Source organism: Sorghum bicolor, chromosome 6 (assembly GCF_000003195.3).
Source record: "Sorghum bicolor cultivar BTx623 chromosome 6, Sorghum_bicolor_NCBIv3, whole genome shotgun sequence".
Lineage (NCBI taxonomy): Eukaryota > Viridiplantae > Streptophyta > Magnoliopsida > Poales > Poaceae > Sorghum > Sorghum bicolor.
Genome location: NC_012875.2, coordinates 5,532,895 through 5,597,189, shown reverse-complemented (window position 1 = coordinate 5,597,189; position 64,295 = coordinate 5,532,895). Strand labels below are relative to the sequence as shown.

The 64,295-nt window shown below is 44.4% G+C and overlaps 2 protein-coding genes and 1 long non-coding RNA gene across 4 annotated transcripts; 1 reads left to right on the top strand and 2 right to left on the bottom strand.

The window, feature by feature from the left end:
- LOC110436180 lies at positions 20,554–21,314 on the bottom strand. The gene is made up of 2 exons (XR_002453914.1): positions 20,905–21,314; positions 20,554–20,804 (listed from the first exon to the last, which is right to left on the bottom strand). It is a non-coding gene; the product is annotated as an uncharacterized LOC110436180 (long non-coding RNA).
- Positions 21,439–23,555, top strand: LOC8067767 (probable inorganic phosphate transporter 1-4). 2 transcript variants are annotated; one of them, XM_021462552.1, is made up of 2 exons: positions 21,439–21,536; positions 21,611–23,555. In XM_021462552.1, exon 2 carries the CDS (start codon positions 21,678–21,680, stop codon positions 23,325–23,327), a length of 1,650 nt encoding a protein of 549 aa, XP_021318227.1. In that variant the 5' UTR covers positions 21,439–21,536; positions 21,611–21,677; the 3' UTR covers positions 23,328–23,555. The 2 variants fall into 2 exon arrangements, with proteins under 2 accessions (XP_021318227.1, XP_002447525.2); XM_002447480.2 differs by having other exon boundaries at positions 21,440–21,536; positions 21,614–23,555.
- LOC8067766 (probable E3 ubiquitin-protein ligase HIP1) lies at positions 23,663–31,236 on the bottom strand. Its single transcript, XM_002446110.2, has 7 exons — positions 31,003–31,236; positions 30,241–30,342; positions 28,192–29,973; positions 27,572–27,622; positions 25,653–25,751; positions 25,132–25,278; positions 23,663–24,057 (listed from the first exon to the last, which is right to left on the bottom strand). The coding sequence occupies exons 3-7, from the start codon at positions 29,851–29,853 to the stop codon at positions 23,926–23,928; spliced, it is 2,091 nt and encodes a 696-aa protein (XP_002446155.1). The 5' UTR covers positions 29,854–29,973; positions 30,241–30,342; positions 31,003–31,236; the 3' UTR covers positions 23,663–23,925.

The window sequence follows — 64,295 nt, the reverse complement described above, 5'->3', positions numbered from 1 at the left end:
TTCTCTTACCTTGATCAATTCATCATCCACAATTTGTGACTGAACTGTAGGTGATACAATGTAGTTGTTCCATCATATTTGATGATCTTGTTTTTTCTTGAAGGCGACCTTCTCTTCATCTGCACATGATTACTGGAGAGTAAGTGGAGTTTGCAAATAAAACATAGCTTTGACCATCTCTTAATTGTAGTGGGTTCAATGGTTGTGATATTAATTTGATGTTCATAACCAGGAAGGGAAATATCATATTCCTGGATCAGACAAATCATCCACTCTTTGGCATATTATGTTGGAGGGACCATGAGCTCTCTCTCTCTCTCTCTCTCTCTCTCTCTCTCTCCCTTTCTTCTTTTTTTAAAATCGAGGTTTTGGACACTTGTCCCTTTTTATTTCCTCGTGATCTATCTTTTTGAGGTTTCGGACACTTGTCCCTTTTTATTTCCTTCAATTTCTTTATGAATAGCCCATGCCTCCTTCATAATAGTGCTTCAATAGAGTGTATTATGTTTTTATTTCATTTTTATGCTACTAGGAATATGATAAATCTCTCAACCAAAGTCATAATAATAGAATGATACGATTATTATTTGATTCCAATACAAGGAGAGGTGAACCCTAATTGTTTTTTATTTTTTTGAAAGAAAATCTCCAAAGACAAATTATCAAGAATTGAGTACTCATTTTTTGGCTATCTCTATTTCCACGATAACTTAAGCAATCATGAAGTACTATAAATTTCACAATTAACATGACTCTAGAAAAGTGTTATATAATTTATTTTTCAAGTCATAGATTAAATGGTGTTTATTATTTCTTAAAAATAGAAAGATTTATGATTCGGATGATAATTCAAAGTGAAATACATGCAATTATACTGTAATTAACTCAAACTTGACCGTGACCGAAACGAGAGCGAAAACGGGCGAGCAGGGCGCCGCCCGACCCCACATAGGCATCGGCTAGCCCCACTATTGGGCGCTATGGGGCCCGCTTTGCTGTGCGCGATCTTGGTTCGATTGTGTTTCGAATTATACTATTTTCCGATCGAATTATCGTTCCATGACTACAATGTGCCTCCCCCACACTTGTTTTCCTGCATACTTTTCTGCACAACATGTGGAGACAAACATATACCAAAAAATAGAGAGTAGAGTAGATAAAAGATAAGGCACTTTATTTATTCATGGCGGTGATAATATAAATTGATAGACGCTTTAACGACTGAGCTAACGACTGCACTAGATCATTAGGCTTTGTCCTAAGAAAAATTTATGACTCGACTGACCTAATTAACTAATCAAACCTAGCAGAGTTGTGCCTCATTAAAAGATAACTAGGCAACTAAGGTTGCCCTTCATTGTTGAGGCCCTGAATTACTTCTTGGAGGACTGCAACCTCTGCTTCAAGCTTGTCTTTATCGCGCTTGAGGCTGTGGATTAACTTGAAACTAATCTCTAACTGATTATCCATGCCTTCTATGAGCTTGTCCCTCTAATTATCCATCCCTAACGCATTTTTCTTTTCTCCAGCGGCTTCTAAATCGACATTCCATCTTTTGATAGCCCAGTGAGCTTTACGTTCTAGTTCAACTGGCAAGTGGCAGGTCTTACCATATACCAGTTGATATGGTGACATACCCAAAGGTCTTTTATAAGTTGTCCGGTATGCCCATAGTTAGGGATGAAAACGGATCAGATACGGACGGATATCACCAATATCATATTTGTTTTCATATTTCTGGTTGGATTCGGATTCGAATACGGATAATGTCAATCATGTCGGATAAGGTACGATTAGTGTCGACATCATGAATATACGATTTAAGTATTCGGAGACGGATACGGTATCGGATGTTGAATATTCGGACTCGGATACGGACAGATTTGAACCCCTCTAAATGAATTCGGTCTCGAATACGGTCAGAAAATATCCATACCGTTTTCATCCCTACCCATAATGCATCTGGTAATCGATCCTTCCATAAAGTTCCCATCTCTTTTACTATTTTCTAGAGAATATTTTTGATTTGTTTATTTGATGTTATGGAGTAGTGACATTATGTCGTATTCCATGAGCTTGTAGGTATGAGTGAAACTTCTTATCAGTGAAATGTGTTCCTCCATCACTTATAACCATCCTAGGGGTTCCAAATCTTGGAAATATAACCTCTTCAAACATCTTCTTTGAGTGTCTTGAATCAGCCTTCTTGCATGGCATGGCTTCTACCCACTTGGATACATAGTCAACTGCCACCAAAATATACTCATAATTCTGTAATTTCACAAATGGTCCCATGTAATCAATTCCCCAGACGTCAAAGAGCTCTATCTGAAGATTGTTGGTGAGTGGCATAGCATCTCTGGTATTGATATTTTCGTGCCTCTGACACGGCCCACATCTTCGGGTGAAATCTTTGGTATCTTCATACATGGTTGGCCCGAAGAAACCACTCTGCCAAATTTTTGCATGAGTACGGAATACCCCAAAATGACCTCCATATGGTGATGAATGACATTTTTAAATGATCTATATGCCTTCCTCCACTGGTACACATCTTCTCAGCAACCCATGTGAGCATACCCGAAAGAGTTACGGTGGATCTCATATGTGGAGACGACTTTCATAAATGAGCCTCTTCTTATTTTCTCCTGGTGGTACGTATTCCGCAATCATAAAGTTCACAATATTCGCGTACCAAGGATCTGCATCTCTTAATGAGTCATTAATAGGTAATTCGTGAGGTTCTTTAAAATGCATCCTAGACAAATGATCAGCAACAGGGTTTTCTATTCCTTTTCTATCTTTAATTTCCAAATCAAATTCTTGAAGTAATAAAATCCATCTTATTAATCGTGGTTTAGCATCTTTCTTAGTGAGCAAATAATTCATAGCAGCATAGTCAGAATAAACAATTATTTTAGCTCCTACTAAGTAAGACCTAAATTTATCAATAGCAAAAACAATAGCTAAAAGTTCTTTTTCAGTGGTTGCATAATTTAATTGTGCTTCTGTCATTGTTTTGCTAGCATAAGCAATTGCATGATGCATTTTATCTTTTGTTTGTCCTAAGACTGCGCCTACATAATAATCACTAGCATCACACATAATTTCAAAAGGGAAAGACCAATCAAGAGGTTGAATGATTGGTGCTGATGTAAGTGCTTTCTTAAGAATATTAAATGATTCTAAGAATTCATCATCAAACTCAAAAGGTACATCCTTAGCTAACAATATAGTCATTGGCCTAGCAATTTGTGAGAAATTCCTTATAAATCTACGATAGAAACCACAATGACCAAGAAAGCTTCGGATTCCTTTTATATTAACAGATGGAGGTAGCTGTTTAATTACTTCAATTTTAGCTTTATCTGCCTCTATAATTCTTTCTGACACTAAGTGTCCTAACACTATTCCTTCTCTAACCATAAAATGATATTTCTCACAATTGAGAACTAAGTGTTTTTCTTCACATCTCTGCAAAACCTTATCTAAATTTTCTAAACAATCATCAAAAGTTTTTTCATAAACTAAAAAATCATCCATAAAAATTTCCATGATTTCTTCTATCATATCAGAAAATATAGACATCATGCATCTTTGAAAAGAAGCGGGTGCATTACATAACCCAAAAGACATTCTATGATAAGCATAAGTTCCATAGGGACATGTAAAGGTGGTTTTGCTTTGATCATCACGGTGGATACAGATTTGGTGATATCCTGAATAACTATCCAGGAAACAAAAGAAAGAATGATTGGCTAAACGTTCTAGCATCTCATCAATGAAAGGTAGAGGAAAATGATCTTTCTTTGTTGCCTTGTTGAGTTTTCTATAATCTATGCACATTCGCCATCCAGTGACAGTTCTCTGGGGTATTAATTCATTTTTATCATTTTGGACAACTGTTATTCCTCTCTTTTTAGGTACAACTTGCACAGGACTTACCCACTCACTATGCGGTACAGGATATATAATTCCTACATGCAAAAGCTTTAAGACTTCTTTCTTTACTACTTCTTTCATCGTATTTTGGAGTCTACGCTGAGGCTCTCTTGAAGGTGTAATTTCTATATTGGTTGGTATACGATGAGTGCAAAGGATAGGGCTAGTCCCTTTTAGATCTTGGAGTGAATAATCAAAAGCAGCAAGGTGTTTTTCTAAAACAGCTATTAGTTTATAAGTCTCTTCATCTGAGAGTTTATCACTTATAATCATAGGATATTTTTTATCATTATTTAGAAAAATATTTAAGTCCAGAAGGTAATGGTTTAAGTTCAATAGGAGGTTTAAGTGGCTCTAGTAATTCATCAAGAGGTTCAGGATCAATAGGGTCCTCTTCCTCTTCATTGATGAAGAACTGGGTATCATCTTCTAAATTAGGTTGAATAAAATTATCGATTTCAGATGTCTTAACCTCTTCTATTGGATCTAATTCAGGAAGGGGTTCTGCTTTAACTTTTACTACATGAGTTATAGGCATTGAAAAACTAAATCCTTTCTCAAATTTAATGTTTAATTTACCATTATAACCTTCTTGAAGAAGTTTTATTATGGGTACCCCCAATCATTACATCAAAATCGCACACATCAAATATATAGAAATTTAGCAAAATGCGGAAATCATTAATAATAATAGGAAGTGCACTCAAAACTCCTAAGCTAGGAATAATGTGTCCTGAACAATTCTTTAATAATTTATTTATAGAAATTAATGGTATGTCTCTCAAGAATTCTTTAGCAAAAGTAAATGACATAATGTTGACTCCTACAACTGGGTTGTATAAAGATTCAAAAGGATATGAATCTACTTGCAACTTTATAGCAACAAAGGGTGAATTAAAACGAATTACTTCAGGGGATTGCTCAAATTCTATTAACCAATCATCACCCAAAATAAAAATTAATTCTCTTATAATTTCTCTAAGAAATTTTAAATCATCGGGATGTGAGAAATTATGATCAAAATCCCTAGATTGCTGGGGTTTAATAATCTTACGATAAAATGTAGTATTACCATAATCATCAAAGAAATCATCCTCAATTTCAAGCATCCATTCAGAATTTGGAGTTACCTCCTTCTCATTAGCTAGTTCAACTATAGATTGAGATGAATCAGGTAAAAGTTTATTTTTAGCTAACTGAGATTCTTCTTCTAACAACTCTTCTTTTTCTTCGAGGAGATCATTTAAAATATTAGTAAGAATAGTTTTAGCATGATCAACAGTAATATGCATAAATGCTCCTCCCGATGCCAAATTAAGGTATTCTTGATTTCTATCATTAAGGCCTAAAAAGAAATGTTGTAAAAGCATGGGTTCTGGTAAAGCAAGATTAGATCCAGAATTTATAAAGCCATCAAAATGATCCCAAGCCTTGCCTAGCGATTCATTGTCTAATTGTTTGAATCCTATAATTTCAAACCGAAGTTTAGCAACAAAAGTCTTTTCGTAATATATCCCAATCTCCTTGACTATTCCCAACATGGCAATTATACCATTTCTTGGCTCGACCCTTTAATGAAAACAGAAAGAGTTTCCATCCTAAAATCTCATCGGCCATGACCTTAATACTTAGACATGAACATGTCTGCTCAAAATCGGCTAAGTGAGAATAGGGATTTTCACTAGAATTACCAGAAAAAATATGTTCTTGAACTAATTTGATTAATCCCGGACGTAGCTCATAGCCAGATGATGTGATAGGTTTAGAAGATTCCTTTGGCTGGAGGTACAATCCCGATGGTGCTCCATATTGATATAAAAGTTGAGATTCAATTTCCATATTTATATATATATATATGTTTTAGTATTTTGTTTTTTATAAAAGGATAACTATAGACTAAGATAGACTAATATCAAAATCAGCAAACCATTCCCCGGCAACGGCGCTAGAAATGCTTGTTGGTATAAATTTATTGCACCCTAAATAATAATCATAATCAGATTATCCCCAAGCGCATAGATATATACTAATCAGCACTTCACCAAGATCAACCTGGTTTTAATATCAAACCCAAAGGAACAGTAGGTGATTTATGACCTAGTCTATAACTTCTTAACCAAAAGGGGTACAATCAATTTAGAAAACTATTGAGAATGAGAAAATAGCTAATGTACTCTGGTTCTAATAACCGGTAAGCTTTGTATAATATTGTCTTATCGGGCAAGTAAGCCAAATAGGAGAAGAAACAGAGTAATCTCCTATCAAGCACTTATAAGCCTATCGGTCCTATCAACGGGAAGTAGACTACAGAGGATTCAACGTAGCTATAAAGTCATCTACGCGAGCTACCACTGTCCGGCTGATCAGGGGACATCTACATGCAACCATAGCCTAGACACCACGTCTACGCTACGAATCACTACTCCGACCTAGGAGCTACCCAAATCGAAGTACTCAATATAATATGAGTTGCAAACCAAAGAACGAATAAAAACAAGTTGCTTACTTGAATCAGAATGGTAAGTACAAAAGTACCTCAGAACGTACCTCTGGGCGAGGGCGTCGAATCTAGACAAATACAGCTCTGAGGAAGCTCCAACAGGCTGAGACTCCTCCGAATCTCTACTCCTCTACTCTATCTCTCTAATCTCTATCTTTATTGCTAGCCTAGATCTAGTGGATCTCTATCTAATGCTCTGACTCTTCATCTATTGATCTGGCCTCCTCCAGGGGGGTCTAACCTTCTATATATATCCTGGTGGGATGCGTGTGCGTTGTAGGATCAAACCGACTTAACAAGCAGCCAAGATGGCTCCTCCGAGGCGGTGGAGGAAGCTTCCGAAAGGGGTCCAAAACCCTAGCAGGGGGGCGTCGGCCGGCGCTAGGCCCCACCTGGTGGCCTCTGCCAATCCCGCTACTTTAGGTGTCTTCTAGAGCCTTCTTGATCCCTTTGGTGACGCCCTTCTGTCGCGGATAAGTTTCGTGGATGATTAACACTTAAATCCCTCTTTTTAGGCTGTTCTGGATACTTCCCTAAAAAATACACAAATCACCAAAACTAATGGAAATTGTCAAAGATAACCCTATTCTAGTAGATATTTATATCTGGTGGAGAGAAAATTGCTAATAAATATTGTGGGTTAACAGGTGTCAACAACATGACAAGCGGTCAAACCCCACCATTCCTTAGATAATCCCGCTGTATTTAACATGGCATTCACCAACTCTGTTAAAAGTGTGGTTTTTCCTTTCAGCAATCCTATTGGATTGTGGTGAGAATAGCAATGTCCTCTCATGAATAATACCATGTTCCACACAAAATTCATCAAAATCATTTGAGAAATATTCTCCACCTCTATCAGACCTTAAATCTTTTATTTTCCTCTCTAGTTGGTTCTCAACTTCAGCTTTATAGGCCTTAAAATAATGGAGCGCTTCATCCTTTGTTTTTAAGAGATACACATAGCAAAAACTAGTGCAGTCATCTATGAATGTGATAAAGTATCTTTTAACGTCTTTGGTCAAAATACCATTCATTTCGCACAAATCGGAATGAATAAGTTCTAGAGGTGCCAAGTTCCTTGCTTCAACAGCCTTGTGAGGCTTGCGGAGTTGTTTTGATTCAACACATACATGGCACTTAGACCTTTTGACTAAGTTAAAATTAGGAATTAAATTTAGATTCGTTAACCGCATAAGAAAGCCATAACTTGTATGACAAAAGCGTGAATGCCATAAATCTAACTCATCAGAAATATCAACAAAATTAACCATTTTATTACACACATTATGCAAAGATAAGTGGAACAAACCTCCGCAATCATATCCTTTACCAACAAAGGATCCATGTTTCGATACAACGCATTTGTTTGATTCAAGTAACCATCTCGATATAGCATAGAGGCGCTAATAAGATTTTTCTTGATGGAGGGCACATGTTGCACGCTCTTTAATGGCACCGTCTTCCCCAAAGTAAACTTTAGAATGACCGTACTAACACCAAGAACATGAGCATGCTACCCATTTCCCATCAACAAGGCGCCAGACCTCCCGACCTGGTAAGTGGCAAACAAGGAAACATTAGCACACACATGTATATTTGCACCACTATTCATCCACCACTCAGGTGAATTACAAACTGAAAGAACATATGGCAAAGAATTACCATGCCCAGATGTTCCTATAGTCTTAGCGGTTACAACATTAGCTGATTTGTTCTCTTGAAAGAACTTGCGATCTACGCACTCACTTGCCCAGTGTTCCTCACTGCCACAAACAATCAGCCTCCCTTCTTCTTGTTATTGTTGGTCGTTTTCTTGAATTGAGTGGATTGATTGGGCTTATGGTTGTTTTATTTCTTTTTCTGGTTTTTCTTCTTGTTAAACTTATGGAATTTCTTCTGCACCACATTGGCAGTAGAAGGTTCAACACCTTTCCCATTATCTTTTGCTCTCGCCCTCTCCTCGACATCAAGAGTGCTAATGACTTCCTCAACATTGAACTCTTGCCTCTTGTGCTTGAGAGAAGTAGCAAATTTCTTCCAAGAAGGTGGTAACTTAGCGATTATACCGCTAGCCACAAACTTGTCAGGCAAGGGACAAGGAAAAAGTTCAAGTTCCTTAGCTAGTGGTTGAACCTCATGAGCTTGTTCCACTACAGAGTGGTTCTCAATCATCTTGTAGTCATACAACTGCTCCATAAGATACAGCTCAGTACCGGCATTAGCAACTCCAAACTTAGCCACAAGAGCAACCCATAATTCTTTCCCACTTGGAAGAATTATGTAGCTTTTCTGGAATTTTGGATCAAGTGCGCTAATCACTACACCTCGAAAGATCTTGTCATCAGCCCTGAACTTTGCCTCATATGTAGGAGGTAAGTTATCAGGCTTGCACTTAGAGGCATCCCAACATGACATAGCAGTGAGCCACTGTTCCATCTTACTGTTGACGGTCCTTAATGCTCACATTTAACCGTCAACTAATCATGGAAAAGGACTTATATGCAACCAACACCCAGACTTAGGGTTTTATCTGACAGAATTCCACGAGTTTTGGTGTTTGTCTATTTCTGCAGGGGGTTATCAGGAAATACGGAAGAAAGGACCACATGTCTAGTTTACATAGAGATATTAACGTGCCGCGCAATTTTCTATCATCTAGAAGACTTCAGAAGCCACGGGAACGAAGCGGAGGCAGAACGGGGCCTGGCCCACGGCGCCCACCCTAGAGACCAGGGGGCCCGCCCTCCTTTGTTGCCCAATCAGGGTCAACTTCGCGGATCGTGCTCCACCGACCTAAAGGATCAAGGAAAATCATGCGATTAATGTTGGTTTGATCCAACGGCCCAGATTCATCTGAAAAGACTATATAAGCAAGGCCCCCTGGCCCCTGGAGGCATACCTCTTCTACAGAATCAAAGCTAGGGTTTCAATTATTCATCCAAGTAGAGAGGATCCCTCTAGTTCATCTAGTTCTAGTTCTAGTTCATCTAGTTCTAGTTCTAGTTAGTTCTAGTTGTAATCTAGAAAATAGGGAGAGAGAAGAGGAGAGCAGAGGAGGAGGAGCCGGATCTGTCGGATCTTCCTCAACATTGTACCTTTGCAGCAACTGGTTCGTTCTTCATCGTTCTCCAGGTTCTTCAATTCATAATTCCTGAGTTCTTTAATTACTTTTATTTACATTCAAGTTATTTACTGGATTCCCGCTTGCATCAAGTGCTCTAGTCTTTGCAACGCTAGAGTAGTAATTAATAGATTAGACGTGGTGTTTAGTCTTGCAATTACCTAGAATTGCATCCAATCCTGCGGATTGTTGTTGTAGCCCTAGGGTAGTGACAGCCCTAACAGTCGACGTATCCCACCTCGTTTGGATCGGTGTTTGTAGGACTGTAGTCAGAGCTTCCTATCCGCCTTCTCATCTCTTTCTGTGGTTAGTGTTCTGATGTCCCGAAATAAATACTCTTTGAAGTAATTCTTAATTCTTAGATTAACTAGAGAACTCTCAGGAAACTTCCTCTCTTCCCACCAAAAATAATTATATAGTTATCCTTGGGCGAGCTTGAATCTTAATTAGTACACTCACGTTCCCTGTGGAAAATCGATACTCTGGAATACTCCCGGGTGAAAGCTACATCGGTATCCATGCGCTTGCGGATTTTTCTATTTGCGTTTAAAATACCCAACAAGCTTTCTGGCGCCGTTGCCGGGGAACGGTAGCTGTGCTAGTTTCGAACCAAGTCATCCATGTATCCTTTTTCTTTTCCTTTTTTTACCACACTCATCTTACCATTTTCACCATATCACATGGATTTCACTCCTATCTATAAATTCTTTGCTCCAAAGGGCGAGTTATTAGAGCCACCACCATCATCACATCCAATTCTTACAGATGGCTACGACCTCAGCCCTGATCTAATAGCCATGATTCAGGAGCAACCCTTCTCTAGGCAATTAGATGAAGATCCATACACCCACCTTAGAGAATTCAAGCAGTTGTGCTCTTGCCGATCTATTTCCGGCATGACACAAGAAACCCTTAAATGGAAATTATTTCCATTCTCCCTTTTGGGAAGAGCAAAAAAGTGGAATGCTCATTCTGTAGGAGGCATTAATGGAAATTGGATGAACTTCGGGACAACTTTTATCTCGCTTTCTTCCCACTTTTTTGAATCGCTGACCTTAGAATCGAAATTCTTACATTCAAACAAAGAGAGAAGGAAACTTTAGGAGCAGCTTGGGCTAAGTTCACAAGCCTTAGCAATTTCAGTCCAAACCTTTCCCTGCCTGACCATGTACTGAACTACCACTTTTATCGTGGTCTAAACAAGGAAGCTGCTCTTCACCTCGACATTGCTTCAGGAGGCTCATTCACACACAAACTCACAGATGAGGGGAGAGCTATCCTAGAGAGAATCCTTGAAAATACCCCTTACACAGGCATTTATGATGAGTTTCCTGAAGAAGAAAAAGAAGTCGAGCCTGATCCTAAACCAAAAGATGAGGAACTTACAACCGAGTTAGAAATTTCACCTGACCCATTTATTAATTTGGTTGTAGAGACCTCCTGATAAGGGAATGCAAAACCAACTAAGGGATGATGAACCACCACCTTTAGAGTATCCCTTTGAATTCGAGGAAGATCTTTTTGAAGATTATGGAAACACCTCGAATTTTCCTATCCAAACACGACCTCTAGCAAGGACCACTCAATCTGTTCTAAGAGTAGAATCTGTTGACATAGAACACATCAAAAGCCTTTCGGCTATTCTGAGTTATGAATGGCTAACAGAAGCAGAGCTGTCTCCTAAGGTAGCTCGAATCATCACTCCTTCAACCATTCTTCTGTGCCAAATTAGAGGGTCCGCTAGGAAGGTCCACTACAATCCATATGTTGGGATAAATGTTATTTCCAAGGAGTTAGCTAACACTCTTTATCCCAATGAGTCCATAACCCCATCTCAAAAACTTTTACAAAGTCCATCTAGATTAATTCTAGAAAGCCATGGAGTATTAAGGGCAGTTCCTGTTAGAATCAAAGACTCTGGAATATGTCTAGATTTTCACAGTTTTGACATACTGGAGATTCCTCTCTTGATTGGCAGACCAATCATGAAACTTCTACAAGAACAACCACAATGAGGTCATTTAGACTTCAAGGTTTGGAATTCCACTATTGTTGTTCCTCTTGCTAGATCAATTAACACGATAGTGGAACCCAAACTTGAACCAGATCCTATTGAGGAGATCTTAATGCTGACTCAAGAGGAGATGGCCCAACCATTCTTTAATCATGAACACTTTGTTCAAGAAGAAGAAGAGTTGGTAGAACCCGTTGAGCTAGACAAAAATGAACAACCTTCACCTCCTTCGATAGAGTTAAAACCTCTTCCTTCTGGCCTTAGATATGTCTTTTTGCACAACAACCTAAAAACTCCAGTAATTATCAGTGACAAGCTTTCCGATTATGAAACACAACAACTTGTCACTGTTCTTGAAAGGCATAGATCAGCATTTGGCTACTCTCTCGAAGATCTCACAGGCATTAGTCCCATTCTCTGCACTCATCATATCCCTATTGATCCCAATTTTACACCTTCAAGGGAACCACAACGGAGACTTAACAATGCTATGCAAGAGGTTGTTAAGAAAGAGGTCCTCAAACTCTATCATGCTGGGATTATTTATCCTGTGCCACATAGTGAGTGGGTTAGCCCTGTCCAAGTAGTGCCAAAGAAAGGAGGAATGACGGTCATTCGGAATGAGAAGAATGAACTCATCCCTCAACGAATTGTCACTGGGTGGCGTATGTGTATTGACTATCGAAAACTCAACAAGGCTACAAAGAAAGATCACTTTCTGTTACCCTTCATTGATGAAATGTTGGAACGGCTTGCAAACCACTCTTTCTTCTGTTTCCTTGATGGTTATTCTGGATATCACCAAATCCCAATCCACCCAGATGACCAAGAAAAGACTACATTTACATGCCCGTATGGAACTTATGCATACCGACGAATGTCGTTCGGACTGTGCAATGCTCCAGCTTCTTTCCAACGGTGCATGATGTCTATTTTCTCGGACATGATTGAGAAGATCATGGAGGTTTTCATGGATGATTTTACCGTCTATGGCAAAACCTTCGATCATTGTTTGGAGAATTTAGATAGAGTCTTGCAGCGATGTGAAGAAAAGCACTTAATCCTGAACTGGGAGAAATGCCATTTTATGGTTCAGGAAGGAATAGTGCTAGGACATAAAGTGTCCGAACGTGGTATAGAGGTGGACAAACCAAAGATTGAAGTTATTGAAAAACTTCCACCTCCCACGAATGTGAAAGGAATCTGTAGCTTTTTGGGACATGCAGGGTTCTATAGACGCTTTATCAAGAACTTCTCTCTAATTGCTAGACCCCTAACTAGTCTCCTAGCTAAGGATGCACCTCTCATCTTTAGTGATGAGTGTCATGAATCTTTTCAAACTCTTAAGAAAGCACTCATCTCAGCCCCAATTATCCAACCACCTGATTGGAATCTTCCTTTTGAGATCATGTGTGATGCTAGTGATTTTGCGGTTGGTGCCGTTTTAGGACAAACCAAGGATAAAAAGCATTATGCCATATCCTACGCTAGCAAAACCCTGTCTGGACCACAGCTTAATTACAGTACAACTGAAAAAGAGCTTTTGGTTGTTGTCTTTGCTATAGACAAGTTTAGATCTTACTTAGTAGGGGCAAAGATAATCATCTATTCAGACCATGCTGCTCTCAAGTACCTCCTCACTAAGAAAGATGCTAAGCCTCGTCTAATTCGATGGATTCTTCTACTCCAAAACTTTGACATAGAAATCCGAGATAGGAAGGGAGTAGAGAATTCCGTAGCCGACCACTTGTCTAGGCTTCAATATAAGGAAACACATGATGAGCTTCCTATAAATGACTACCTAAGGGATGACACCCTGCTTAAGATAACACATGCAGATCCATGGTACGCAGACATCGTAAATTTTATAGTAAAAGGCTATGTCCCACCTGGTACAAGCAAAAGGAAGTTGCTTCATGATAGTCGTTTCCACCTTTGGGATGAGCCATATCTTTTTCGAGTCTGCGCTGATGGACTCTTGAGAAGGTGTGTTCCTATGGCTGAGGCTACTCAAATTATGGAAAGATGCCATGCCTCGCCATATGGAGGACACTATGGAGCATTCCGGACACATACTAAAATTTGGCAAAGTGGCTTTTTCTGGCCAACGATGTATGAAGATACAAAGGACTTTGTCAGGAGATGCCACCGATGTCAAAAACATGGGAATATCAACTCACGAAATGAAATGCCCCTCACAAATAATCTTCAAGTAGAACTTTTTGATGTATGGGGCATTGATTTCATGGGGCCATTCCCTATGTCCGGGAATTGCGAGTATATCTTAGTAGCTGTGGACTACGTGTCCAAATGGGTAGAAGCCCTACCTTGTCGATCAGCTGATTCAAAACATGCCAAGAGAATGTTCCATGAAGTAATCTTTCTGCGCTTTGGTATACCCCGGATAGTTATAAGTGATGGAGGTTCCCACTTCATCGACAAAATCTTTCGGAAGTACCTAGCCGACCATGGAGTTCGACACAACGTCGCAACGCCATACCATCCTCAGACTAGCGGTCAAGCCGAAACATCTAACAAACAAATTCAAAATATTTTACAAAAGATCGTAGATGAGATGGGTAAGGGGTGGAAGGACAAACTTCCTGATGCACTTTGGGCATATAGAACTACATTCAAAACACCCATAGGCATGTCACCTTATCAACTTGTATATGGAAAAACTTGTCATTTGCCTGTGGAAGTAGAGTTTAAAGCTCATTGGGCACTCAAAAAATGGAACATGGATCTCCACCTCGCTAGCGAGAATCGTTTGATGCAACTATCTGAGCTAGAAGAATGGAGAGAGAAAGCCTACCACAATTCAAGGATCTATAAAGAGAGAACAAAACGATGGCATGATAAGAGAATCAAGCACAAGGAGTTTAAGCCTAGAGATAAGGTTCTACTATTCAATTCAAGAGTTAAGCTCTTTGGGCATGGTAAGCTACGAAGTAAGTGGGATGGACCATACAAAGTTATTGACACTTCAACTCATGGAGCCATTACCATCCAAGACGACATAGGTAACACTTTTAAGGTAAATGGTCAACGCTTGAAAATCTATCTCGAGCCACAAAACAACCTGGTAGAGGAACTTGATGTGATTGAGTTCATAGAATTCTCACATTAAGCTCTCATAAGCTCTAGACAATTACCTAACCGTTAACATGCTCCATGAGTTTTGTTGTCTATTTGGGTTGTGCAGGATTTTAAGGCTTAAGAAGCGTGAGACCGAACGTGCAGGCCACAAGAGTGAACGACTATGTCAACATCCAGCTTGGGGGAGGCACCCCCACGTGTATCTAGATAAGTATTACTTTTCTTTCTTGGTTTTATTTACTAGTATTCGAAATAAAAAAATGCATAACCATGAAACCAAACAAAGTTTTTCTTTTGAGTACTATACAATAGTTTTGTGTAATCCTAAGTTTTAAATAAAATAAAAAGAAAGTTTGATCCAAGTCTAGGTAATTGACAAACATGATATGAGAAGGTCTGAGCTACTATTTAACTTGTTCCAAGTTTTGCTAGAGTTTTGGAGATTTTATCTTTAAAAAATCTAAAAATTCAGAAAAAAAAAATGAATGAGATCCCGTTTGACATATACCTAGAGTCTTATAAGATATAAATATTAAAACTGTGGGCACTTGCTTTGTTCAAGCCATTGTTAATTCTTGTAGTTTTGGTTGAGAGAATTATCATGCTCCAAAGATCAAGGTCTCTTGTTTTAAAAATATGAAAGATTCACTCTTCCGAAGTATTATTACGTTAGAGGCATGAGACTATGCAAAAATTTGATTCAAAAGAAAAAGAGTGAGACGAGAGGTAAAAATGGACAAGTGTCCGAAGTAGAATTAGGGGTACAAAGATACCCACCTGAGTGGAAAAAATGGACACGTGTCCGATAGTAGAATTAGGGGTACTTGGTGCCCACTTAAAAAAAGAGAGAGACTGAAAAAAAAAGAGAAAAAAATGATAGCCCATGGTCCCTCTAATAAGCAATATGCCAGTAAGAGATGACAAACTATTCAAAAAGGTCAAAGGTCTTGATCTAGGAGTATGACATTCCTCTCCCTTGCTCCGAGCATTGACATAGCAAAATGCAAAGTAAGTATGCTAAAACTTTTAAAGCTCTACTTATATATCTTTCGAGAAGAAGGCAAATGCCTCAGTTTTATTTTGGAAACTTACAAAAAGAAACTCCAGAACAAAGGTAAGACAGAAGAACTTGAGACATAGTGCTTGACTTGATCGTTCTGTTTTTCAATCACTTAAGACCTTAGTGATAACTTAAAAACCTTATAGTAAGAGGCATAAAGGTAAACCCTATTTTCTTGCAGATTTTAGCTTTGCTCAGGGACGAGCAAAGGTTAAGCTTGGGGGGAGCTTGTTGACGGTCCTTAATGCTCACATTTAACCGTCAACTAATCATGATAAAGGACTTATATGCAACCAACACCCAGACTTAGGGTTTTATCTAACAGAATTCCACGAGTTTTGGTGTTTGTCTATTTCTGCAGGGGGTTATCAGAAAATACGGAAGAAAGGCCCACATGTCGGGTTTACATACAGATATTAACGTGCCGCGCAATTTTCTATCATCTAGAAGACTCCAGAAGCCACGGGAACGAAGCGGAGGCAGAACAGGGCCTAGCCTAGGGCGCCCGCCCTAGAGACCAGGGCGCCCGCCCTCCTTTGTTGCCCAATCAGGGTCAACTTCGCGGATCGTGCTCCACCGACCTAAAGGATCAAGGAAAACCGTGCGATTAATGTCTGTTTGATCCAACGGCCCAGATTCATCTGAAAAGACTATATAAGCAAGGCCCCCTGGCCCCTGGAGGCATACCTCTTCTACAGAATCAAAGCTAGGGTTTCAATTATTCATCCAAGTAGAGAGGATCCCTCTAGTTCATCTAGTTCTAGTTCTAGTTCTAGTTCATCTAGTTCTAGTTCTAGTTAGTTCTAGTTGTAATCTAGAAAATAGGGAGAGAGAAGAGGAGAGCGGAGGAGGAGGAGCCGGATCTGTCGGATCTTCCTCAACATTGTACCTTTGCAGCAACTGGTTCGTTCTTCATCGTTCTCCAGGTTCTTCAATTCATAATTCCTGAGTTCTTTAATTTATTTACATTCAAGTTATTTACTGGATTCCTGCTTGCATCAAGTGCTCTAGTCTTTGCAACGCTAGAGTAGTAATTAATAGATTAGACGTGGTGTTTAGTCTTGCAATTATCTGGAATTGCACCCAATCCTGCGGATTGTTGTGGTAGCCCTAGGGTAGTGACAGCCCTAACGGTCGACGTATCCCACCTCGTTCGGATCGGTGTTTGTAGGACTGTAGTCAGAGCTTCCTAGCCCCCTTCTCATTTCTTTCTCTGGTTAGTGTTCTGATGTCCCGAAATAAATAATCTTTGAAGTAATTCTTGATTCTTAGATCAGGAAACTTCCTCTCTTCCCACCAAAAATAATTATATAGTTATCCTTGGGCGATCTTGAATCTTAATTAGTACGCTCACGTTCCCTGTGGAAAATCGATACTCTGGAATACTCCTGGGTGAAAGCTACATCGATATCCGTGCGCTTGCGGATTTTTCTGTTTGCGTTTAAAATACCCAACACTTACCTTTCCAGATCAAGAAGTTTTTACCATCAAAAGAATCAGGTTTCAACACGGTAGCAAAACCTCTAACAAAAAATGTCTATAGTTAGGTTTTTCGATTATTAGATAAATAGGCAATTTCCATATCATTTTAATTCCATAAATTAATATTATGATGATGACATATAGAAGATTATTAATTATAGAAATTATGATATCAAACATGTTTATAGCAATATGGAACATGTGATCAAATAACATGTGAAGCATGTGATTATTAAAGCATGAAAGCATAATATATATTGCATAGCAACAAGGCAAGACATATATCTTATTACAGCAACAAACATGAGACATCATATGAAATGATGAAACAAACCTACTAAAACAGATAGATAACGATATACAAAACTACTTGACTGAACCAACGAAACAAGCAGATAGAGCATATATCTTATAGCAGAAACAGACACATGGCATAAACAGAAACAACATGATTGAACTACTGAAGCATGTATGATCTAGAAGACGAAACACAGCAGGAAGATGAACAGATCATACCCTCCCATGCGCTCCGAGGATCTCAATTCTTGTTCAACTTTCATGATATAGACGATGAAGGTGATCTCTCCACTGGGAAGGAGAAATCCGCCCATGACCGCGTGAGGAAGACGGTGACGACGCTCGAAGATGACCACGAACAGCAGCAGTGGTTTGGGCAGTCGTAATGACGCTCTCCAAAAAACTAATTGTTGATCCCTCGTGCAAGGTCTCGAACGGCAAGGGCTTCGGAGGCACCTACCCTCTCGCTCCTCCATGCGCGCAGATTGAGATGGGAATTCCTTCTTTGCAACAAAATTATATTCTGAGTGTTCTCTCGTTGTACCAAAGACACATCAGAGTCTTCTATTTATCTTTGTGGCTAGAGAGGAAAGGAGGAGGGGAAAGGACTCCTTGTTGGCAGCTGAGGAGACGGGCATTTGAAGGTTTTTTCACGCAGAGTTGAAACTCCCTCAATTATTTATCAAAACACCCACAGATAATGAGTTGAAACTCTCACATAACTGAGTTGAAACTCCTGCACCGCCTGCCTACCCTCCACTTCATGCCTTTGTCCTTTTCTTAACTTCTCAATTTAAAGTGAAAAAACTCCCACCAAATAAGTCAAGTCAAGGACTCTTGGACTTCCAATCTGGTACAACTCATATTGTCCATAATTATACATCATAGAGTTTATTGATTTATTAAATCTAAATGGGTCTAGTCCATAATAAATCCAACAGTCTCTTGATAATGCTCTCAACTTAGGGTGTGTTTAGTAGGGATCTAGATTCTTGTAGAAACATTTTGAATTTATATTTTCTCATGAAATATTTCGGGTGATGAATTAGAATCACTTCATCAAACGGTTTGGATGTTAGCCTTGATTTTGATTTCCAAAACACTTTTTTAATAAAAAGTCATATAAATGAAATATGACTAAAAAAATTCTAACCTTTTTATAGGTGAAGAACAACTTTAATATAATATATTTTGGCATGTTGCACTAAGAAACGATTATAACTGAAAAAAAAAACCTGTATCTATCAGTATAGCGAAACCAGAATCCATGAGAAACTTCCGGCCTTTTGAGCTCCAATGAACAAAAACCAGAATCCGTGAGAAATTTCCGGCCTTTTGAGCTCCAACGAACAAAACATGAATCGCCCCACAGCATTTGAGGCTTAAAAATTAACGTGTCTTTGTTGTTTCGTTTGATAGCATTTCTGCTGTTTCTTGGTAGAATCAGAACCAAAACTGATTCAGTCTTCTAAATGGCCTCTAACTACTTTCAACATAAAATTTTTGACGTTGTTACATGTTTTGTTGTTATGTTCTTGCACTAACCACTAGCATCTTTGTAGTTATATTCTCGACCAAAAATTATACCCGTTTTGGTTTTCCTAGGTAGTTTTTACTATGTATCTAGATACATATAGAGAGATAGAAAATTAAAATAACATATTGAAACCTAGAGGGTAGCTAGGTTAATTACCTTGGATGGGAGAAGATATCTTTGGTTTCAAATGTCAATGTTCGAGCCCTGGACGCATTCTTGAGGTGGGAGCTCGCATATATGATCTATTTTGTATTTGGCAAAGAGGCCTTGATTGCTTGGGCTCCCGGGGCATATTCCCCTCGGAAGCTGGCATCAGTGACTTTGAAGTCCAAGTTTTCCTGCCTCATTTTCTTGTGGAGGTTTATGAGTTGAAGTTGATGACTCTGGCCTTGTGGCGTGGCCGAACGGTACTTGCCCACATGTTATATAGCTGCTTACCTTAGGTCTAGTCTTGTTCGAACCTTATGGGAGATTGCAAAAGGTAACTCTAATGGAATGCTCGAGGGTACTTGGAGTGCTATTGATTAAGTGGCTTCTTGCAGCACCCGTGTTTAGGCTCTATACAGTGCAAAGGTCAGAAACAACCAAATATGACTTAGTTTAGTATTCATGTGGGTTACAAGGACCATTTTGTTGACTCTTTATCCAATCTAACCCATGAACTTCACGCTATGGATAAATGATAAAAAAAAACTTATGTTAAGCCCACAATAATGTACCTTGTGTATGTAGTTGGCTTGAATTTCAAATCTTTTAACTCCTTTGTATGGTTGCCATCAATTATTCAAAGGGAGGATTGAAAGCATATAAGCCCCTATTTGGATTTTGGTAATTAATGGCAACACTTATGAAATAACATATCATGTGAGACATGAAGGTAAAAGCTTAGTCCACATGAAGGTGCGGACAACAAAAAAAAAGGAGCGTCTCAACTTTGCTACATGAGCGTCTCAACTTTGCTACACTTACCAATGCTCCTGCTTGATAACCCACCCATTGGAGCCGAAGAAATGCAAAACAGACGTCTCAAGGTATTGCCTTACTATGATCAGCTCGTCCCGTAGTTCGTCACACCACTGTAACTTTGCTCGCTAACGTAGCTAGTGGGTTCCTTGAACAGAGGTGGCTAGCTTTGTGAGTTGACAAAGGTGAAATACAATCTATATGTTCGCGTGGTTTTTAGCTGGGGAGTGACAAAATTAAAGGAGGCAGCAGGGAGCGAGGAACGATAGACTAAAGAAGGATTTTTTCCGTCTTTATCTAAGTTGATGATTGATCGATTGATTGCATCCCTTTTAAACTTGATGGGTTGCACGGTGGATATGGGTTACGAGTTCTACAATGTTCACACTTCACACCTAGAACCATAGCCTAGCCTTATTTCTATGGACCACTTTATTAACATCTTGTTTCCGCAACTCTACTTTGGGCTGCATTTTGCACAACTCCATGACCATCGCAAGGGATTTTCTTCTCTCTTGGTACAACCAAAAAAAGATATACCCAATATGGACATTGACAATTGAAACGCCATACATATTCCCTCAGCAAAGCGAACAATTGTCATAATTACTTTTTTAACACGTACACCTTTCTTCATTGCTTTATTGTTTGCTTCCAACAAGTAAACCGTTCAAAGGAGAAAAAAACAACAATGGAAAAGTCAGACAGGAATCTCTATCAAACCAAGATGTGTGTAGTGTACAGCACAACCTGGACACGTATGTAGAGCTTGCTCTGGAATCGTCACTTGTGTCCACAGGCCAGCACAAATGGTACATTGTTAGCAGAGACACATGGATGGTATACATAGTTAATCAGGAATGTTTTGACTGTTGAGAAGAAGCACCTGTATGAATGTCGTCAGTCTTCTGTATGACTGCAAGTGATAATCTTCTTGGCTTCTCTTTATATCTTCGTTCTGCATGACTGCATGCAGTAGAAATTAATAAGCTGGTACCTGCAAGGTATATAAGTCAATCCTGTAGAATTTGCTAACTGTTTCATGTCTGCAATTTATTTCTCCTCCTTTCAACCTGGTTTGTATCAGTCACATCCTTTTCGAATAGAATGGTTTGACATAATTTTCTGATTGTTAGTTCATCTCCGTTATATGTATCTTTATGCAAATCAGAGACAAAACTCCATGGAATCTCTTGATCGCTTTCGTAGTAAGAGGAGGAAAAAGACATTGTTACACTCCCAATAGACCATTCCAGAAGTTTAAAAGATATTACAAGTTAGCAAGTAGTACCTGATTCTCTACCGTCCACAAACTGTGTAATTTGACCAAACAAGATTTCGACACGCACTATACATGCCCTGCAGATAAAACAGTCCATAGAACTTAGAATGTTCCCGATTTATTCTACTGCATAGTCTATATATGTCCCAACAAGTCCCATATGTGCTTATATAAGTAGCAGCAAGTCTGCAGGCTCTTGCAATTCAATTCACACTTGCAAGAACACGTACATGCAGGTATATAAATCGATCACTCGCCTAAATATTGCTTTGTGGCCTCACTTCACGTACTGCTAACATCGATCGAGCAGCAGGTGATCGAAAAACGAGTGATTTCCTAGCTAGCTAGCCAAGTTGAATAGTTGGTCGTTGCGGAAAATGGCACACGATCACAAGGTGCTCGACGCTCTCGACGCCGCCAAGACACAGTGGTACCACTTCACGGCGGTGGTGATCGCCGGCATGGGCTTCTTCACCGACGCGTACGACCTCTTCTCCATCTCCCTCGTCACCAAGCTCCTCGGCCGCGTCTACTACTTCAACCCCAACTCCAACACCCCCGGCTCCCTCCCGCCCAACGTCTCCGCCGCCGTGAACGGCGTCGCGTTCTGCGGCACGCTCGCCGGGCAGCTCTTCTTCGGCTGGCTCGGCGACAAGCTGGGCCGCAAGAAGGTGTACGGCATGACGCTGATGCTCATGGTCGTCTCCTGCCTCGCGTCCGGCCTCTCGTTCGGGTCCACCCCCAATGCCGTCATGGCCACGCTCTGCTTCTTCCGCTTCTGGCTCGGCGTCGGCATCGGCGGCGACTACCCGCTGTCCGCCACCATCATGTCCGAGTACGCCAACAAGCGGACGCGCGGCGCGTTCATCGCCGCCGTCTTCGCCATGCAGGGCTTCGGCAACCTCACCGGTGGCATCGTCGCCATCGTCGTCTCGGCGGCGTTCAAGTCCCGCTTCGACGCGCCGGCGTACAAGGACGACCCCGCCGCCTCCACGGTGCCGCAGGCCGACTACGCGTGGCGCATCGTCCTCATGTTCGGCGCCATCCCGGCGCTGCTCACCTACTACTGGCGCATGAAGATGCCCGAGACGGCGCGGTACACCGCGCTGGTCGCCAAGAACGCCAAGCAGGCGACGTCGGACATGGCGCGCGTGCTCAACGTCGACGAGCTCGCCGTGGAGCAGCAGAAGCCGAAGCCGGCGGAGGAGGAGGAGGAGGAAGCCCTCGAGCGCCGCCGCCGCCGCGAGGAGGAGTACGGGCTCTTCTCCCGGCAGTTCGCGAGGCGGCACGGTCTCCACCTGGTGGGCACGACGGTGTGCTGGTTCACGCTGGACATCGCCTTCTACTCGCAGAACCTGTTCCAGAAGGACATCTACGCCGCCGTCAACTGGCTGCCCAAGGCGGAGACCATGAACGCCATGGAGGAGATGTTGAGGATCTCCCGCGCGCAGACGCTGGTCGCGCTGTGCGGCACCATCCCGGGCTACTGGTTCACCGTCTTCTTCGTCGACGTCGTCGGCCGCTTCGCCATCCAGCTCGGCGGCTTCTTCTTCATGACGGCGTTCATGCTCGGCCTCGCCGTCCCGTACCACCACTGGACGACGCCGGGACACCACGTCGGCTTCGTCGTCATGTACGCCTTCACTTTCTTCTTCGCCAACTTTGGTCCAAACTCCACCACCTTCGTCGTGCCGGCGGAGATCTTCCCGGCGAGGCTGCGGTCCACTTGCCACGGCATCTCTTCCGCTGCAGGGAAGTGTGGCGCCATTGTCGGGTCATTTGGGTTCCTGTACGCGGCGCAGAGCACGGATCCTGCGAAGACGGACGCCGGCTACCCGCCGGGCATCGGAGTGCGCAACTCGCTGTTCGTGCTCGCCGGATGCAATGTGATCGGCTTCCTGTTCACGTTCCTGGTGCCGGAGTCCAAGGGGAAGTCGCTGGAGGAGCTCTCCGGCGAGAACGAGGACGAAGAGGCAGCACCTGCGCAGAGTAACCAGCAGACCGTCCCGACGGATTTGAGTGAATAAACAGACAAACACTACGACTCCTACTTCAACGTCTTCTTGTACCTCCGTACCGTAGATTGAATAAACTAAGCAGCAGCCTCCGTACCGCAGCCCCCAACGAACGGAATGTGATGCCGAGACGACCGGTACAGAGTGCACAATGGTTTCCTTGTGGCTTCCGCTAAGAAACCACATTCGCCCATTTCGTTTACATTACAAAGGAACCGAGACATGGGGTAAAGGAATCAAGGTGAACGGAGTACAACTTGCTAGTCTCACCGCAAATCAAGCAACAAAAACAGAGATGATATAAGCGACTAATGGTGATAGCAAATATAGCAGATTGGCCAAGTAAATCGAATGTCATTGAATAAATTTTAAATCCCAAATCTAGGTTTGAACAAAACAAGGATGAAACTCCAGGGTCTACAGCCATTGGCTTCAGGTAAATGCCATGTACCACCTATAGTATAAATTCCCACATGTATGTTGATGATGGGAAGGTGTGTAACATGCTTGTAACCAGTTGCTAGTCTTGGGAGGGTGTGGTTAAATGACAACCACTTGCCCTGGTGCTGCTACCTGCTTTTTAACAAAGGAGGAAAAAGGCAGCCATGTCTTAGGTGTCCAGTGCTGTTTTCTTGCAGATTGGGCACAGATTTTTTATAACCAGCCATTGTTTGATGCATCCGGTGTGAAAGTCATGACCACAATCCAGTCTGCCCAAGTCCTCACCTTCCACATAGTCTTCCTGCAATGTTCAAGGGTCAACAATGCTCAGTAATGCCAATGAACTACCACTGATATCTCGAATTAAATGAGTAGAATCAATAATAATACTTAGCCAAAACAATAAACCCATTCTAAGTTAGAGAAGCAAATAAAACAAGAGATGCTCCCCACAATTATTATATTAACTCCTGAATTTTGACAAGAGCATTGGTGCCACAGACAATTAAAAGACAGGTTGCAACAAGAAACCACAAATCATCCCATTAACAATTAAAAAAGACAGGCCAACACTTCTGTGGACACTCCACACACAGCAGGGACCACCTTCCAGAAATAATCATGTGGTTTGTTCACAGTACATGGACATCCTACTTGTCAATTCCATTCCGGACATCATTCCGATTTTTCTTTTGGAATGGAATGTTTCGGTACCGGACAATACCAGTGTACCGTTTCAGAGTGTAGCAAAAATTTAAATACTTTCATCCATATGCATATTTATTTATTTTAAGGTATGTTTACTAATTTATACCTTATACATGCATGATATATATATATATATATGTTTGCACCAAAATTACCATTCTTTAACCATGGATGCATGTAGTCAAAGAAAAATACACTCCTTTACAGCAGCTGTTTACTTGTGTACTAGTGCAGAGACTAGAGAGAGGATCACTCTGTGAAACCTTGGGCAGTGTGCGTTTGCTAAAGGGCTGTCATGCATGCAGAATCTCCCTCAAAGCCAGCTGCTGTTCCCGGTACCGATACAACTGGTATTTAAAATTCCGGCCGGTACAAAGAGCAACGGCCGGAATGGCCAGTAATTTAACAAGTACAGGATGAAGTCATTTGCATCTCGGTTTGACAGATGGAATGGAATGTACCGGTCATTCTGGCTGGTACCGGAATGGAATTGATAACTATGCATCCACTACACCACAATCTTACATCATGCCATACTAGAACCACCAGTGAAAATAATGCAGTGGATGAATCATTATGTCAGAATATGGCATCTGATCTGTAAAATAAATTCCTATCAAACAAATCTATGCAAGCAATTTAAGAGAACACAAAGTTCTCAAATTACCTGGCAAATACAGCATGGTTCAACACCTGTTGGAGGATCTTCCAATGATATTAAGGCATATTTCCATTGTTTCATGTTACTCATAATATTTTCTTCAGTAAGTCCAGTGTTTACGTACCCAATGCGTTCACCTAGTGCCAGCAATTCCTGGAAAACACAGAAAATTGAAGTAGTCAAACACAAACCCAGTCACACCATGTGATGCCACAGGAACCACAGTTTTAAAACTCAAAGCAGCTACAAATGTACCGATTATATACTTCCACTACAAGCAAAAAATCAGTTCTGAACACGAAGTTAAGGCAGTTCAAACCATATCATGCAATTTAATCTGACTCCATGCTGAAACAACATTTTGAGGATATATGGTATGAGATATCTTCTTCACTAGAAAAATGACTAAATTCATACAAAATTAGTAGCCAAATATACCAGGATTTAAAATATCCTCCCCCTAATGTCCCCACAGACTACAATTCAAGGTTTTGGGACAAAATTATGATCAAGAGAAATGTTCATACCTCATAGGACATATTATCCACATCAAGCCGCATCTCCCGATGTCTATCAATCAAATTAGCTCGCCTCATAATAAGTGAGCGATCAATGAGAAGCAAATCCTGTACAAAAATAATACTGTTAATTAACATGGTACATCACAAATCAATCACAATGGTACATCTATTTGAAAAACAGATTAATTTGCACCATCACTGTCTAGATAATACTTTATTTACTCCAAGCTATAAACATGCTGATAAGAGCTAGATAATAAATTATTGTTATATCCTGGAAATAGTTCTGACAAAATTATTAAGCATCGGATTATATTACATCATTGGAGCGCTGCAGATGTAAACATAACAAAACTAGCACAAACAGTTTGACCTCAAGTTGCAGAAACTGGAACATGTGGCAGTAAAGGGCAAGGAAAATACATAGCACAAAGTTCTACTCCCTCCGTCCTTGTATAGTAGGCGCAACTCCAAAATTGCAAAGACCAAGGAGAAGTTTAATTAGTGCGTGTTTTCAGGGAAGTCTCTTTGGTTCCACCTACCAGCAATTACGGCGCACGGTTCTCCGTCACGAGACGTTAAAGAGCCATCAAGCTAGCAGAGCACTCCTTCACGCATGTACTTTTCGTTCTGGCTTCCACCGCATGCACATGCAAATCTTCCCCTCCTAACTGCCGCGTGCTAATTTCTCCACTCACAGTGTCATGCAGCCATCAAAGCCAGGAGCCCAGGACTAACTGACGTGCTATTTTTTCTCAGTCAAAACTCTCTCTTGGCGCCTAACTAAAATTTTTGTATTGGCGCCTATAGAGAACATTTTGGCAAGTGGCGCCACTAATTCCCCAGCCGTTTATCCTCCTATAAATAGGCAGCGCTTATGCACATGCCTTTCTCTACACACAATGCCTGGTTTAGATTTGAACGAGCCCATCAACTGGGATGAGATTGGATTTTGAGGGAGCCGTAGTTGATTTCGCCTGTACTCGAGTCTTCTCTGGCTTGTCCTCTGCCATCACCATCACCTGGAGCTACTAGTACAACTCCAAGGAACGAAGAGATGTAAGCAAGGAGCTAGTAGGACAAGCTTTTTGCCGTACTAGTACTACTCCTAAATATACTCAGCTCCTGTGCGTCTCCGTGAGAGAGTAACGTCTAGGACTAACGGCAAACAAGTAGTCCGATAAATTGAGCCGCCAGAGTTAAATGCATCACACAGAGCTAAGCCAGGCACGCGTAGCGAACAGACGCGCCGCCTGTATACGCGGACAATTAAAAAAAGTAGTTGCGCCTACTATACAAGGACGAAGGGAGTATAAAGAAAGCTTTTAGTATAGAATTTCTTTCTCATTAGTAAAATAATTTGGACCTTTGAATCTTATTACCTGGCACCATATATGCACTGATAAATGGTTGCAATTTATTGCCAACATTGTTAAGCAAAATAACTAGCGACCTATTGTACAGAAAGTTGCACACCAATCTATCTTATTGGATTAAGTAGCTGAGGAAGTTTCCATGCAACATTTTTATGGAAAAACAACCCAGAATAGCTGCCTAACAACGATCTCTAATTTCTCTTTAGACAGTTAATCATATAGAACACACCACTACTCGTCTATGCATCCATTCCAGTCTGATTCATCCAGAGAAGTAGTAGTACATGCAGTGTTGTAGACGTGGATCCATTCAATGGCCAATACGCACTCCCACACCATGTGAGGCTAGGCCTCCAAATGTTCCCAAAGGTATGAGCATGTGTGGTGTGCGTGTGCAAGTGCATTTGTGTGTTAACAATATATCATCAAAGTCAAAGGAGTTCAACCCTCTAATAGACTAATTTCAGGTGATTCAATCACGTATGCAATTGACACAGAATGTTGCACCCGGCGCGCTATAACAATATGCAAAACATAAGTAAATCTGACCTCCAATCGTGCATTTCTCCCCTGACGAATCTGATCGAAAACATTGCGGATCTGTGTACGAAAACAGGAAACATTCAAACTCAAAATATGGCAGGTAAAGCTAGTAGCACAGTAATAAATAACAATAATTCTTAAAAACAATTAAATTCACAGATATTTAAGACCAAATGTGATGTCGAGTGCTAATTTAGGGAGTAGATCATTGGTTGCCATAGTGGACACAACTAGTATGGGTATTAATGAAAATAATGAATACAATGTTATGGAGCATGATATGATACTAACAAATGTTAATTTCAATACTGGCATCGGAAATTGCATGAAAATGTGTTCAAAGAGGCATATATAGAGGGGGGGAAATGGCATCCAGCAGTGCACATCAACATAAAAGCATTCAAATTCGATGGGATCAGCTGGAGCACTTTCATGGCGTGATAAGCATCTCATCAGTAGAAAATTTGGATGAAATCAACTGGAGCTTTTTCATGGCCGAAATATCAAAAGAATTAAATATCTCCAATCATTTCCACAGGACATGATGATGATATAACATAATGAAATTATCATATATAAGTACTAAGGAAGCCATCAGTTCAATGAAATGATTCGAGGGTAGTTACCTCTGACATTGGCCTGCCTCCTTCCCTTGAAGCTATGGTCTGCATAAAAGACTGAAGGTCCAAGTAACCAGAGCTCTGCCTGTCTATGGAGGAATGACCAGGTCTTAAGGAGTGCTGCTGATGGGCACGAGAGCTTGATCCTGGCTGATGACTCCTAATCTCATGTGACGTGGATGAAGTTCCACGTTGCTGCAATGCGATGCTTGAACTTCTAGAATGAGAAGCACCAGCAGAAATTAAGGACCTCCTGGACACATCAGATGAACCTCTTATAGTTGTACTTGGCTGAGATGCATTGAACCCAGCGACTTGTGGAGCTCCAACATTAACAGCAGGTCTAAGCATGGAACTAGAGCTGGATCCAGAATTTTGCTGGTTACTTCTGCTTCCAGATGCAGATAAGAAATTTGTTGAATCAGCTGTAAACAAAGAAGAACCTAACAGAAGGGGCTCAGGATAATCGCTTCCCAACAAGCTTGTACTGGGATCTTGTGAAGCAGGTATCGGCATTGTAGAACCAGAAGAAGTGGAAGAATTCCCAATTCTTGACCCAAAACTAACATTTGATGAAGGTCGGTGAAGATTTTGTGAAAATTGAGTAACAGTGGGCACATGAGGTCGACTATGAGAACCAGCAGAAGAGCTCACTTGTCTAGGTTGCACTGGAATAAATGATGACTGCTGCTGTGTAGACTGATAAGCTGAGCACCTGAAACTCCCCTCAGGTAATAGACTGGGAAGCGATTGATCATAATCGCTAGGGTTTATTCGCATCCGTGTGTTTCGCACGAATTCGTTTGCATGTGGATCACTATATGAAGAATAGTGATCAGACAAAGTAGAGCTTGCAGCAATATTAGTACTCTGGTTTAGCTGTTCCACAGGAGGATATGGAACATTAAAATTTGTTGCGGTGGGGATAGTCAAACTTTCACTGGTGGTCGGTGGAGGTAGCAGAGTATTATGGTGACGATTGCGTGAGCTTCCATTGGCAGAAGACTCTGCATGACATCCATCAAGATACTTTCTCTTAAAGGCTGGATGATGACTGTCTTGGCCTGCTGCACCATCAAAACACTCTGCATTCCGTGAAGAACTTCCTATAGCATCCGAAGAAACTCCATGATGCAGAATACGCTCAGTTATGAAAGAGCCCCTGTGGGCTGTGACAGTATTTGCTCTTGATTGTCCATTACCATGTACAAGATCAACATCATCAGAGCCAAATTGATCAGCCTGATTAATGTTGAGGTCTATGTTTAGGTTGTGTGAAGGCAATGAACTAGTGCCTTCATGTCTCCTCCTGTCTATACTTAAGGGGCCTCCGATAGACAAAGAAGAGGCAAGATGATCCCTTTTTGCCTGGAAAAAGTTGCCATGATCAACTAAGCATCCCATTGAGCTAGATCCAGCTGGTTCCCACAAGCTCAAGCTTGTATTTTGCTGACCGATCAGGCTTCCACTTGGCATTCCCACCTCATGACTATTGAGCAAATAGTGTGGGTAGTCCTCATGCTCTAATGCATTTGGGAGTAAAATCTGTTCATCCACGTTAGAGTTGTTGGGAAGTAAATTCTGCTGATCCATGACAGGGTTGCTAGAACTAGAACCAAGCTGGCAAGTCTCTGAGGAAGACAGCATGGTGATCCTATTATGTTGCATCAAGGATTTATTGTATCCCTTGGCAGCCAATTGATTTCAATAAAAACAAGTCATGACCCAAAAATGGCAATGCTTTACAACACCAAGTATGTCAACCCGGCAAATACTGACAAAAGCAACCTGGCAAATACGACAAAAGGATAGATTTGTTAAGTAGAAAAGAATCAGCATTCCAGTTCAGCATATATCAAAATAAGCAAAAGCCAACTGAAATAAATTAAGTCAGAACTGGACAGCTGCATCGTTGGGAATCCTTAAAGCATAAAGATGGAATATTAAGCAGAAATGCAGAGTACACGTAATCAGAGTTACTTTTGCAGATTATACTCAAAAGGAAATAATGCAGGATTTAAGAGAAATAATGTAGGCAGCCAATGATATGCATACCTTAAGTACAACAACAATACGTTATTAGACAACTGGCGGAAACCGCTGGAAACTGTAGCGGCCAACTGAAGAAAACTAGACACTGCTTCCGTTCCGTATATTCTGTCAAATAGAAACATCACAAGTCAAAGACTTTTTTTTTCCGGCAACAGGGAACATCACAACCTATAACATCTGAAAGCAGCATAAGCATATTATGGTTACACAAAAGAATAGGGTTAGCAGCTTTAACACCAAACAGTGTGCTCTGCACGAACGTACAGATCATTTCATTTCAGAAATATATGTAACCCTATTGCAGATAAGTACCAATGGCTATTGATTTCGTGGCGGACTAAACATTTGCACGATATACAAGCGACGATACTGCTACCGAATTCCAATCCATGCAAGTACTCCATGTCTGCACATCCATTTCACGACAAAAACTCTCGTTTCTACTCCATTCCGCCGAGGATAAGTGATGTTTTTACCACGGAATCGTAACCCTAACCGCAACTGAGCTCGAATCGACGAAAATCCCGTCCGACAGTCGACGAGTTCAGCAGGAAAAACACCACCAGATCCGTCCCCCAAAATCCACCACAGATCTCAACCCCTACGCCCCAGCAGAGCCCCCCATCCACCCCTCATCCCCCCGGACCTCTAACCCACGAGCTCAACCCTATCCACCCACCGGCCGACCTACCCGAACCCGACGCCAGGCAGGCAACAGGACGAAAAAGGCCATGAACAGGAGGAAGCAGGCGGCGAGAAACGTACGGAAGCAGCGCGCCGCCCGGGCTTCGATCGGCGTCCCCCGCGAGCAGTCGGCCCCGATCGGCGTCGATCGGGGGCGAGGAAGGGAAGGGAGACGGGGGGGAGCCCGGCGCCGCTTGCTGCTTTGTCCCCTTCCGACCGCGTCCGGCGTGCTCGAATGTATCGAGAAGGGAGGTGGAGACGAGGAAGAAAATGAGAGGGGGTTGCGGCGTTTTTTGGGGGGAGAGACGAGAGACGGGGTGGGTGGGTGGTGGAAAGGGAGGAAAGTGGGCGACGCAGCGGAACCCACGAAAAGAAGAAAAAAAAAAAGAGAGAGAGAGATAATCGCCTGCCTGCGGGCGGGTCCCCGGCCGTTGGATGCGCCGCATCGACGGGTGTGGGTGACTGGATGGAGGAGTGTGAAACCCCCATCCGCCGTCCGTCCGCCCGTCCACCCTCTCGCAAGGCATGATGATTTAAAACTGCCTGTCATAAATGTTTGTTGATGCTGGCGCTGGCCACTGGATTTTGGGATCTTCTCTAGGTGCCCGCAATTTATTAGAGACAGAGGTAGATGTCATTCTTTATTTATGTATATAAAGAAAATCTTGTATTAGATGCTAGTTGGATTTGGACCTTGTCATCACAGTGGGTAGCCCAGCCCATTTTTAGCTTGGGCTTAATGTCCTAGACTACTAGTTGCACATTTTATTTATTTTATTTATCTTATATAAGATTGGAAATGAAACTCCACTAGACAAGTGTATTGGTTTTAGCTTACTACATAAAAAATAATTAGAGAGAAGTTTGCATGTTCTAGGGATTTATATAACAAGTATCGAGGCGTTTTCTGAGTTGTTCATACTTATATATAATATAATATAAGGAGACTTTTCCGAGTTTGGGGGACTTAAATAATAAACAAAAAAATGTTTCGAGTGTTATGGACTTTAATAAGTGGGAAGATGATTCACTAGCTCTTAAATTTAAGATTAATATTCTCCTACTTTTAGTAGATGCTCAAACAAAAAGGATGGGACTTTGGCAGTTCTTCAATGCCTAAGAAGTCGAAACATAAAACCCTCGTGAAATTTAGTGGTCATTGGACATGGCAACACTTATAAAGAGTAAGGGCACTCACAATGCAGACTATCATAGAGTCTAATGTTATTTATTACCTCGAACAATGTGGATTTAGAGTCTAAATAAGACTTGGAGTCTTATTTTTTCTACCTCTTTGTTCAATAAATATGCTGCCACATCAGCAAAATATCATAAATAATATGTAATTAATTATTTTGGACTTTGTGATAGAGTCTTGCATTGTAAGTGCCCTAAATGGTTGTCATAACAATACTTATGAGGGATGGAGCCGCACTTTGATCTTTTCCGGTATCTTTTCTGTCTGAGGAAGAAGGGAGCAGTTGGAGGCTCCAAGGTTGCAGGTGGAGTATACCTCAACCTTCGTGATGGGATGAAGAATCGCTACCTGCACTGCCCATGGAACACCTCCTTGACCGAATGGTACAGGAAGTGGTTCTACGTCAGGGAGGAACCGGGCAGCTCCACGTTCTGCGACGTGGGGTACGTTCCCGAGAAGAGGACGAGCTGGACCGACCGCCCAGAGTTCGACGGTCAAGTGGCGGATCTGATGAAGCTGATCGACTGGTCGCGCCTGGATGGGCTTGGCGTGGTCGGCAACTTCATTTGCCGCCGGGTGATGCCCTGCCAGAAGAGGGTGCACTCGGCGTACGAGTATGCCGGAAGCGCAGACCCGACCAGGATGCGGTCGGAGATCTTGGAGAAAGCGGAGGTACAACAGCTGCTGAACGAGCTGTTTAACTTCGCGGATGGGGGCTTCACCCGTGGCAGTGATCGGGTGCAAGCCTTCAAGTTAGGACGACCAGCACCAAAGGTATGTAGCAGAGTCTGTTTGATCATTCGTATATCGTCTGTAGTTAACTCATCTCTGTTGCTTTTGCAGGTCGGTGATGTCGACCGGTGCGCAGTGTATGTATCACTGGCACCGGGGATGGAAGATCCTGTGGGAGAGGTCCCGCCAGAGGAGGACGCTGCTCGGTGTACTCATTACACCAGCAGTGAGGAAGACCGAGCCCGCCCCGTCCCGACCTCCGAGGAGAGGGTAGCGGGGAAAAGGCCATTGCCGGCGGATCCCTTGCCGACACCGGAGCTGCCGGCAGACCTACCGGCGGAGAGCAGCCAAGCGCCGAAGCGTCGTCGGCTCGTGCGGATCGTCGTCGACGACGACGACGACGAGGAGGCTGCGCCGTCGTTGGTCCGACGGCCTCGGAGCCACCCAGACACTGCGCCGGTCGCCACTGATCGAGTGGCCAGCGGCGCCGCTGCCCCGCAAGTTGCCGAGGTGGGGGCACAGGCGCCGACCGGCCGGGCGAGGAGGAGGTTCACCGCGACCCATCGTCGGTCAGACCTGTAAGTGTTCGACTTACGTATTTTGGACTCCTCCTTTTTTTTTAACTTTTGTTCCTGTAGTGCGGCATCGGATGTCGACCCTGGCCAAACTGCCGGCCAGGGAACGGGCGAGCCTGCCCGCGGTTCGGGGGATGCAGCCCCCCAGACCACAGAGCAGCCAACAGCTGCAGTCGCGCCTGGGAGCACCGAGGGGCTCCCGAGCGCGGCGCCGACAACAAGCAGCCCGACCAGGGCTGGAGAGGCTCCCCCAACTGACTCCTCGGAGAAGGGGAGATCTCCGACCGCTCCTCCTGCCGGGGGGAATGAAGTCCCCCCGCCGCCCCGAGCAGGAGCCTCTTCGGCTGCGGGCTCCCCAGGTCTGGTCCAAGGGCCAGTAATGCCTGGGACCACCACCGGGGGTGACGCAGCACAGGAGGAAGAAACCCGGGCGGCCTCCGACGACGAGGTGGAGGAGATCGAGGGTCATCCCCGTGATGGCCGCCAACACGTGTATGTGTGGCGCCAACGCGGGGATCACTTTATCGGTCATGAGGAGGTCGCCGAGACCGAAGAGGCCGCCAGGGTGGAGCGCGCGGCCAAGCGCCTTGTCGACGAAGTCAAGGTAAGCGGTTTTTTGTACTGCTGCGCATTCTTTTGCCTTGTCTTGCTTGATCGTTGTGTGCTTGCTTTGTAGGACGTAATGAAAACGGCGAAGTACCGGAAACGGTGCTTTGACCAGATAGAAGGCGTCATGGCCGAGAACAAGGCCCTTGCCGCGGAGGTAGACCGGTTGCGGGCGGAGGTCGGGGAGAAGGTGGTCGAGATGAGCGCCGAAAAGGAGCGTCGTCTCGACCTCGCTCGTCGTCTGGCCGACCAGTACCGGCTGCAGGAAGGTTAGTCACACGCTCCGAGCAGTTTCGGATACTTGTATAGTTTGCTTTGCTGACCAGTTTAGGATTCACGCAGACTTGGAGGAGGAGGTGGCGAGCCTCCAACAAGAGAAGGAGCAGCTCGGCCAACAGCTCGCCAGTGCACAGGAGTCCGGGCGGCGAGCGGAAGAGGAATTGGGTCGAAAAGACCGGGAGTTAGCTGGTAATGGGTGCCGCCTTGTTGGTTGTTGCCTGCCCCTTTGCTTGTCTGGTATGCCGAAAGTAACGTTTCGTTTCGTTTGCAGTGCTCAAGGTGAACACCAAAAAGCACCTGGATGACCTGATCAAGGACCGGGACTCCTGGAAGGTCAACTGTTGCAGGATCTGGAAGGGAGTGTCCCCGGTCCTGGACCTGATCAGTCCCGAGCTCCCGGAGAGCCAGCCCCGCGCGCCGCAGTTGACCCCGGTCGAGAAGGCGCAACGGGCGTGGGACTGGCTCCAGCAGTTTGTGAAGGACGCCGGGGAGTTTGCCGGCGCGCACGTCCTCAGCATGGTACGCGCCCACTACCCCCTGGTTGACTTGAGCAGGCTGGAGAAGGGGTACCCGAAGGAAGTCGGCCCACAGGAAGCGGACGAACTTCGGGGTAGTCTGCTGGACTTGTCGTCGACAGTGATCGGCGACATCAACCTGTGCGGAACGGCCACTCCTCCAGACCAGCCGAGCTCAGATAGGTCGGCCAGGGAGTTGTCGGGCGCGTCCGTTGCTGGAGATGGGCGGTCGACGCCTGCGGTCTCGACCAGCCAGGCGCCGGTGGCCCCGACCCCTTCGTCCGGGCAGCAGGGCCAGGCGGGTGATCAGCCCGAGCAGCTAGGCCAATAAAGTAGTTTTTAGGAATAGACTAGTATCTGCCCGTCAGGGTATTTATTGTAAACTTTGTATGTAAAGTTTGTAATAAAGTTTTCTTTTTGTCATGACTGTTGTTTTGAGCGCTGTAAAAATATCTGAGTGACGTGTCACCGTATTTGTCTTGGTTGTCGCCAAGAGCATCCATTGCAGGAGTTTTGCCGAGTGCTGTGTATGACAAGGTATAGGCGAAAAATAGAGAATTTTATTATCGAAAATTATAAGATACTTACAAAAGAAAGTCATTAAAACTTTATGGATAGAAACGTCGAAGTTTGTCGATGTGCCAAGAGTTAGGCACTCGTGTTCCGTCTGGGTATGCCAATCTGTAGGACGTAGGTCGTGTGACCTCGGTCACCACGAAGGGTCCTTCCCAGGGAGTGGATAACTTATGCATTCCCTCCTGGCTTGTTTTCCATCGAAGCACCAGATCGCCGACCACGAAGGAACGGTCCTTGACGTTCCTGTTGTAGTATCGCCTGACTGCCGCGAGATATTTTGCTGTTCGGAGACATGAAACTAAACGCTTTTCCTCCATGCAATTGATTTCGAGTTCTCTGGCGTTGTCGGCAGTCGCCTCGTCGTAGTGCTCGATTCTAGGAGATCCGAAGTGTATGTCGGACGACAGGACCGCCTCTGCACCGTATACCATGAAGTAGGGAGACACCCCTGTGTTTCGACTGGTCTCGGTTCGGAGGCCCCAGACTACTGCCGGCAATTCTCTCATCCATCGACCGGGTGCTCTGTCGTTTTCGGTGTACAGCCTCTTCTTTAGGGCGTCAACGATCATTCCGTTAGCACGTTCGACTTGACCGTTGGCACGTGGATGTGCTACTGACACATATTTTATGACTATGCCTCTGTCATCGCAGAAATCCCAAAAAGTGGTGCCAGTAAACTGAGTGCCCAGGTCGGTGATTATGCTGTTCGGGATGCCGAATCTGTGTATGATTTGATTGAGAAACTCCACAGCCTTCTCGGAGGTTGCCTTGACCAGGGGCATGTATTCAATCCACTTGGAGAACTTGTCGATTAGCACGAAGACAAACTTGAAATTGCCCGGGGCTGGTTTAAATGGTCCGATCATGTCAAGCCCCCAGCAAGCAAAGGGCCAAGACGACGGGATAGTTTGAATTTCATGGGCAGGTACGTGGGTCCTCTTAGCGAAAAACTGACATCCTTCGCAATGCCGAACCAGTTTTTCTGCGTCGCCGACCGCGGTTGGCCAATAAAAACCTGCTCGGAAAGCCTTTCCGACCAGCGTTCTAGATGCGGCGTGATTGCCGCAGGATCCAGCGTGTATGTCTTCCAAGAGCTTGATACCATCATCTTGGGGTATGCACTTGAGCAATACTTCGGAGCTTGCGTTTTTCCGCATGAGTTTTCCGTCGACCAGGATGTAGTTCTTTGATCGTCGGATGAGGCGCTCGTTCTCTGTTTTGTCCTGATAGCCTGTCCCGTCTGATATGTATTTGATGAACGGGGTACGCCAGTCACGCCCACCGGTTGTCGGAGTGGCGTCATCTATGAGCATTGCCTCGGTGGGTTGCTTGTCGACCAGGGGAGGGCTTACGCTTGGCTCATGGATGTCCTGGACAAAAATACCCCGCGGGATCTGGGCCCGAGATGAGCCTAACTTTGACAACGCATCTGCTGCTTGGTTCTTATCCCGGACCACGTGGATGTACTCTATGCCATAGAAGTTAGTTTCCCATTTGCGAATTTCTTTGCAGTAGAGATCCATCTTCTCGTGGGTTGCGTCCCACTCCTTGTTGAGCTGGTTGATGACCAAAGCGGAGTCGCCGTAGACATAGAGGCGCTTGACCCCCAGTTCAACGGCTAGTCGTACGCCATGTAAGCATGCTTCGTATTCGGCGACATTGTTTGACGCCGGAAAAAGGATCCGAAGGACGTAGCGGAGTTTGTCCCTGTTGGGTGATACGAACAATATCCCAGCGCCTGCACCGTTGATGTTCAAGGACCCATCAAAGAACATTGACCAGTGGTCTGAGACATCTGGAACGGAAGGCTCGTTGAGATCCGTCCATTCGGCAATGAAATCGACCAGGGCTTGAGACTTGACGGTGGTGCGACTCTGGAACTCTAGGGAAAATGGACATAATTCCATTGCCCATTTCACGATTCTGCCATTGGCGTCTTTGTTGCGCAGGATGTCCCCGAGAGGAAAGCTGGTTGTCACCAGGACTCGATGACCGTCGAAGTAGTGCTTCAGCTTTCTTGACGTTATCAGGATGGCGTATATAAGCTTCTGTATTTGTGGGTACCTGGCCTTGGATTCGTTTAAAACCTCACTTATGAAGTAAACGGGTCTCTGGACCTTGAAGACGTGACCTGGTTCATCTCGCTCGACCACTATTGCCGTGGAAACAACCCTGTCGGTTGCAGCAATGTAAAGGAGTAGGTCTTCATTGGGCTGAGGCGCTGTGAGGACAGGCGGTGAAGTGAGGAAGGTCTTAAGCTGAGTGAACGCAGCGTCGGCTTCCTCTGTCCAAGAGAATTTTTCTGACGCTTTCAGTAGTTTGAAGAAAGGGAGGCCTTTTTCTCCCAGCCTTGAGATGAAACGACTGAGGGCGGCCATGCATCCGGTTAGCTTCTGAATATCCTTGACGTTCTTCGGTGGTCGCATGTCAAGTACGGCTTTGACTTTTGAAGGGTTTGGTCGTATGCCGTCGTGACTGACGACGTTGCCGAGCAGTAGACCGGAAGGAACGCCGAAAATGCATTTCTTGGGGTTGAGCTTCCACTTGTACCTATTGAGTGCCTTGAAGGTTCGGTCTAAGTTGTCGATTAGGGTGCTCGCGTCCCTTGTTTTTACGACCACGTCGTCCACATAGGCCTCGACGAGGTCATCGCGAATCTCGTCGTGGAGGCATTGCTGGATGGCCCTTTGATAAGTGGCCCCGGCGTTTTTAAGTCCAAAAGATATGGTAGTGTAACAGTATGCGCCGAAGGGCGTGATGAAGGATGTTTTGATCTGATCTTCTTCCTTTAACGAGATCTGGTGATAACCAGAGTAGCAATCTAGAAAGGAGAGGAGTTCGCATCCGGCCGTTGAGTCGACCACCTCGTCGATGCGAGGAAGACCAAAAGGATCTTTAGGACAGTGTTTGTTGAGATCGGTGTAATCAACGCACATTCTCCATTCATTATTCTTTTTGCGTACAAGAACCGGATTGGCGAGCCAATCGGGATGATACACCTCTTTTATGAATCCGGCTGCTAGAAGCCGTGTTATTTCTGTCCTAATAGCCTCCTTTTTGTCACGAGCAAACCGTTGCAGTTTTTGCTTGATTGGTCTTGCGGTCTTCGAGACGTTTAAGGAGTGCTCGATCAGGTTTCGTGGGACACCGGGCATGTCTGCGGGTTTCCATGCGAAAACGCTCACGTTGTCCCTTAGAAACCTGACGAGCGCGTCTTCCTATTTTGGATCCAGGTTAGCCCCGATGAGGGCTGTCTTCTCGGGGTTGCCTTCGACCAGCTGCACTTCTTTGTGCTCCTTGGATTTCGAATTCTTTCTGGCTGTCTCCTGCTCAGGTAATCGGAGCTGGTCGGGGGGCAGCTGTGCAGCTTGGTTTGCTGTTTCCGCCATGCGGATTGAGAGGTCAATTGCCTCGGTGATCTTGAAACTTTCTTCTTCGCAGGTGTACGCATTGTAGACGTTGCCTCTGACGGTCAGGACACCCTTCTCCGTGGGCATCTTAAGCACTAGGTATGAGTAGTGCGGGACTGCCATGAACTTTGTCAGCGATGGGCGGCCCAGTATGGCGTGGTAGGTCCCGTCGAAGTCCGCGACTACGAAGTTGATGAACTCCGTCCGGAAGTGATCAGGTGTGCCGAATTGGACAGGCAATGTTATCTGTCCGAGGGGCACCGAACTTTGACCTGGCAAAACCCCCCAGAATTGGGCGTCGTAAAGTTTTAGTTGCGCCGGTGATATCTTGAGGGCGGGCAGGCTGTTGCGGAAGAGGATGTCGATGGAGCTTCCCCCGTCCACGAGCACGCGCTCGAATCTGATGCTATTGATGCAGGGATCAAGAATCAGTGGGAAACGACCCGGCTCTGGGATAGCGGCCCACTGGTCCTTCCTGCTGAACGCGATCTCCCTGTGGGACCAGGTGGGAAATTTCGGATCTGCGATCAGCCCGTCCGTGTTGTCTATGTTGAGGCAGGCTCTCTTTAACAGCTTTCTTTCTCGCTTGGACTCAGTGGAGACCTTGCCCCCGAAAATGGAGTGGACCACGTCGGTGGGGCTGACGTATTGGTGTCGGGGGTCCCTGTCTTGGTCCTCATCCTCATCTTCGTGGTCGTGCCCGTCGCGTTTGCTACTTTTCTTGGCGGTGTCTTCTTGGGCGGCCCGCCGTGTATAGATACTTTTGAGGACGCGGCACTCTTCCATGGTATGGTTAGACTTTGGGTGTAGCTGGCACGGTCCCTTCAACGTTTTGTTGTAGTCGTCTTGGTAGTCCCGTCGTCCATTGGGACGTTTGACCGTGTTTACTTCGTGGTCGTATTCGCGAGGGCGCTTTCCTCTGAAGTCGTCGCGGCTGTCGCGCCGCCGATCCCAACCCTCTCGGTGATCGCGGTTGTCGGAGCGGCGGTGATTTCTGTTGTCGTAGCGACCACGACCGTCATCTCGCCGGGAGGGCTGGTCTGGGCCTCTCGCATCGTCTCGGATTAGTTTTTCTGCGTCATCAGCATCGGCGTAATTTTTAGCCGTGGCGAGGAGCTCTGCTACCGTTGATGGGCGCTTACGCAACAGCTTGTTCCTCAGCGCTTCATGGAAACGCAAGCCCTTGATAAAGGCTGATATGGCCTCGTCATGAGAAATCTTCGGGATTTTGAGGCGCATATCCGAGAATCATCGGATGTAATCGCGCAGAGGTTCATTCTTCCTGTCTCTTATCCTTTCAAGGTCATACTTGTTTCCGGGCTGCTCGCATGTGGCGATGAAGTTGTCGATGAAAGCCTGTCGTAGCTCTTCCCAAGAGTCGAAGGAGTCCTCGGGCAGGCCGAGAAGCCACTGATGACCAGCCTGGTCGAGGACTACGGGGAAGTAATTAGCCATGACGTGCTCATCTCCTGCCGCTGATCGGACGGCGATTTCGTAGAGAGTGATCCAGTTCTCTGGATTTTCCTTGCCGTCGTATTTTTTAAGTTTTTCGAGCTTGAAATTGCGGGGCCACACGACCTGGCGGAGGTGTGAGGAGAACTGCCTTAGGCCTGGAGGACCGTGGGTCGCGTCGTACTCGATGCGGCGCAGGTTTTCGTGGACTGCTCTCTCTGCGGCGCGCCTGTTGATGCGGTCCCGGGCATCTTTGGGAGGGATGTTGTGGCGGAGATCCCTGTGTTGATCTTCTTCTTCTTGGCCGCGTACGCGGTCCTGCTGGCGGCGGCCATCGGCGTCCCGACCACCATCGTCGCGCCGTGAGTCCCCTCGACGGTTGTCGGGGGAGCGGCTGCGGCGACGCCTGCTGGGTGAGGCCCGGCTACGATGAGTCTGGTCGGAGGCGGCTTCCGTATAAGAGACGTCCTGGACTCTCTTGAGCAGAGTGGCTGTCTGTCCCATTGCGGCGATCAGGTGTGCTCGGATACTGGTCCGGACTCCCTGGCATTCGGGGGTGTCAGGAAGCCGATCCAGGTTGGCCATGGCGACAGCCACGTTGGCGCTTGGCGTTTTGTAGACCGGCTGGTCCCCGACCATGTCAAAGGCATTGTTGAGGTTACCTGGTGGCGTCTGTTGTTGCTCGTCCGCACGCCGTCGGGCGCGCTCGGCGTTACGCTGTTCGCGGAGTTGCCTCTGGTCGTCTGTTTCTCCGTCAACAGCCAGTTCGTCGGCGCTGACATTGAATACAATATCCCCTCGCCGGGGGGGGAATATCGGGAATCGGTCGAAACCCGGAGGGTGTGAAGGAAAATCCAGGTCGTAGTCCTCGTCTTCGGTGTTCACAACCTCGGTGGGGACGGAGCCGGTGCTTGAGTTGGTGCTGGAAACCTGGCCGTCCCGTAGCTCTCGGATGGTCACCATGTTGACATGGTGACGATTGTTCCTTGTCGGCGACCAGCCCGCTTTGCTGAAAACGGATTGGACATGCTGTGAGTAAACAGAGGCCGAGTTGTTCAGGCCGCAAGGATAGTCTTCCTTTTTGAGCTCGACGGATCGTCCTGAGGGGGTTGAGGTTATCGTCAGGGACGTTCCCAGCCGTTCGTGTGTGGCGACACGAGTTGGCCGGCGGAATTTTGAAAAATCCGCTCGAGCAGCTTGGTCGGGCCGGCGCAGAACTCCATCTATTAGTTGGGAGACTTCGAGTAGCTTGGAGTCAGCGCGATCGAGCGCTCGGAGGAGGTCCGAGCAGTCGATCTCCTTTCCCTTGTAGAGCGGGAACGGTGGTCGGGAGCTTGGTGCCGTCATGCGTGTGGTCGGAGACGGCGTGATCTCAGATTGGGTCTGGATCTCTTTCGGAACCGTGGTCGCGAAACCGCCGCTGCACGTCGTCCACGTGATCTGGCCGACGGTAAACGTGAGGCCTTCGGGCACGGTCGCGGAAGCTGGGATCGTGACCATCTTGTTCGCCGGAAAAGTTGCACGCACACCCCCTACCTGGCGCGCCACTGTCGACGAAAGCTAGTCGGCAGTCTACCTTGGGGTATACCCACGGTAGTAGTTTATCGGTAGACGGTGCGCAAACTACGAACTCGATGGTGACGCAAGACACGGACAAGCTTTTTATCCAGGTTCGGCCGCCGAGTTGGCGTAATACCTACGTCCTGCGTCTGGTTGTATTGATTTGTGCTGAGAGAATATGATGTCCTAGGGGGGTCCCTTGCCCCTCCTTATATAGTCTGGAGGGCAGAGTTACAGATCTAGAAACTAATCCTAGTCGGTTACAATTGCCATAGATAATTCGATATCAATTCCTATTCTAACCGACTAGAATCCTGCTTGATCTCTACGTCTTGTTTCCTTGCGCGAAACTCGGGCTGTCGGATCAAGCCTTGAACTCGTCTCGTAGTGGGCCAAGCTTCCTGGCTGAAGTCTAGCCGTAAGGGTATAGGGGTTTATACCCCCACACAGCTGAATTTGCAACAAAGGCTAAAAAAACAAAAATATGGCCACTACCACTAGCAACAATTCATATATTTAATTCGCAATACAAAAAAAAATAGAAGTAGCATGACACACTCCGATCAATATTGATGCATAGCGTAACCGATGAAAAGAAATTCCAACATACATCCTCCTTAACAGGTTTTCATATTAGTTTGTGTTAATTACATTTATACAGATTTTGTCATATGTTGAAGGCTTGATAAAATGTGATCCATTTTTTTAGGAAACAAACGTGAACAAATCTTTTCTTTATCATTGAATTTCTTCAAATTGGTTGGAAGACCATGTACAACAAAATGTAACAAGAAGAACATAATAAGGGCATCAAAGTCACAAACTTCATTACCATTGCATTGATGAAATAATATTAGTGCTTATAAGGCTACTACTATTATATTATGTCATGCACATTAAATCAAATTAGTTTCATATAAGATTCTTGTGTGACATTGCACAATGTATACTCATAAAGTTACATTGAAATCTCAACCATATGAAGTGCCCACAAATCATAGCACAAGCATATGTAATTAATAATAATTACCTTTTAGGACCTAAGAAACATACTATGGTGGTTGTATCTTATATTGTTTCATTTTACATGGGCACCTTTGAATAGTATGATAAGATACATATGATTCAAATTAGTCTAAGTAAGTTCTTTTGAAAACACTAGGGTCATATGTGTGCATTGTAACGGCAAACAAAATAATGACATGATAATTAAAGTTCGGCCACTTAGACAAGCTTCTATCTAGGTGAGGGAAAACTTGTCACGGGACAACAGTCAATCCAACTTAAACTTTTTCAAAACGCACCTTGAAGCCCAGACTCTCACCAATCCCTTCCTAAACTCTGACCAAAGCCCTCAATACCTCTCATCTTATGGTTGAATCCTGAATTCTTTCCATCAAGGCAGTAGGCTATAACCTTAAGTTACTTCTCTAACGTTTGTGATTGTTGACGTTTGTGAGTGCAAATATAATATTAAGAATTCCGCAAGTGCACAAAACATCAGCATAGCATTTTACCGAGAGTATTCCAGGTATCATTATTTATATTTTACCAAGGAAAATAATGGAATAAAGATTTATTGAGTAGTAAAGGAATATCTATCAACATACCTGCATAGCTTAAGTAGAGGGTAAATGCAAAAGATAGGAATTAAGCATAATGACACTCAGGGGATAGATCTATAAAGATAATATAAACTAGTCAACTCAAGAGAACAACAAGTGAGGTAGATTCATGTGACATTCTTATTACATGGTCAAAGTATATATACATCCAAAAATAGCTAAAACTTTTAGTCTACTCTTGTGCACTTCGGGGTGCCACTTAGATGGTAGAGCACCACTAATAGATAACTCTACTGACATGACTATGTCCTACAATTTAAGAACCTGCTCAACTCGGTGTGGACTACAAAGGACAGATGGGACTGTCACCTCTCGCTGCTACCATACAACCAGGGAACAAGGTGCACTCATAGGCAGAGCATCATATAAACACCATGCTTACATGAGACTCGACTACTTAGCCCAATCGATAAACTAGTTGTGGGGGTGTGGCAGAACCTCCTAAGTGTTTAGGCCCATCGACACCTGTCATTGTCCTAAGGACCTCTGACGGTGATGTCGGGGATCCTCCCACCCAGGACGCCCATTTCACCGCTACCTGTGGCGTATCAAACAAGCTCGTCCTGACCACTAACGATGGTCAATTAACGAGAATTTCTTCTTCTCACCTTTACAGGATAGCAAGTGGCCACCTTAACACCAGGATCATTCATTGCGAAGACATTGCCGTATCACAGACGACATATGACCCAAAATAATATTTCAGAGTAAAACAGCGGAAGCATTACATAACTTAATTTACAAAAGTAGTTCTTCCAAGTAGTAGAGTGTTATTACAAGCCAGGTCCAACGCAGCAACTTAAACTTTAGTACACAGATTACAAATTTACAGACCCTGCCCATGGGTCACGCTCACTCTTCTTCGTCGTCAACCTCGACGACGGTCACACAACAGGGTTCGAAAGATGTCGGCTCCTTAGCTTCACCTGCAACAGAGGTTATGAAACCCTGAGTACGGGAGTACTCAACAAGACTTAACCGGCGGAAAAAGAGGAGAACTTAGGAATGCAGGCTTAGGGTAGACAAGGAGTGGCTGAGCAAGGAGCCAAATTGTTTTGCTAAAAAGCTTACTAATAGTGCATCCTTACTTTCAAGTTTTACCCGCGAATTCCTCTCCTCAAGAGGCCGAGGAGTTCGAGGACAGTCTATCTAGTTGCTTCTCACAGACTTGTCTGTAAGTTCCTAGTCCTTAATCAGTATTATCTATCCAACGGCCATAGCTTCATGTCACTCTGAGTCCGGGAATTGGGATCCGAACCTCATGAGACATTTCCTCCTTTTCATTTTACAATTTAGTTGCATATTTAACTACGATGAGGGTCGAAGGAATTGAGTCTCCCAATCGGGGAGCAACGACGATTCGAATCGCTTAGCAATCCAGCTGGAGTTCCTAACCACCCGACATATGTAGAACCAAATCTTGCATATGTCAACCCAAATCTAGCTCTCCCCAAATTTGACCAGGTTCGCGGCACCCGAGAGCACAGTACTCCACCATCCAGCCCATTTGCTAGGAGGGTACACGCTACTCTCGCCATCGCTCCACGCCCAGTGCGCGAGTAGCTGTTCGCGTCGAGGGATCACAAGACCGGGCTTACCGAGGGCAAGTGGCTAGTACTATAAATTCTCAACCCAGCAGGCCATCAACGGAACGGTCCTTAATCGACACAGTTGGAGACACTACTTTAAGACTCCATTCTTAAAGCAAGTCCACCGGCCGGTCTCAAGTTGAAACATTATTGACCATAAGAGTATTCCACAACAACCCATCAAACTTTCTTTGTTGAAAACCTATCTAGTAGTAGGGCTAAGCATCACTACGCAGTTTTAAAATAAAATAGGTGCCAAGGACAAGATAACAAATATCAAGGTAGTAAATGCAGTAAGTAGGTTAACCCAATTCTCAGCTACCTAATGCAGCATTTTCAATTCATAAGTGATAAAAGATTTAAAACATTCAAGGAGGGGTTAATGCATCCGGGGCTTGCCTTGGTTGCAGAGCTGATAGGGACCCTCGGAGACTTCCCAAGTCTCGGATCCTACTTCCTCGAACGGAGCACCGACTTCGGGGTTAGGTTCAACGGTCGCTCCTTCGGTCACGTGCACTATACGCGAAATGATGGATGCTCATGATATGCGTATGACAAATATTTAAGAAGGACCGAGTTGAGTACAACTGGCCTTCTCGGTGCAACACAGACTAAACAATAATTACAGTTGTTTACCATTTTAGTGTTTTTACCCAAGAGGTTGCATCAGTAACTTAAGATTTCTCTTAACTCACAATTATTCTTAATTAATTCATAATTAACTGATTATTACTCCTTTATACGTATCAATGGCAGTAATTAAGCATTAATACCAAACAATAATTAAGTGCCAAATGTCATTAAAGTTAATGACCTCAGGTCATCATACAATCCCAAAATCACTCAAACCCTAATTTTGATAATTTAACTAATTATCATCTAATTATTCTAGACTTATTATTTAATTACTAATCAAGGGTTTAATATGATATTTTATTCAAACATTATCCAAATGCCACCAAATTTTGTGTGAAGCCAGGGAATAATACTCAGAGTCTTCCCACAAATTTTGGTGATTTTTGGATATACCCATAAATTATAAAAAATCATGGAAGTTTTATTTACTAATTAAAAGAGGCAATTTTTACATACATGCAAACTACCAGAAAATAAAATCTACTATTTTTCCTGTGTTCTACTCATTTTATGGAACCTATACAAAAATTTCCATGATTTTTGAATTAGTATCCAATTTTCTACACACTTTCACATATCAAGTATTTTTAAACAAAAAGGAAAAAGAGAAAGTAACACTGTGCTGTGAGTGGTTCAGGCGCTCGGCCCGCGTGCTCAGCCCACGCACTCGGCCCACGCGCTCGGCCCACGCGCTTCTGCTGCGCGCGCACCCCGCCCTCTCGCGTGGTCACTGACGGGCGGGACCCGCCCGTCAGATGCTTCTCCTACCTCCCGCCACGGCTCCGGCAAGCTCAGGCTCATCGCCGGTGAGCTCCCGCCCTCCGCGATAGGGCAGGCCAGCACCGTCAACCCCCTACGCATCTCTTGCGGTGCTCGGACCACGCGCTACCCCCCTCAATTCCCCTTGCTCGCGTCCACGGCGGTCGGCGGCACTAACCGCGCGAGCACCGGTCGTCACAAGCAACCACAGCGTCAACCACTGGGCGCACAAGGATTAGAAGCTCACCGTGACTTCGACAAGGTAGAGAGCGACGGTTGAGGAGCTCGGAGAAGGGCTGGCCGCGGTGAAGTGCTCGCGGCGGTGCTTCGGCCGGAGTCGAAGGAGAACGGCTCGGTTGCGGGCTATGAGGGGCTAGAGCTTGCGCTATGGGGCGCAAACGGTGGCTAAGATCTTGGCGAAGCTGTTGGTGTGCTCGAGTGGCTTGGAAGGGACGCAGGCGAGGCGAATTTGGCAGGCACAGCAAGCTCGTCGGTGTTGAGCGGAAAGGAGAAAAATGAGGTGGCCGTGCAGTGTGGTCACTGAGGGGAGTGGATGAGCACGCCGGGGGCTCGTCCACTTCATGGCGGGCTCGCGCAGCCAAGCAGCTGCATGGCTAGGCGCGTGGCGGCGCGCGCGAAGGCGGTGCCTGCCCGCCCTGCGGCCGCGCTGGACAGAGCTCGTGATCCCCATTGGATCACTGTAGCCGTCCCTATCCCCTCCTTTCTGTTTTTTGCAAAATTCAACTAAAATTTGAACTAAAGTCAAATTTTCACCAAAACCAAAGTTGTTCAGAATTTTAAAAGCTACAAAACATCTTTTAGTGTCCAGCTAATTCTGAGTGAAAAAAGGTGAATTTGATAAAACAGTTTGAATTCCAAATCTCAAATTAGGGAAATTCCAATTTTTGAATTGGGGCAGATCAGAATTTCCAAAATTACTTTTGATTTTCCATAACAACTTGAATAATTCCCAACATGAAAGTTGTTCAACTTTTTGAGCTCTACAACCTTCATGTTGGTCACTTTTCAAGATTCCAAATAGATTTTGAATTGGGGATTCAAATTGGAAAGGAGGACATTTTCTGGAAATCTGTATTTTCAAAATTACTTTGAATTTTGTATTGAAACTTCAAAAACTCAAAACACCAAAGTTGTACATCTTGACAAGATCTACAACTTTGCTTTTGAACTCATCCCCAATTTTTGCTTAGTTTTGAAGTTACCCAAAAGGGGGCAAATCTAGGGTTCTAAAATCAGGGTTTTCCCCCCTATTTTCTCGGAAACCTTCCACCCTAGGAATTTCACAACCACACTAGGTTCAATACACCTTGCAGGCACACTTTAATTCCCTAAGCACAAGCAATCAAAATAAACTTATTTTAATTTGATGCATCAAATAGTACTTAATCAACATGCGATGCAATGCTCATGATGACATGATCCAGTTTTAATAACCGTAACATCGGGGATGTTACAGGGGGTATAAACCCCTATACCCTTACGACTAGACTTGGGCCAGGAGACTTGGTCCATCACGAGACAGTTCGAAGCTTGATCCAACTGCTCGTAGTTTCGCGCAAGGAAACAAAACGTGGCGATCAAGCAAGATTCTAGTCGGTTAGAATAGGAATTGATATCGCATTATCTATGACAATTGTAACCGACTAGGATTAGTTTCCAGATCTGTAACCCTGCCCTCTGGACTATATAAAGAGAGGCAAGGGACCCCCCTTAGACAACTCAATTCAACACACAACAATACAATTAGACGCATGACGTAGGTATTACGCCCACACGGCGCCCGAACGTGGATAAAATCCTTGTCTGTGTCTTGCGTCACCATCAAGTTCATAGCTTGCGCACCTGTCTGCCGATAAACTACTATCATGGGTATACCCCAAGGTAGACTGCCGACTAGCTTTCGTCGACAGTGGCGCGCCAGGTAGGGGGTGTGCGCATAGTTTTCCAGACGAGCAAGACGGTCGTCATCTCCGCTTCCGCTGCCGTGGCTGAAGGCCTCACATTCACCGTCGGACAGATCACCTGGACGACACGCGCCGACGGCCTTACGACCACGACATTGGAAGAAAATCAGATCCGATCTAAAACTGCAGAGGCAGTGGTCCCGATCACGTCGGCTACGACCACTATGACTCCGACAACCCGACCTCTGCTTCCTCACTACAAGGGAAACAAAGTCGACAATTTCGATCTACTGGAAGCCATCGATCGCGCCAACCATAGACTTCTCAAAGTCTCTGATCTGGTGGATTTGATCTCACACCAGACCGCTTGAGCTTCGGCACCAAATTTTTTGACTCCCGTCGACCAACTCGTGCCACCACGCACGAACGGCTGGGGACATCCTTGACGGTAACAGCAACTCCCGAAGGACGAATTGTCAACTTCAAGATAACTTCTCCAAACGGGAGTCTTCCTCATGGTCTGAGTAACGCGGCCGACCAGGTCTCGTGACATACTCGATCTCTATTCAGGAAGATGGGCTTGTCATCACGACAACCCGAGCGACCAGCTCGCCACTTCGTCAATATGGTCTCTATCCGTACTTTGCCGGAGGACAACACCGCCAGCACAAACTCAAGCACAGGTTTTGTCCCTACCGACGTTTTACGCCCCGAGGATGACGATTATGACTTGGATCTCCCGCCTTACCCCCCGGGTTTTTCCCGCTTTCCGGTTTTTCCACCCCGACGAGGACATCTGGTTTTCAACGTCAGCAACGACGAACGGTCATCGATGGAGAAACCGATGAGTAAAGACAGTAGCGCGAACAGCGCAACGCTGATCGGGCTCAGCAATGAGCAGATGAGGAGCAACGCCAGCTGGTCCCAAATAACCTTGATGATGCCTTTGATGTGGTTGGGAACCAGCAAGTATTCAAGACACCAAGCGCTAATGTAGCTGTCGCCATGGCAAACCTCGACCGACTCCCAGACACTCTAGAGTATCAGGGTGTTCGGACTAACATACGGGCGCACTTAATTGCCGCAATGGGACAGACTGCGGATCTCCTCAGAAGGGTGCAAGCCCTCTCCTACACAGAGGTCACCTCCGACCAGACCTATCGCAGTCGGGCCTCGCCACGACCCGGCGGGCATCGCCGCAGCCGCTCGCCCATCAACGATTGCAGGAAGGAAGCTCATCGCGACAATCGTGGTGAGGACGCTAGACACAACCGCTAGCAAAGACGCGGACATGACCAAGAAGTAGACTAGGGACGAAACCGTGATCTACGGCAAAACCTCTCTCACAAGGATGCCTGCGAGCGCATCAATAGACGTATCAATGATAGAACGGCACACGAAAACGTGTGCCGCATCGAGTATGACGCAGCTCATGGCCCCCCGGCCTAAAACAGTTCTCCTCACATCTCCGGCAAGTTGTTTGGCCGCGCAATTTCAGACTTGAGAAGCTCAAAAAATACGACGGCAAGGAAAACCCCGAGATCTGGATCACCCTCTACGAGATCGCGGTCCGGTCAACAACAGGCGACGAGCACGTCATGGCGAACTATTTCCCAGTCGTCCTCGACCAAGCTGGCCACCAATGGCTCCTCGGCTTGCCTGAAGACTCTTTCAACTCATGGGAGGAACTTCGGCATGCATTCATTGATAACTTCATCGCTACCTGCAAGCAGCTGGGAAATAAATATGATCTTGAGAGGATAAGGGACCGCAGAAACGAGCCTTTGCGCGATTACATCCGACGCTTCTCAGATATACGCCTCAAGATCCCAAAGATCTCCCATGATGAGGCTATCTCAGCTTTCATCAAAGGTCTCCGTTTCCACGAAGCTCTAAGAAGCAAGCTACTGTGCAAAATGCCGACCACAGTCGTTGAACTCCTCGCCATGGCCAAAAATTACGCCAATGCCGACGACGTAGAGGAACTCATTAGAGAAGACGTCCGAGGGGCCGAGCAGCCTCCCCAACGGGATGACAACCGCGGGCGTTTCGACAACCGAAACCCTCGGCGCGGCGACAACCACGACCACTGAGAAGGGTGGGATAGGCGCCGTGACAACCGCGATGACTTCAGAGGCAAGCGACCTCGCGACAACGATCACGAGGTAAACACAGTCAAGCGCCTCAATGGGCGACGCACTATACCACAGCCCAAATATAGTGTCGCCTGAAGGGTCGTTATAAGCCGTTTTAGCGTCATACGGTCGGTCGTTATAAACTTTATAACGACAGATATATCAGCCGTTAATAGTGGCGACGCTATAAACTTTTAACGTCGGACCGACTTTTAACGTCGAACCGTCTGACGTTACGTAAAAGTTATAACGACTGACTCTCTGCCATTTTTAATAAACTTATAACGACACATTATCTGATGATATATATTTATAGCGACCCACTGTCCGTCACTGTGCATACAAATATTTGGCACATAATATCATGTGTTGTTTATATGTTAACCATACAATCAATAGTGCCATGTCATACATTCAAACAATATAATACACAGTCATGAAACACATGTAAACTAGACCAAATAAAGCACACAAGTTATATTAAAGCCATCACAATGTGTCATGCCATTTACATACATTTCATGGCATCGAAAAGCTAAGGTAAAATAAGCTTAGCCAAAATGCAAGAGGTATTCGATTCCACAACCCAGGTCTCATAGTTCACTTCCACTCTTTACAAAATGATCCACCTCTAGTAAGTCCAACCCAAGTTTTTATCTATAGCTAAAAAGTCAAAAACACATTGTCATGAGCACTTTGATCCAATCATTGGCTGCATTCTACTTCCAGCTACTTCTTCCCACTACCTGTAAATAAAAGTTGAAGTTCATCAAAAAGAAACACAACCTCAAACTTTAGAACCATTGATAGCCCTCATAGTCTAGGAAAAAAGAAAAATAAATCTTAGTTGCACATTGGACATTCAGTTAGCTAACATTAATTCAATGTTATCTAAAAAGATGGTTTGAAACAAGCATCCATCTATCTATACACTCATAAAGTATAACAAATAAGAAGCAAATTAGTAGCACCTCTCCCTGATACAGCAATAATGTTTCATTCTATGTTTTCTAGGTTGAAGATATGTACAAAGGTTCAACAAGCTGTATGATGGGAAAAATTCAGAATAACACACCTATTCCATGGGATGGTTTTTTAGGCTTGCATTTCTTGATCTGTTAGACATATCAATGATTAGAAAATCTAGGCACTAATTACATATGAAAACAACAAAGAATGACAAGTGTAGTTACCCTGTTATATGGCCATGCAATTGACAGGTCCTTAGCATCAGCCATCTCTTGCACACCAGGATACGAGCGAGGTAGCTTTGCATCCCTTTTCATCACAAACCTGATAACAACTTCACAATATTTCCTTCCAAGAGCATGCCCTGCATGCATGGTGCTAGGATTAACTGAAATAACTATTCTCTTGGCCACAGGTTCATCTCTATGGAGTGCATAGAGTATAACTTCTTTGCCAATCTGAAGCAAACAATGTATTTATGAGAATTGTATTCATTAAAAAACACCATTTAACTAGAAGCAAAACAAAATGAAAAATGATGAGAACATTACAAGGTCAGCATGTGAGTTGTGATTTGCATCACCATTCCTTGATGGGCCTGCACCATCAGGGCTAGACTGAGAGCACTGAACAATTGGGGCAGTAGGAATGGGACAAGACTGAGGGGGCTGAACAACTATGGTTGTAGGAATGGGGTTAGAGTGAGGGCGCTGCATAGATGAGGCTACAGGAAAGGTGTTGGGCTGCACAAATGGGGAGCTGCCAGACTGGTGGGGCTGCTGGACTGGTGGGGCTGAGTTGGTCCTACGCACAAGCACATACTCATACTCATTAGAGTTATCTGCATAGGCACCATCTTCATGAAATTCAGCATCATCATGTGTCTCGACATAAATTTCTTCAGATCTTGGGCTCTAAAAACATAAAAGTGGGGTGTTAGAGTCATTTTTGAGCAAGACAAAAAGAACTTAGAAAAAACTTATGTGAAATCAGAACCGACTTGGGGTGCAGATAAGTGTTTAACATAGTAACAGATGATTTCTATTATGAGCTCATTATGTTGCCACAAAATCAAGGACTGATAATACAAATAATTTACCTCATGGTGTCGTGAGTTAGAGTCATTCTGGGAGATATTTTCCATACTAGACCTTTCACGCGGCAATTCAGCTTCCAATTCGGCTATGCGTTGTTCTAGAGCTACTTGGTGACTTTCTTTCCTTTTACATTCTAGAACTTGCATTTGAACCCTTGTTGGTGTGTAACCCTTGACTCCTGGTGTACCAACAGTTTGGGGAGTTGGTCCTAGACCCAAAACCTCGAACTTGTCCTTTTGGTTCCTTTTTTCCACAGGCAACAGCAAACGCATCGCCTTCTTGGATGGTTCTTTCTGTCAGTTCAGGTTGGGCTTCAGTAATTGCCTTAAGTTTATTCTACACAAACAGAATATCAGTTCAGGTTGGGCTTCAATAATTGCCTCACAAGGATCTAGAGCAGGACTATTGTCCTCAAAATCACCTCTATCATCTAAGCCACCAGCTAAGTCCCTAAGCAAACCAGAGATGTCATCATCTTCATCAGACTCATCCATAACCTCCACACCATCTCCATCACTATCACAGTTCACATGATTCACAGACAAGGTGGGTTCCCCATGTAAATTCCATGTTCTGTACCCTTTTAGAAACCCATCACATATTAAGTGTTCACGGACTTCACTAGCCTCATTCCAAAAAGAGTTGGAGCACTTTCTACAAGGACAAAGTATCTTGCTACCAACAGCTGCATTTTTAAATGCAAAAGCTAAGAAACGGTTCACCCCCTGCAAATATGCCTTGCCATGCCTACATTAAAGTTTTATGTTAAAAAGCCACTCTACCTATGTATACTACTTACAGTATTTGTTAAGTTATTGTATTTACCTAGCATCATCATCAATCCATGATTTATCCATGAACCTTTACTAGGGAGAACCAGAACCTGACCAAACACACTAGAAATATAAACACAAGAATAGATCATGGCATCAAATTCAACCACATTGTGCATACATATCGTCAATCACATTCAGCATAAGATTCCATGCAAAGCAAGCAGCAACAACTATAGTGAAAAGGTAGAGAGCACTTTACCTGATACTCCTCAGTCTAATCCACGAGCTTGGTGAGGAGGGCCTGTAGATGCTGCGACTTTTCTTAGGGCAAAGATCCAAGGAGCTACTTCTTTCTATTATCTGCGATAGATGAAACCATAGATCGATGATTTAGGTAACAAATCTTAAATATGTACAGAAAAAACCAGCTTACATCTTAAAGAACTATTAATGATAATATGGTTTCAAGGTTCAATAAAATAAAAGAGACTTCTTCTCAGGCTTGCATAGGAACAAGGAACTCACATACTATAATTAGCAGCACACATACAACAGGTAAACAAAAATCAAAATACCATTTTGTTTGCAGATTGGTCAGATCAAAAAAACCAAACACATTACTACGACATACTTGATAGCCAGACAATTTTTAAAAAAGAACCAATCCTACGGTGGATGAAGGAGTTTCATATAAAAGAACCATTCCACAAATCTAACTTGTAGCAGTATAGTTAATCCAAAAATAAACTAAAAAAATGTCAAGAAAATTATAGAGCATGGCGTACTAAAATCTGTCTGCATTGCTAGCAAAAGTAAGATTATCAATTAACTAGATCTATCATGTAAGTGACCTAAAACAAATGGATCTACTAATACATCTATAACTACAAATGCTAGTAAAGTTAATCAAGAACAACTCAAATACAAGTACAGAGGAAGATATTGACTCCCTTATTTAGATCTGGACATGGCCGGCAGGGGGAGATGGGGGGAGCTATGGCTGTGGCCGGCGGTGCAGAGGACAGGAACCTGGAATGGCAAGCTACCTGAAAAGGAGTCGATCTGAGGTCGCCGGTGTGGAGCGGGCGAGCCGAGGTCGCCGCTGGGAGGGGCCCAAGACACCGCCAGGAGTGGCTGACCTGCGTAGATGAGGCTTGGGGGCCACCGGTGAGGGTGGCCGGCGGCCGGCAGCCGGGCAAGGGCAGCGAGGAGGGCGCTAGGGCAGCTCCGTATGCAGGACTGGTGGTGGCTGTGGGATTTTTTTATCTCGATTGGAGCTGGCAGCGGCGGGGTGCTGTGTGCGTGCGTTGCCCAGGAAAAGGAGAGTGTGCTGTGCATGAGGGTGCTGTCCAGGACCGGGAGAGATAATTGGGCTGATGTGGTGTTGTGCCTTGGCGGGCTAGAATGGCGGGCTTCAATTTTTTTTCTGACAAGTGGATCCACGTTAAAAAGTTAGGCGGGAAGTATGCTAATTTGGCGCGATCTATATATGGCGACGAGCAGTGAGTCGTTAAAAATATGAAATAATGACAAACCGTTCAACGTTAAAGTGAAATAAAATTCATAGCCCTTTGATAAGTAGCACTAGCATTTTTCAAACCAAAAGTCATAATTATCCATTCAAACAAACCAACATGACTAGGACACCTAAATGCAGTCTTGGGAATATCCTCTTCAGCCATGAATATTGGATTATATCCTGCATTACCATCCATAAAGCTAATAATCCGATGCCCAGCTACAGCATCAACCAGTAAATCGGCAACCGGCATCGGGTAGCCATCCATCGGTGTAGCTTTATTGAGATTCCTAAAATCAATGCATATGTGAAGTTTCCCATTTTTCTTGTAGACATGAACAACATTGGAAATCCATTCCACATACCGACACTCCGAATAAACTTAGCTTCGATTAGTTTGGTTATTTCGGCCTTAATATCAGGAAGAATATTAGGGTTACATCGACGTGCTGGCTGCTGATGTGGCCGAAATCCAGACTTGATGGGTAACCGATATTCAACAATTGATCGATCTAATCCAGGAATCTCAGTATAATCCCAAGCGAAACAATCTTTATATTCTTTTAACAAATTGGTTAATTGTTGCTTGCGCTCGGAATCTAACTTAGCACTAATAAAAGTAGGCCTTGGCCTATCACCACTACCAATATCTACTTCTACTAAATTCTTGGCTGATGTGAACCCTTGTCCTAATTTTCCATCATCGGCAAATCTATCCATTAAAACTCTACATCAGAACTGAATGCTTGGATGAGTGGAATCTCATAATCGGTAACTCTGAGGAAATCTTTTTCCCAGGCTTCTCCTGATATGCACCTGGTTTACTCATAAGTATCTGACTCTGCTGATGCAATGATGTAAGAAGAATCTCTAGGGACAACTTCAATTTTATCTCCAACCCACTGAACGAGACATTGATGCATTGTAGAAGGGACACAACAGTTGGCATGAATCCAATCCCTCCCTAACATTAGGTTGTATGCGCCTTTACCATTGATGACAAAGAAAGTTGTCGGCAAGGTCTTGTTGCGGATAGTCAATTCAACACACACAGCTCCTTTAGCTAGAGACACATTACCCTCAAAGTCTTTCAGCATCATATCGGTTTTGGTCAAGTCTTGATCTCCTTTACCAAGCTTCCGATACATCACACAGGGCATAATATTAATTGCAGCCCCTCCATCAATGAGTATTTTAGAGACTGGTTGCCCATCAACCCTGCCCTTAACGAACAAAGCTTTGAGATGCTGCCTTTCATCATCGGATGGTTTCTCAAAAACAGCCATCATCGGTGCTAATTGAGCTATTTGATGAGAGAGACTAACTTCCTCATCATCACTGGAAGGCGCAAGAAATTCCATCGGTAACATGAATACCTATTGACATCTGCGATGGACCTTTTCCCTTGCGATCCGTCTGCTACCAATTTTTAGACTTAGAAGAACTTTCCTCTCTATGCAAATCTTCTTGACGTTCCCATTGCATCCTTCTCCTCTGTGTCCTCGTCAAACCTTCCAGACACCATCGGGGAAGCTTGGTCCTCCAAACCAGTTGATAGAAAACTCCACTTGATTCTACACGATGTATATTAGAATCCCTACAGAATATGAATTCATCGGGAACCCGTGCATTCGCCATCTCTTCAAGTTCTTCTTGATTCCGTGGAAAATAACCGACACATCCACCAAGCCTTTCATGCACATTAAGCCTGCCCCCAGCCACTGTTCGCCTAAATGGCCGTTTAGACCGTTTAAACGCCGTGTAAACGCTACACAATGATACGCCGTTTCCATTTAATCATCTGTTTAGTCCGTTTAATTGACCGTTTAGCCCGTTTAATGGACTGTTTAGCCCGAATAATGGCTAAACGGCAGGTGACCGACTGTTTACCGTTTAGCGTTTAGGAAAACATTGCCCCCAGCTGATCATGAACTGACGTTCTTCCTCTGATCGGCCCATTAAAATGTCGATCATCGAGATGGAATCTCTGATTTGACCGATCATGCCAACGGTGACTATTACACTTAGGACAGTCCTCAACAGTCGGTAACTTGATACCTCGTTCCCAATAGTGAACGAAGAACGGGTGAAAGGTCCTTGTCTGGTTTTGGTAATTGAGTGACAACTTAGGTGGACTAATAGGGTTTATGTGAGATACACAGGAGATTAGTCCACATGTGATGATGAAGGATCTCATTGCATATGAGACATGACATGGAGTCATGTGACCAAGGTGGAGAAGATCAAGATGAGGCTTGGATTGATGGATCGGTTGCAAGAGTGAAGGGCAAGTCGGAGGCTTTGAAGCGAGGGACCGCGTGTGACGGTGAAGCCTGAGCAAGACTTGGCGCCGATGGACTGAGGCAACGGTGAAGAGCAAGTGAGGTCAAGATCAATGAACCAATACGGTCACATGATGATATGATGTGGATCATATCATTTGGTGATTGGTTGGTGCATGTGTTGCATCAACATTAGAGGAGATGGAATGGAAAGGGCAAGGCAAAGGTATAACCTAGGGCTTTTCCATTTCACCGGTCATAAGTGTGTAGAGAAGTTTATGACCGAATTTAGGATAGATGGCCATACTATCAAGAGGGGAAAACTTGTTTGCATATCGGTCATCTAGTGCCACTTGATCGATCTAACTTTGCATATGTGTTAGAATTGAGTGGTGTGGCAAGTTTGAGAGGCTAACTCCCTTGGGAAAATGTTTGTGAAAATGCTAACACACTTGCATATGGTGGTGTACACTTGGTGGTGTTGGCACTTTTACAAAGGAGGTGGAGTTCCTAGGGTTGAGAGGGGTGTGGGTTCCTCTCTCCCTCCTGCCAAGCTTGCTCGGCGGGATTCGGTGCTTTTGAGAAAATTAACTGTAAAGTTTTCTATTGCGCCCGTGGGAAATTTGGAGAAGTCACGGGAGCACCGGACGCACGGCACAGAGGCACCGGACGCTGGCCTTTAGCGTCTGGTGTACTGTCGGGTCTGACCAGAGGAAGCAGAGTGCACCGGACGCACCGGAGTGAGTCCGGTGCTCAGCGTCTGGTGTGCGGGTGTTTTGCGACCCTCTCTGCGCATGGGTCCGGTGAGCACCGGATGCTACCAGTGCTTAGCGTCCGGTGACCCTGCAGGTTTGTGGAGCTCTCTGCGCACGAGTCCGGTAAGCACCGGACGCGTCCGGTGTGAACCAGCAGAGCGTCCGGTGGTGCTATGTCAGGCGCGAGCGTGTGCTAGCCGTTGGCGGCAACGGTCGAATTCAAACGGCTAGTGACACGTGGCTGTCAGCTGAGCACCGAACGCTAGGGTTGAGCGTCCTGTGGCTCCCTGCAGCGCGTCCGGTGCCCACGTGTTTTGCCCAGTGAAGGGGCAACGGCTAGTTTAGCCCTTGGGGCTATAAATAGAAGTGGTGGCCGGCCTTGGCTGGTGCCGAGCACCCTTGGGACTTAGTGTCCATGCTTGGGGAGTGCTAGTGAAGCCTCTAACTTACATATGCTTGATAGTGATCATCCGATTGTGTGAGTGAGCGATTCTAGTGCGTTGCATTGAGAGATTGCATCGAGTGGCACTAGGTGTTCGTGTTGCAAGCCAGTGGTGCTTGTTACTCTTGGAGGTTGCCACCTCCTAGAAGGCTTGGTGGCTTGTGACTCCGTTGAAGCACGCAAGGAGATTGTGTGGTGCTCTGGAAAAGAGATTGTGAGGGGTACGGTGATCACCCCGCGGGGATCGCGAAGAGCAACTCTAGTGGATTGCTTGTGGCTTGGAGGATCCCCATCTTGAGAGTGGATGTGCGGCACCCGCTAAGGGTTTGGCTTTGGAATGCCAATTAGCTCGTGATCCATCAAGTGGGTGTATCACCGCAACGAGGACGTAGCTTGGTGGTAACCAAGTGAACCTCGGTAAAAATCAACGTGTCAACATTGTCTACTCTTCTCGGTGATTTGCATTCGCTATACATGAGCTTGTATTTACATTCTTTATATACTTGTGCTTGTGTAGTTGTTTTTGTAATTAGTTAAGCTTGTGTAGCTTGCTAGTTACCTTCTTGCTTGTGTAGCTAGAAGTAGTTCCCTTACATGGCTAATTTGGTTTGTGTAACCTTGTTAGTCACATTGCTTAGTTTATGTAGCTAAGTAAGTTGTGCTCTCTAATTTGGCATTAGTTGCCTTGTTATTGAGCTTGCTAGTGAGCTTAGGCTGTGTGCGCTTTGCCTCACTAGTTTGTGTAGGAGCTCCCCCGGTTTGCAAAGTACTAGTTGCATAGGTTTGTGTGACCTTGCTTCTAGAATAGGTTAGGTGAGCTCTTGCTAAGGTAGCACCTTGTTTTCTTGTTTAGGATCTTTTACAAGGTGCTAGAGAACTTAGATAGATAGGTGTAGTCTTGGCTAGGCCGATAGATTTAATTCCGCATTTATTTCGGTTAGCTGGTGCGATAGTTTTTAGAAAGGACTATTCACCCCCCTCTAGTCCGCCATCTCGACCCTTCAACAGGCAATCCTAATGATCTTTATGCCGATTCCACTCTTCCCGACGCCTCTCTTCTTGCTAACATCGATGCTGATCTTCACGCTGCTGCCAATTCTCTCGTTGCCGTCTACGGGTAATCACAACGCCAGATCGAGGAGGTCTTTCAGAGCTACTACTTTCTTTCAACATACCTTTTCCCTTTGCGTCATTGGTAGTTATTTGATGTTGGGGATCCACCGATGTGCTCTTCTCAGCAGTTCCTAATGTCAGCACCTTAGTCTTACCTTTGGCATCCAACATGTTTGTGGGAAAAGGGTGCTGATCAATTTTCATCGACTTATGAGTTTTAGAGCCATCAAACTTGATCCTCCCAGTCTCTATAGCTGATTGCAACTGCTGCCAAAATACCTTGCATTCATTTGTGCTGTGCGAAGTTGCATTATGCCATTTGCAATACTTGATCTTTTTCAACTCTTCTGTCGATGGAATCACATGATTTGGTGACAGCTTAATCTGTCCTTCCTGAACCAAGAAATCAAATATCCTATCGGCTTTAGTGATATCAAAAGCAAACTTTTCTAGCTCTTTCTAGCCAAAAGGACAAGACATCGGCTTCTTGTTTTTCACCCACTCTGCTAACCTGATGACTGGTTCCTCATCAAAATCAGAATCTCCCGCTTCATCGATAAATGACACCTTTTTATTCCAGTTCTTCCTAGATTCAAAAGCTTTAGTGTCCTAATCAGAAATTCTCTGTACTAGATGACTCAAGCTTTCAAATTCTTGAGAAGCATATTTGTTCTTGAGATGTGGTAACAGCCCTTGAAAAGCCAAATCAGCCAGTTGCCGACCATCCAAAACCTGGCTATAACATTTGTTCTTCACATCCCGTAGCCTTTGCACAAAGCTTTCTACCGATTCATCATTACGCTGTTGCAGTCTCACTAAATCGGTAAGCTTCTTCTCATGAACTCCAGAAAAGAAATATTTATGGAACTATTTCTCTAGATTGGCCCAGGTGATAACAGAGTTTGGAGCTAATGAAATAAACCAAGTAAAAGTCGATGTGGACAGAGATGATGAGAACAGCCGAACCCTTAACTCATCTCTGTTAGCAGCCTCTCCACACTGGATGATAAAGCGATTGACATGCTCCATTGTCGATGTATCATCTTGTCCAGAGAACTTAGTAAAATCTGGCACCTTGTACCGATTTAGAAGAGGAATTAGGTCATATGCAGGAGGATATGGTGTGTGGTAAGAATAAGTATTGACTTTAGGTTTTATCCCAAACTGATCTCTCATGACCTATGCTATCTTATCAGCCCAATAAGCATCGGCATCCTGCCGATGTGCTGGTTGAATCTATGGTGCCTGTTGATATGCTTCCACGTGTCTCTATGGCATATGATCTCTGGCAAAAAGCATATTGGCCATTGCTTGTGGGCCACCAATCTGCTGAGTAAAATTGATCGGTTGAGCTATCAGTGCCTGATTCTGAAAGCCAGCCTGCATGTGACCTTGTTGAACCCCTGCAACTTGATGATTTTGCTGTGTTGTATGTGGAAAGGGCAACTGTCCTAGCCAACCATTATTGGCATTCATCAGCACAAGACTTGCCGATGGCTGGTAGTTAGCTATCATTATAGGATTGACATACCCTGCCTGAGACATGAACCTCTGTTGTGTCGATAATGGATTTGCCGATGAGCTTGCATTAGGTACTTGGAATGTTGGCATCTGAAAATTCCCAGTAACTGGCCATGCAATAGTTGTTGTAGAAACCTGAGGCACTTGAGTCATCGGTGAAACTGGAGGTACCAATGGCATGGGAGCTTTTCCTGCTATATCAGGTATCTGAGATGTTCCAGAATTATTTGCTAAAAACTCCGAAGGCATATCATATCCCCACCAATTAGGAGGAACCTAGCAATTTTGAAATATAGATCCTGACATAGCCGATGTTGATAAATCTGTGTTGAGCTGAACCCGCCCTCCTGAAGTCATTGGATCCGATCTCATCAGTGTTGATTGTTCATTAGGCAATCCCGCCGTACTTGGAGGAGACGTGACTTCTGTACCCACAACGGCTGAAGGAGCCGATGGAGCTACAACCGATGATTATCCTGGCTGATGATAGGCTGGGCCAGCATAAAGTGGTGGTGCCTGTCCCTCTTTGAAAGTTCGGACCACAGCATTGTAAATAGTGTTGGACAGCACATTGGAGTGGTTAATCAAAGCATGATTAACTGCAGAATTAACCATCTCTTGTAGTTTACCAGGATTGGGATCAAAGGTAACTTGCCGAGGCAACGGCAGATCTTGCTTCTAGATGACTTCCCCACTCCTGTTCAGGGTGAAGGATTTCAAATAGAGCTGCTTGTATTCCTCCATAGCTTGCTTCTGTTCTTCCCTGAGATTGGCTTCTATCATGCCGATGACATTGTCCGCGTCGAGTTCAGAAGTAAGAATGTTGCTCTATGTTGATTGGTCCCACTGGGCGTGCCAAAAGATATGTTGATCCAAAACTAGATCTGCAAACACAAAGGGCTAATACCCAATTTTGATGTCAAGGCGCACCAGTCGATTTAACCTATTAATCGACAAAGGTGATAACTTGAATACTTTGGTCCCAACAACAGTGATGCGCCTGCTTGTGAAAGGCGGCCACCACCATGGCCGCGGTGACGCCCTCCCTCCTCAGGGTGGCCAGACTGTCAAGAAGAGGGTCCAGCTTCTTCTGCTCCGCCGCGGGCACCCTGATATGACCATGCTAGCAAGCAAGATGTCACAAGCTCCAAGTCAAGCTACAACCACTCAAGTTTTACCAACACCGACACCAGCCCAAGTCATTGATGGACCAATTACACGTAGTCGTGCATAGAAGCTACAACAAGAGGTCCACACGCTACTTTGTGAGATTCATTTTATCATTAATGAGAATTATATAGTTCCTAAGTGTTGTACCTTGATTGTACTCAGGTATATAGAAGAAGAGAAGGATGAATCAGACCCTAAAGAATGGACCAGTACAAGTCCTAGAAGACAGACTAGCAAAATGGACTAGAAGAGTTAAAAACGGACTAGTGGAGTCAAGAATGGACCAGTGCAAAGAAATCTTCATAACTTTTTACTCATAAAGCTATGAAGGCTCATGAGTACTTGTTGGAAAGCTTGTCGAGTCCACTTTCCAATGAATCAAGTGGCGACCAGTTTGGATACACCATATTACCTGCAGACCAGAATTAGTACAGACTGCTCAGAAGGTCAACAATCTGTCATGATAGAATGTTGGTACAACTTGCCAAGTAAAATTGTGCCAATCTACAATGTTTCGTACTGGTTGGTATACATTGCTGGAAAGCCCTTTGAGTCTAGTTTCACACCCAAGAAACAGTTCATCATTTGGACTTCCCAATAAGAAGTTATGGTCAGTTTATTGGAAACTCCTCTCGAGGCCAACAGTCACACGAAGCCAGTTCGAGAATCTATTCCGAGGGCACCTTTCACATTGCCTTCCCTCAAAAACTCTATTTCGTTTTCATACCTATCTAGGAGGGTTGTTCCTTATATAAATATTCCTTATCTATAAGCTATTAACAACCTTTGATCATTTGATAAACTACATGATATTGCAGCCGTGCTACTGAGTGCCTTACTCAACCTTTGTTCTTCCTTGTTCTTCTTGGACTTGTGAAGTGAATCCTATGGGTTCCCCTATGTCGTGCTCTATGGCTTCCGTTCGGCTGCGCCGTATTGTGTGGATTAGTTCCGGATTGTAGTTCTGCGGTCGTTCAGAGATCGAGTCGAAGGCTTCACGGTTTTGGTGCCTCTCTCCCCGTCGCTTGGTCGCATCCAACCTTTGTCAAGTATAAAGCTAGTTACCCATTGTTTGCAGCAAGTTATCCTTATTCTTTTGATTTACTGTCATGAAGATCTGGCCACCCTCGTACCGATTCATATCGATACCTATCAACTGGTATCAAAGCTTTCGTTGTCACGGTAGGTCTCACAGTCATCCACATATTTATCTTAAGTATATCTATTATTTGTTACTGATTTGTTCATCACCTATAGTCCACTGAAAAAGCCATAAAAAAAGAATCCTAAAGCCATTTGATGGTACTGTTATCTTGTGTTTTTTTGTGTTCATCAAGTTGATAGTCACCCTCTTTACATATATTGTGTTGTGTTTTCATTTGTTATCCGCACCCCTGTTAGTATAAAAAAAAGAGTTCAAAAAAATTAGAGAAAAAAATTTAGAGAAAAGAAAAGAGAAAGAACAAAAAAGTAGAAGAGGAAAGGGGTTGTATTGCTGTTTGCTTACTAAAAAAATTTAGTTTACATATTCAGATTCTTGGGGATCTATATACCAGCAACATTATATCTTTTGAGCACATCAAACCACATGATTTTCAGTACTTGTAACATCTCCGATGTTACGGTTACTAAAATCGGATCATGTCATCATAAGCATTGCATGGCATGTTTGGTAATCACACCCTGATGCATCAACCTAAAACAAGTTTATTTTGATTAGTTGTGCTTGGGGAATTAAAGTGTGTTTATGTTGTGCAGTAATGCTTGGCTTGGTTGCTAAAACCCTAGGGTGGGAATTTTCCGACAGACTAGGGGGGGAAAACCCTGATTTTTGAAACCCTAGATTTTGCCCCCTTTCACACAATTTTAAAACTAAGCAAAATTTGGGGTTGAGTTCAAAAGCAAAGTTGTAGATCTTGTCAATATGTACAACTTTGGAGTTTTGAGTTTTTGAAGTTTCAATACAAAATTCAAAGTAATTTTGAAAATACAGATTTCCAGAAAGTGCCCCCTTTTCCAATTTAAACCTCCAATTCAAAATCCATTTGGAACTTTGAAAGTGGTCAACATGAAAGTTGTAGAGCACGAAAAGTTGAACAACTTTCATGTTGGGAGTTTTTCAAGTTGTTATGAAAAATCAAAAGTAATTTTAGAAATC

What these genes read in the sequence shown, in the direction of transcription:
- LOC8067767 (XM_021462552.1), top strand. Translation starts at nt 21,678, where the DNA reads ATGGCACACGATCACAAGGTGCTCGACGCTCTCGACGCCGCCAAGACA.
- LOC8067766 (XM_002446110.2), bottom strand. Translation starts at nt 29,853, where the DNA reads ATGCAACATAATAGGATCACCATGCTGTCTTCCTCAGAGACTTGCCAG. An exon ending in GAGGCAGGCCAATGTCAGAG is followed by an intron (nt 27,623 to 28,191) that starts GTAACTACCCTC and finishes TTTCGTACACAG; the next exon opens with ATCCGCAATGTTTTCGATCA. An exon ending in AACCATGCTGTATTTGCCAG is followed by an intron (nt 24,058 to 25,131) that starts GTAATTTGAGAA and finishes TGAACATTGCAG; the next exon opens with GAAGACTATGTGGAAGGTGA.